The sequence below is a fragment of the Palaemon carinicauda genome, unplaced genomic scaffold (genome assembly GCF_036898095.1).
Source record: "Palaemon carinicauda isolate YSFRI2023 unplaced genomic scaffold, ASM3689809v2 scaffold393, whole genome shotgun sequence".
Lineage (NCBI taxonomy): Eukaryota > Metazoa > Arthropoda > Malacostraca > Decapoda > Palaemonidae > Palaemon > Palaemon carinicauda.
This window is the reverse complement of record NW_027171598.1, coordinates 27,406-99,494: the sequence shown is the minus strand read 5'-3', so window position 1 is coordinate 99,494 and position 72,089 is coordinate 27,406. Positions and strand designations below refer to the sequence as shown.

The 72,089-nt window shown below is 45.4% G+C and overlaps 1 protein-coding gene across 1 annotated transcript; it reads right to left on the bottom strand.

Moving 5' to 3' along the window:
- Positions 1-13,360: 13,360 nt before the first annotated feature.
- Positions 13,361-68,415, bottom strand: Sbat (LSMD1 domain-containing protein Sbat). Its single transcript, XM_068369165.1, has 4 exons — positions 68,282-68,415; positions 59,019-59,136; positions 58,293-58,446; positions 13,361-13,585 (listed from the first exon to the last, which is right to left on the bottom strand). Exons 2-4 carry the CDS (start codon positions 59,115-59,117, stop codon positions 13,461-13,463), a joined length of 378 nt encoding a protein of 125 aa, XP_068225266.1. The 5' UTR covers positions 59,118-59,136; positions 68,282-68,415; the 3' UTR covers positions 13,361-13,460.
- Positions 68,416-72,089: the final 3,674 nt, after the last annotated feature.

The following is a 72,089-nucleotide window of genomic DNA, read 5'->3' as shown; positions in this document are numbered from 1 at the left end:
TGACACCAGAACGTAGTCCGTCTGCATTCTATAATTCTGGGCAAATGGATTAAACATGAACACTTTCCAGTCAATCTAAACATTTCGCTACCTCATTGCAAGAGGGTTGTAACTCCAAATTTGCTAGTTTTGAGTTATATGGTGTACAAGATTGCCGAATTGATTCTGCATCTTTTGGTAAAAGATTCGTAAATCTAGGTGAATTAGCGGCCGAGAGATGGCACTAAGAAGATTGTGAAACATGATCAAATTCATAGGGCTTAGCAACTTTCAAATGCGTCTCCTGGAAAAACAGGAATTTGGAGTTACGACCCTCTTGCAATGAGGTAGCGATTTGATCTACAATGTATACCTTTAAGGATTACTGCTTTCCTGGTCCTATACAGTAGGGGAACCCTACTCTCTACAGGATCTTCACAGTCATTTAAATATACATTCCAGGCCATTCAGCATTTCACACCACACATTGTTCGTCTTTGTCAAATCCACATTATCGAAGCACTTAGAAATTAAGTTTTTAGTTTCCCTAATCATTTTGAAAGCCAAGTAAGACATTATTACGATTATGGGAGGTTGGGCTGTGGCACCCTAGCAGTACCAGCTGAACTCGGCTGAGTCCCTGGTTAGGCTGGAGGAACGTAGAGAGTAGAGGTCCCCTTTTTTGTTTTGTTTCTTGTTGATGTCGGCTACCCCCCAAAATTGGGGGAAGTGCCTTAGGTATATGTATGTATGTATGTATGTATAAGACCTCAAACTTTCCTGCTTTCAAACTAGGTAATTACCTCCGCCAACGAAGTTGGAAGGAGGCTATGTTTTATCCCCTATTTGTGTGTTTGTGAACAGCTTCCTGGCCACAATTTTAATCGTAGAGTAACGAAATTTGCAGGTATTAACTGGTATGCAAAAAGTTGCAAATGATTAAATTTTAAAAGGTCAAGGTCACGGTCAAGCACAATTTCCAATTCACGTAATCAGCCATAAGTTTGGACATCGTTGTCAGAGACTTCAAACTTATCATATTTGAGTAAGGAAATCCACGCCAATTAATACATGTTAAGATCAAAGGTCAAGGTCAAAGTTGAGGAAAAGGTTGAGAAATTAGCTGCTGTGCCGGAGGTCTGCGCTCTACTGAGTGCCCCTCTAGTTTAGATTACTTTTAGAGGTTTATTTCTCACCCTCCATCAAACACTAAAGGTCTGTTCAGGCGGGCCTTGGTGTGTGAAAAAAATAATTTCTTTCCAGTTAATATTTTGCTCTGTATCGTTATCAGTTATTTCGTTAGCATTTGTATTCAGGCTTAATAGTTTTCAGGTCACTATTATAACACTTTCTAAAAAGATAAGTCTTCAGGTCAAAGGTCAAGGTCAAAGTTGAGGAAAAGGTTGAGAAATTAGCTGCTGTGCCGGAGGTCTGCGCTCTGCTGAGTGCCCCTCTAGTTTAGATTGTGCATTCACTCACTGAAAGATCCTTTAAAGCCATCTATTGCCAAGTCAATGTCCTTATTCTTGACAATTATCGTAGACTCGAAACGATATTTCCTTGCATAAAAAATGTATCAATTCGTTTTATATTATAACCATCTACCACTAAATTAGAAAGTCCTATTGAATTTTAAATTTGATTTCGTTAGGACTTTATAATTTAAACATACTAGTTTTAATTAATCAAACCTTTTGACTCGATTTCCATAGTCCATAATACGTAGGTAGGCTATTACTTATAACAATCTTTGCTTCATTGAGAATTTTTGACGGTATTTTGAACTTGTAACTTAACTTTACCTAAAATTTGACATTTAACATAAGAATAGTCAACCATTACCCTTAAATCAAATGAATGCTGCAAATATGTTTAATGTTAAAAAGATTTCTTATTTTCAACAGAAAAATTTGGCTACTAACAAGTAGTCCGGTTTCCTAACATCGAGCGATTCTACAGAAACTAATTTTTTGCTTGGCTCCAGTGTTGCCAGATGGGTTAATCTAAAAATCCCCAAAACTCATGATAGAAAATCTCCAAAAACCCTAAAATCCACATTTCCACAAATATATTTTCTGATCATGTAGGCTTTGCTAATATAGGTTCCTTACTATAAATACTTCATATAAGTGCTAGTAAACTAATTGCAACAGTATAACGGTTCACTCATCTCATTCTTCATAGAAATTTACAGAATATTGCCATCAGACACGCAAAAATCCCCAAATCTAGGGATAAATTCCCATATAGGGCAACACTGCTTGGCTGGTCGAAAGGCAAAGGAATCGCTAACAATTCTGGTAACAGTTACGTCATAGATAACGAGGTGATTATCACTTGTCCAATGCTGGACTATGAAAATTTTAAAACTGAAATTCAACTAAAGAAAATTTTATAAAGTGGTGGACTTTTTCAAGACATTTAAAACCGAAAATGCCAAAAAAAGTTTTTCCCAATTGTATTTTGTCTTTCTGCAATATTTCAGTTAATTTCATATATAACCAAGTCATGGTTGGCTTACCGAGTCGGTAGGTCCACAATAGGCCTCTTGGTCAATTTAACTTTATAGAAGTAGGCCTATAAATGCATTTATATCAGGGAATTCAATACAGGTAGTTTCAAAGAATTGGACATTTCCTACCTTGATAGTTTCAAAAATGTGAAAAACACTTATTTGCCTCCCAGATATCAAAATATATGATAAAAAAACACCACTTTGATAATGAATAAAACAGTGACCAGACTCTACGAAGACACCTTTCTAATTCACTTCGTTGACACCAAAATACATAAAAATGGGTAATAACTTTTGATTGGCTTACAGTATAAGATTTAGACTTGGGGTCCCTGGGCGACATCTCAATTTCTTTCTATAATAAGATATTCTATTATAGGTGATTAACACTCCTATTTAGAACGGAAACCACACGTCAACACCTTCCTATTAATAATTAATACATAAAGCCACTTTTGAAAAATCTCAAATAACTTACCACGTGGGCAAGTACGATTTTCGCAAGGTCATAAAAATCCAAATTTAAAATATTCGCTGAAAATTCACTGGGTAATCGAATCTCCAGTTCAAAGTAAAAAAACAATCTATAGAACGTAATAAAAACACCTTGAAATTGTCTGCTTACCTATTGCCTTCATTGTTTACAGAAGCACTTTAATAGACAAGACTTTAATCCTCTGTGTCTCTAAGAGAAATGAACCACCCAGTTCCCACTGTTCTACAGCTGTCAGGGAATATCCCTAGATCGTCCCTAAATATTTCCCTAAATCAGAAGTCATTTTTGTTGTAGGCTATGTAACTGCTGTATCTTATGCAGTATATTTGTATTATAGTCTCATGTGTATTTACTTATAATTACTGTATTTGTGTAACATAAAACAATAATCCAATCTTATAATAAACGACCTTCCACTCGATATCAAGAATAGCAATAATGTGGCAGCTTTCAAGAAAAACCTGAAGACTTATCTTTTTAGAAAGTGTTATAATAGTGACCTGAAAACTATTAAGCCTGAATACAAATGCTAGCGAAATAACTGATAACGATACAGAGCAAAATATTAACTGGAAAGAAATTATTTTTTTTTCACACACCAAGGCCCGCCTGAACAGACCTTTAGTGTTTGATGGAGGGCGAGAAATAAACCCGTAAAAGTAAAAGTAAAGTAAAAGTAAGTATAGACTACTTATTTTCTATTTATTTCATTGTATGCTGTGAAAGATATATTCGTAAAACCATAATTAGGCTAAATTGAACATCATAGCAAAAACTTAATAAAATGCAAATCAATCACAGTAAGCTACTTAAATCTTATAGAAAACTGAATTATCCATATGTATTTAGATTAGTTTTTTACTATATACAAATAAATGAGAATTTCCAAACTTGTCCCCCCAGACGTCTAGGGACAAATTCCCTAAAAGTGGGACCCCCTGTCAAAGAATAGTTTCAGCCAATCAGAGACCTCCACCATATACTTTATCATTGGCTAGGATATATTCAAACAATTATTCGATACACTTATTAATTTAAGAAATATATTCATAAGATATCTGTATGGATATATTTTTTTCTATTTAATAGATATATACGAGCAAAGTTATATACAAGTATTATAGTTGTTTCATGAACAAAGTCACTAATTCAAAATGATTTAGAAAAAGAAAACGATACCTATGTTATGTTAGTGAAAATCTTATTTGACGGTAACTATAGTAATTAATGACAATAGGCTAATTATCTTCCATAATTTATATAGTTTTAAGATGTTAATTTAATATAATTTACTAGATAATAATATATATCAACATAATCTGACATTAAATAGTTTCTTAAAATCTAGGAGTAAACTATATAATGAACCATTTCAATATTTTCTTAAATTCCAAAAGGTCTAATTTGACAATAGATTCCATATGTAGCCTATTAAATAAGTGTTAGTATTATAAATTGTAGAAGAATTGAAAATATCAACATTTGGGTATAGGCTTAGTTTACTAGCATTCTTTCTACTCCGTTATCCTTTGAACCACAGTAGTCTTTATATGTGTACAGTAAAAGTGGCTGCTTAATACCATTATCAACGTAGTTTCATTGTATGAAACTTGTAAACAAACTTATTCCTGTGGAATTTTTTTATGTTGATCTAATTTATACTTTTGCAAATAGATTGCATTCTTACTTCTGCATCATGAATAATAATGTCTTACTATTAAATGATTTGTAAACACTTTCCTAATTGACTGGTTGTACTAAAGGGGTATTCAGAAGATATTCGTATAAAAATGAATCATTATTTAATGGATAAATACGAATAAAGTGTTAAATGGAACAGTTTTAGTTTGTCCTACGTTACATTATAGATAGAACATCGGGTGTAATATTTACATTAGTCTATGCCATTAACTTAAAGAAAACGATAACTAATTTCATTAAAAGAAAACGTTATTTATGCCATACTTAGTTATATTTATTAGACAAGAAAACGAATAAAGTTTTCTCTACATTTTAAGGATGAAGGGAGGTTTTTATGAATTAATGAATAGAAATGTATAATATCATATTTATAAAGCTATATAGGATAGGATTTAAACAATATTAAAAGGAAAAGAAGTATATATCATAATTTTCCGATCAAGACTATAACTTATTTTGAAATATCTTAATATGTTAATAAAAGTTACATCCTGCCATAGAGAGATTTTGAAAAGCATGTTTTGCCTATTTGTATCTATTTTACAGTTAAAACATCCATGTTTGTAATAAATCAAGCCATTATTTAGTTGTATAGAATACAATAGTTATGACAAATATAGCTATTTATTTACGCTACTCAATATTTTCGCTTTTGAAATATATATTTTAGCTGAATCATGCTCTAAATTTTCATTCATATTATACAGAATTAAGAATCAATTTATTCTAAATGAAATATAACTCTTAGATCTGAATAATAATATCAAAACCTATAAAAATAAGATCTTTTCAAACCAATAAAACAATTTTAAAGAAAACCTCATTGGTTATTCAAACGTTTAGTATCTACAAAAATTTAGGTTATGATATTTTCATTCTTTATAGATTATCTAAGAACTATTTTAATGCAGCGTTCTTGTGTCGATGTATTTATTAAATCTTTTGTAGTTATATCCAAAAATGTTTCGACCAATCAGGGTAACATACGGATAGTGCAGCTGGTTGTATTTACATTAGTTTAGGCTATTCAATAAATAGAAAACGTACTTTAATTTATATCAAAGAAAACGTTTTTAAGGATAACTAATTTAATTTATCATAGAGATAAGCTTCACTTTAAAATTCTACTTCAAGGAAATATTCACCGATTTTATGAATTACCGATTATAAATATATATATATATATATATATATATATATATATATATATATATATATATATATATATATATATATATATATATATATATATATATATATATATATATATATATATATATATATATATATATATATATATATATCTTTTTTTTACTTTTTGCTTGTGTGATATTCCTCTTATATTTTTCTACTTTAGTGAATCGTTGTAATAAAACACAAATCTACACTTAATGTGCCTTAATGGTAACCATAATTCTTAGCATTTCCCTTTCCATATTATATTTTATCACATTTTTTCTTCCATATTGATTTTTATTGCTAACACAATTGCTGTTCAATGGGAATAATAAAAGTTGACTTATATTTATGCAATTCTAGATTGATATGGCTAAAATAAGATCCAAAATCATTATCATTACTAGTGCTACTACTAGTTAGGCTACAACCCCTAGTTGGAAAAGCAGGATGTTACAAGCCTAAGGGCTCTATCGGGGAGAACAGCTCAGTGAGGAATGGAAATAAGGAAACACAGAATAATGTGCCTAAGTGTAAGCTCAAGCAAGCGAACCCAAGGCAGTGGAAAACCATGGTGCAGAGGCTATGGCACTAACCGAGGTTAGAGAACAGTTTAGTAGAAGAATAACTTCTTAATGTGTTTTTCAAAGATACTTGTATAACAACCCTTATTATCTAATAGACTTTTTAACATACGGATAGTGCAGCTAGTTGTATTTACATTAGTTTAGGCTATTCAATAAATAGAAAACGTACTTTAATTTTAATCAAAAGAAAACGTTTTTAGGGATAACTAATTTAATCTATCTGGTTTGTACAACCCGAGGAATATTGACTTGAAGGTATTGTTCCAAGAACTGTCATTTCTTGATCCTGCCTAGTTTAAGATCTAACAGCCTCTATGTGTAAGTTGTATTCTATCCAAATTCATCTTAATCAGATTGTTAAAATTACTTATAATCTTTTTCAAAAACTTAATCATGAACACTTATCACTTCCATCTTCTTTCATCTGTATATATTAGAGTGCTTACAGAGGAATTTTTCAACTAGTACCTTCGCACTCCCCAAGAGAGATTACGTCACCAGACTTTCAACTGGACTCCTCAAGGCACTAGAAGAGTTGGAAGACCCAACCCTATACGGCTGAGGACTATGAAGTGTGAAATAGTTGATGAGTGGAGAAGTATTGAATTAAAAGCTCAAGATAGAGAATGGGGAAATCTAACCGAGGCCCTTTGCATCAATAGGCGTAGGAGATGACGATGATCTAAAATTAGAATTTTAAGTTTGATCAGTAATACATATTAGGATCATGCTCTCCAAACACTACAAGGTAATATTTCAGACCTTTGAGTCTAATTGCTATAATTTAAGATCAACTTGATTGTGCTTTGTTGCTACTGTGCAGTCATCACTTCAAATGTTTTGTTTAAACTAACCCTACAGAGTTATGGGGTCCTTTGACTGGCCTTCTCTCTGGTCACGGTGCACTTTACCTTTGCCTACACATACGCCGAATAGTTTGGCCTTCTTTACATATTTTCCTATGTCCTCAACACTGAAATTACAAAACAATTCTTCTTCACCCAAGGGGTTAACTACTGCACTGTAATTGTGCAGTGGCTACTTTCCTCTTGATAAGGGTAAAAGAGACTCTTTAGCGATGGTAAGCAGCTCTTCTAGGAGAAGGATACTCCAAAATCAAACCATTGTTCTCTACTCTTGGGTAGTGCCATAGCCTCTGTACCATCGTGTTCCACTGTCTTGGGGTAGAATCCTCTTGCTTGCAGGTACACTTGGGCACATTATTCTTTTATATTTTTCTTCCTCTTGTTTTGTTAAAGTTTTTATAGTTCATGTAGGAAAGATTTATTTGAATTTTGTTACCGTTCCTAAAATATTTTATTCTTCCTTGTTTCCTTTCCTCACTTGGCTATTTTCCCTGTTGGGACCCCTGGGCTTATAGCATCCTGCTTTTCTAACTAGGGTTGTAGCTTAGCAAGTAATAATAATAATAACCATAAAATATTATTTTCTTAAAAAACCTTTCTATAAAATTTTCTATTATCTAATGATTTTGTAACATCTTTTTCACCTGCCAGTAAAAAGCTAATCCACTCTTATCTATTCATTGTATTCATTTAATACTTTCCTATCGAAACGTGTGTTCATTGGATTAGATCTTTTTTCTCTTATTTTTATTCAATAATGAATTTAATTTTGGCAATTGCTGCTTATTTGTACCCTAAGATCTTTAAATTATCAATTTAGAAAGTTTTGGCAATCACAAAGCTGGTGAAAAGGTGAACTGTGCTTGTCGAAGGTGATCAATAAGCTGCTTGTCAGACTAAAATAATGTAGAATCATGAATTATTAAAGATAATGCCCTACCTCGCTCTTCTTGTAAAATAAAAAAGGCCTGTAATAAAAGAAAAATTCTGCTTGTTCTAAGATTACGAGCCATTCATTTTTCTAGCACTTTCAGCTATAACTTGATTGGCCATTGAAGTTAGTTCACAAGGTACTAAAGCGGCAACAGGTAGATGAGGGTTTAGTAAAATCACTGACTATCCTACCTACAGACCCTAAAATTGATAGATGTTCTCTCAACTGTTGATGTAGAAGCTCTGCAATTATGGATTTTGAGACTCGGGCAGTTTTGCTGAAAGTAATTACCCTTTCTTACTGTAAAACTTTTCCTGAAACAATTCTTGTTGATTTCTTTTAAGAATTACTCTCCTTAAGCTGCACACTCCATAATGAAAGGAACAAGAACAGGAGTTGACAGATCTGCTCATTCAATATGTCGGGAAAGATGAATTAACCCTGCAAAAGGACACTATCTATTCACCCTCTTCTGTATTATTATTATCATTATTATTACTATCCAAGCTACAACCCTAGTTGGAAAAGCAAGATGCTATAAGCCCAGGGGCTCCAACAGGGAAAAATAGCCCAGTGAGGAAAGGAAATAAGGAAATAAATAAATGAAGAGAACAAATTAACAATAAATCATTCTAAAATAAATAACAACGTCAAAACAGACATGTCATATATAAACTATTAACAACAACAAAAACAAATATGTCATAAATAAACTATAAAAAGACTCATGTCCGCCTGGTCAACAAAAAAGCATTTGCTCCAACTTTGAACTTTTGAAGTTCTACTGATTCAACCACCCGATTAGGAAGATCATTCCACAACTTGGTCACAGCTGGAATAAAACTTCTAGAGTACTGCGTAGTATTGAGCCTCGTGATGGAGAAGGCCTGGCAATTAGAATTAACTGCCTGCCTAGTATTACGAACAGGATAGAATTGTCCTGGGAGATCTGAATGTAAAGGATGGTCAGAATTATGAAAAATCTTATGCAACATGCATAATGAACTAATTGAACGACGGTGCCAGAGATTAATATCTAGATCAGGAATAAGAAATTTAATAGACCGTAAGTTTCTGTCCAACAAATTAAGATGAGAATCAGCAGCTGAACACCAGACAGGAGAACAATACTCAAAACAAGGTAGAATGAAAGAATTAAAACACTTCTTCAGAATAGATTGATCACCGAAAATCTTGAAAGACTTTCTCAATAAGCCTATTTTTTGTGCAACTGAAGAAGACACAGACCTTATATGTTTCTCAAAAGTAAATTTACTGTCGAGAATCACACCTAAAATTTTGAAAGAGTCATACATATTTAAAGAAACATTATCAATACTGAGATCCGGATGTTGAGGAGCCACCGTCCTTGACCTACTTACAATCATACTTTGAGTTTTGTTAGGATTCAACTTCATACCCCATAATTTGCACCATGCACTAATTCTAGCTAAATCTCTATTAAGGGATTCACCAACCCTAGATCTACATTCAGGGGATGGAATTGATGCAAAGAGAGTAGCATCATCTGCATATGCAACAAGCTTGTTTTCTAGGCCAAACCACATGTCAAGTGTATATAGTATGAAAAGTAATGGGCCAAGAACACTACCCTGTGGAACACCGGATATCACATTCCTATAATCACTATGGTGCCCATCAACAACAACTCTTTGAGATCTATTACTTAAAAAATCAATAATAATGCTAAGAAACGACCCACCCACTCCCAACTGTTTTAGTTTGAAAACAAGGGCCTCATGATTAACACGGTCAAAGGCAGCACTAAAATCAAGGCCAATCATACAAACTTCCCGACCACAATCAAGGGATTTCTGTACAGCATTGGAGATTGTAAGAAGGGCATCACATGCTCCAAGGCCTTTACGAAAACCAAATTGCAAAATAGGGAGTAGATGATTACCTTCAGCAAACCTATTAAGACGTTCAAAAACTTTAGATAATATGGGAGTTATGGAAATTGGGCGGTAATCAGTGGGACTTGAGCTACCACGAACAAATTTACATAGAGGAGTAACATTACCAATTCTCCAACTAGTGCTAAAAGCTCCTCTTCTTGCTAACTTGCGCAAAATAACAGATAACTTTGGAGCTAAGAAATCTGCTGTCTTTATAAAAAACAAAGGAAAAATACCATTTGGGTCTACACCTCCATAAGCATCAAGGTCTACCAACAGAGCTTTAATCTCACGAGATCGAAAAGCTAAACTAGTTAGTTTAGCATCAGGAAAACAGGAATGAGGAAGTTCAAGTTTTTCATTACTCTGTTTACTGTCAAAAATATCAGCCAAAAGGGTTGCCTTTTCCTTTGGACAGTGAGTGACTGAGCCATCTGGTTTAAGTAAAGGAGGAACTGTTGCATCGACACCAAAGAGCGCAGATTTAAGGGTAGACCACCATTTATGTTCCTGAGTTGTACCAGAAAGTGTTTCTTTTATGATTAAATTGTACTCCTTTTCAGTTGAGGCATAAACTCTCTGAGCAAAAGCTCGAAGCTGAGTATAGTTGTTCCAGGTCAAATCTGATCTGTTACCCTTCCAAAGTTGATAGGCCTCCTGCTTCTCCAAAAAAGCACGTCTACAATCATCATTGAACCACGGTTTGTCCTTCACTCGGTACCTTAGCACACGAGAAGGGATACGCCTATCAATTATGTTGACTAGATTCTCATTCAAAGGGACAACAGGATCTACACTATTATATAATTGTGACCAATTCAAGCACAAAAGATCATGTAAAATCCCATTCCAGTCTGCTTGGGATTTCATATAAATTTTACAAGAATATGATATATCAGGGACAGGCTGCTCAGTCTTCACTAATAATGAAATCAAGGCATGATCAGATGTCCCGACTGGCGAACAAACCTTACTAGTTATTACTAGTTATAAGTTTGTTCAACTCCTGGGAGTTAATAAAAGTCCTTAATGTATTCCTAGAAAAGGAACTTCACTTTCCCTTCCAAGAACATTTGGCTGCTTTCAAAGCTCCTTATGTAGTTCCTGATCATGGGGTCCCAGATTCAACAAGGATCCCTTGTTGCTGTTGAAATATAGTGGAAGAGTTGGGTGAATGTCATAATAGGAGGTGGGGTGGGGGGAGTAGAGGTTAGGGAAGCATTGACATACTTCCCCAACAACCTCCTTTTATTGTTGACCTACAAGCCTCAGAAGTAACCCAGAGTTTCTTCCAAACTTTGGGAAACCTACCTAGAATCTCTACAGACGTCACTCCTCTTTTAAGATGATTTAAGATGGTTACTGTTTCTATTCATGGGAAAAGGTTGCCTTAAGAAGATAAGATACCTTTTCCAAAAACTTGCTCAAAACAGTTCCAGTATAATTCTAAATATAGCCACATAGAATTGAATGTGAGTTTGAGATAGTCTCTCATTATTATTATTACTAGCTAAGTTACAACCCTTGTTGGAAAAGTAGGATGCTATAATTACAACCTCAGGGCTCCAACAGGGAAAAATAGTCCAGTGAATAAAGTAAATTGGAAATAAATAAACTACAGGAGAAATGTGTAGGGGATGGCGAAACCGAGGCCCCGTCGGACCGCTCACTGGGTGACGGTATCGGTGAGGAAACACTAATTTTCCTGGGGGAACGTTTCGCTGATTTCCTCTTTTTGGTACCGTAGCGTACCCACTGTATATCGCTCCAGTCTACATACTCGGGGCACGTGTCTGCTGACGAGCAAACTTTTCCCCTACAGGAGGAACAAAGGGAGTGAGGATCCACTTCGGGCTTGGAGAGGAACGCTCCACACGATTTCCCGGCTCTAGGCCCAGGACAACGGCGAATTTGCTCCATAATGCACACAACGCACGACACAAGCACTAAGGGAATCGATGAAAACACTGGGTAAGCACACGGTTGAAAGGTGAACGCACAGGAACACTTGGGAAAAGCACACTGGAAAACGCAAGTTGCCACGCTGGGAACACGTGGGACACTAGAACGCACACAAAGGATCGACAGAGATACGAGAGCGAGGGTGTGAACGCCTCGCGACCAGAGAACTTAATGAGGAAGGTGACCCAGCCAAGCAAGCGACCTACCTTGATCCTACCCTCGGGGCACATTCCTTGATGCCGGGGGTAAGGCTACTTAGAGCGCGGAGTGGGGGGGTAACATACGCAAAACTCTGGTCGATGGAGATGAGATCACCAGTGACTCCTATAGAAAGTAGTTCGAGGTAAGTATTCGTGTTGGAACAAACAATATTTTAAGAACAGTAACAACATTAAAATAAATCTTTCATATATAAACTATAAAACCTTAGAAAAAAAGGAAGATAAATAAGATGGAACAGCATGCCCGAGTGTACCCTAAAGCAAGAGAACTCTAACCCAAGACAGTGGAAGACCATGGTATAGAGGCTATAGCACTACCCAAGGCTAGAGAAGAATTGTGTGATTTTGGAGTGTCGTTCTCCTAGACCCAGCTGTTCTAAATAATTCATTGAAGGCTCTTTTGATCAATCTTTGCATTTACAGGTGTCTGTATCCACAAAAGGGATTTTGACGAAGGAAAAATCTATTTCTGGGGAGAGACCTGTGACGCCCGGTGAAAAGGGTCCTTCTTTACACTTTTCTAAAATAAATCTTCCAAATATACTAGAGAAAGATAAAAGCATGGAATGCAGAGGTTACAACCCTCGCGCGAACACCTTGTTGGTGTCGTGTATTAAACAAGGGCGTGTGAAAACCGCTATTCACAGGCTGTCTTCCATTTAGATAATCCCTTCATTATATGCATAGAAAATTAACTGTAAAAAGGGATTTTGACGAAGGAAAAATCTATTTCTGGGCAAGGAACCTGTGTCGCCCAGTGAAATGCTCTTCTAACACCATTTCTAAGGCATAGTTATTGCTGAATATACCAGAGAAAAAGAGATGCATGGAATGCCAGGAATAAACCTAGCTCGCTCACTCATCGAGTGTCGGTATAGAAAACTGGGGCGTAATTGGACCACGACCATATATCCCTCACTAATTAGACCTCTCCTGAAAATTAACTGTAAAATACAGTTTGTATTATCCATCAGTTTAATAAATTTAACAATGAAAGGAACAAAAAATGGTTACTGTTTTAATGACATTCTACAATGTACGGATGAATAAATAAAATCGTAAAAATACCACCGCGTTTAGTCATCAGAGTTTAAAGCACAGGAACTAAGTGTAGAGACTTGAAGGAGGCTGGGGCGCCTGCGAGGCTTCATCAATACAGATCGACACTATGTGACGGCCGGGAATCATCGCTAAGCCAAGAACTCTGGGTTCTTCTTCTCTTCCATCCTCTGTGGAAAAAAAAATTTCCATTCTAAAAATTCTGTTATGAGTAGATAAAATTTCTTTCAATTATCCTTAAGTATTGTGGGCAATAAAGAAGACAGAAGAGAAGAAACTGGATGTGGCAGAGATGACAATGTTGAGATGGATGAGTGGGGTGACAAGAAGAGATAAGATACAGAATGAGGTAATTAGGGGTACCACACGAGTTAGAGAACTATCAGATAAGATCCAAGAAAGTAGCCTGAGGTGGTATGGTCATGTCATGAGAAGAGATGAACAGTATATTGGGAAGAGAGCGATGGTAATGGAGGTACAGGGAACGAGAAGGAGAGGGAGACCAAAGCGAAGGTGGATGGACTGTATCAAGGATGACCTTCAATCAAAGGGATTAACCTGTGATGAAGTGTGGGACAGAGGTAGATGGAGAAAGCTGGCCAGAAACATCGACCCCACATAGAAGTGGGAAAAGATGCAGACAAAGAAGAAGAAGATTGTTCAAAACAATACTGAAGAAGAAACAAATGCAATAATGAATCAAAATCATGGGACATTCTTATCAAATTGAATAATGCTCTCTAAAGACGACTGGGGCAGATGGGTTTTGATGGTAGGTAAACAGCAATTTCATTATCTACAAGAAATATGAATAAGTGTACAACTGATGAGTTGTTAAAATCATTTACAATCCATTAGAATTATTCTACACAAAATTCATGAATGCAGTTTGTTTCATATTTACCAAACATTACATTCAATTAAGACAATTCTACTGCTAGATGAAATAGAAAAAAAATTGTAAACCATTTAGTCAGGTGATATAGTCAGCTGTACAGTAGCTAGCTGAGATACGCGAGGATCCGTTAAATATTCGAATATCGTTCTCAGGCTCCTCCCAAAACAAAGGGAAAATAGAAATATTATTTTCCAACATATAGTGCGTGGCCGTTGCAAAGCCACGACCACCCAAAACAATATACCCAGCTACTGGCATTCTGTCTTTTCCTCCACCCTTCTTCTGATAAGAGGCTGATGGCTAACGACAGAACCCAATACTCGAACACGAGTGGGCGCCGACGACGATGAGAAGTATCCTCTTTTTTCAATCAGGTCGCTGTTCAGTGAAGGGGATTAGACAATGTGTTGACCATATATTTGTTGATTACCTTTAGGTCATAACCTTTTTGCAGATAATCAAAAAGCCCGCTTTTATTTTGATCATATGGACTGCTTGCAATAAGCGACGTGCCAAAGGGATCACTTGCAATTGAATAATGGAAATCAACTGAATTCTAGCAAAAATCATACTGTATATTTGGTGGTGGAACATAGTTAACAGTAAAAAAAAAAAATGGTTAATGCTATTCTTATTTGGATTGGCCAAAAACTTATTTAAGTGATCTTGCTTAAGCCTGGCTCACAACATAATTTCTTGCTGTACAACAATTTTTAAAATTAAGAAATAGTGCTACAACTGTACAATAATTTTTATAGGTAGTAGGTTAGCCAAGACACCAGCCACCCATTGAAATATAACAGCTAGAGTGTTATTAGGTCCTTTGACTGGCCAGATAGTACTACATTGGATCACTCTCTCTGGTTACGGCTCATTTCATCTTTGCCGACACATACACAGAATAGTTGGCCTATTTCCTACACATTCTCTTCTTTCCTCGCACACTTGACAAGATTGAAATTACCAAACAATTCTTCTTCTCTCAAAAGATTAACTACTGTACTTTCCTCTCGGTAAGGGTAGATGAGACTCTTTAGCTATGGTAAGCAGCTCTTCTAGGAGGACAACCCCGAATCAAACCATTGTTCTCTAGTCTTGGGTAGTGTCATAGCCTCTGTACCATGGTCTTCCACTGGGTTAGGGATCTCTTGCTTGAGGTTGCACTCAGGCACACTATTCTATCTTGTTTCTCTTCCTCGTGTTATTTTGAAGTTTTCATCCTCTTGTTATTTTCAAGTTTTTATAGTTTATATATGAAAGATTTATTTTAATGTTATTATTGTTCTTAAACTTCTCTTGTAGTTTTACCTTATTTCCTTTCCTTACTGGGCTATTTTCCTTATTGGAGCCCTTGAGCTAAAAGCATCCTGCTTTTCGAACCATGGTTGTAGCTTACCAAGTAATAATAATAATAATAATAATCAGATGCAAACTTGAACATATGTAATTGTAATTCATAATGTCTTAGAGTTTTCTGAGGAAAGGCAAGTGTTCATCACTGCCTAAAATGACTGTTGCTTTCAGCTAAGTGTAAAGGGTGCTCAAGCGAGATGACAAGCAATATACACATGACCCCTCTCAAGTTTTGAGCCTAACATTACAGCCCATATGGAATGTGACAGGAAGGGAAGTACTGTATACTGCAGAAGAAGAGTAAACACCGAGCGCAGCTAGGGGCCAAAATACACTGCAAAGGCCTATAAGTAATGCCTAAAGCATTACGCACCTACATGATGTAGTTCTCTTTAAATGTCCATCGTAGGAATTTCAACCGTAGTCCTTAACCCTTTTACCCCCAAAGGACGTACTGGTACGTTTCACAAAAGCCATCCCTTTACCCCCATGGACGTACCGGTACGTCCTAGCAAAAAAATGCTATAAAAAATTTTTTTTTCATATTTTTGATAATTTTTTGAAAAAATTCAGGCATTTTCCAAGAGAATGAGACCAACCTGACCTCTCTATGACAAAAATTAAGGTTGTTAGAGCAATTTAAAAAAAGTATACTGCAAAATGTGATGGGATAAAAATAACCCCTTGGGGGTTAAGGGTTGGAAAGTTCCAAATAGCCCGGGGGTAAAAGGGTTAAAACATGTTGTTTCGTCTCACTGATGACTGAACATATCTCAATCCTAGGGCAGCTTTCACACCGTAGAATCCATCTGCTAGTATACTCACTCCGGTGGTACTTAGGCCACATTTTGACCCATGACCACTCGTGATAAGATTCTCCACTCTTCTCTATCCTGTGCCACATGGAGCCATTCACTTGGGTTTCCCCCAGAGATTCTTACATCCTCCTCCAAGCATCTTCTCCAGTCTTTTTGGCTGTCCTACAGGTCTTCTTCCAGCAACTTCAGCCAAGAATATCCTCTTTGGAGCTCTATCCTCATCCATACGAGCCATGTGTCCTGCCCACTGGAGTCTTCTTGATCTAATTACATCACATATATTTGGTTGGTTTGTACTATTTCTTATTTCTCTATTATGTCGTCTTCTCCATCCATTTATTTCTTGGCCATCTCCTAGTATAGGATAAGAAACTGCAAATAGTGCGGAGATAATATTTTACAAAATTGACGAGGAGCCCAATTTGCTTGCTGTGGATCAGGGTAAATTGCATCTTGGATCTGATGACGCATTTGGATCCAGATATGCTCTCTATTAACAGATATAACGGACAAGGGGCTTTAAATTCGATGTTATCACTCCATTGAACATACTACCTTGTATGCCTTATGAGATACAATTTTTGAAGACTAATAAAGGGATTTTGACGAAGGAAAAATCTATTTCTGGGAAGAGGCCTGTGACGGCCGGTGAAAGGTCCTTCTTTGTACCTTTCCTAATATAAATCTTCCAAATATACTAGAGAAAGATAAAAGCATGGAATGCAGAGGTTACAACCCTCGCGCGAACACCTTGTAGGTGTCGTGTATTTAACAAAGGCGTGCGAAAACCACTATTCACAGGCTGTCTTCCATTTAGATAATCCCTTCATCAATGGGGAGGGCCGTGACAGGCCCTAGAGAACATAGTTGAACTACCCCACCGACACCTACCACGCACGCCCTCTAGGACATCCTTCTGATTTTGGACTTGCCCGCAAGTTGAGATTGTTTTTGCACAATGTTTTTCGAAGTGTTTCTCGTTAATTCAACATGACTGACGTTGCTACTTCACCCTTACCAATGTTAAGTACCATAGTTTGTTTTGACAGCAGTATCTACAGTTACGATATGAATTTTGTCTCTGCATTTTTCTTTTCTTCACATCCTTTGGTCTCTTCCATTTAGCCATCAAGCTTATATATCTTAAACCTTAGATCATCACCGATCATTTAAGGGTGAAACCGAGTTTATACATTGATCTCATTAAAGTACTTTAGCAAAAATTTACTGTCATCCTCACATGGTTTCCCTAAATTCAAGTCTACTGAAAGGAAAACTCAGTTAGATTAAAACTAAGGACTTGTCCTCTTATTACCACGGCCGGGAAGATGCTACAATTTGGCATTACGGTACTGTGTTCAGCAATTAGTCAAACTGCCTAGAAGGGGGGAGGGATTATTATTATTAATTACTAAGCTACAACCATGGTTGGTAAAGCAGGATGCTATAAGCCCAGGGGCTCCAACAGGGAAAATAGCCCAGTGAAGAAAGGAAAAAACAAAAAAATATATTTTAAGAAGAGTAACAACATTAAAATAAATATATACTATATAAAATATAAAACAAGAGTTAGAGAAATAAGACAATAGTGTGCCCGAGTGTACCCTCAAGCAAGAGAACTCTAATCCAAGACAATGGAAGACCATGGTACAGAGGCTATGGCACTACCCAAGACTAGAGAACAATGGTGTGATTGCAGAAAAGAAGACATATTACCTCATCCTTTAATGAATCTGATAAAATCTGGATGCCAACTCTCTGCCCCATATTATTCTTGCTAAAAACCAGGAAAACGCTTGTCCTTTTAACCCTTTTACCCCCAAAGGACGTACTGGTACGTTTCACAAAAGCCATCCCTTTACCCCCATGGACATACAGGTACGTCCTTGCAAAAAAAATGCTATAAAATGATATTTTGATTATAAAATAAATTTTTGAATATACTTACCCGGTGAATATATAATAGCTGACGTCTCCGGCGGCTCGACAGAAAAACACAAAAACTCGCGAGCGATCGCTATGAAGGTTGCGGGTGTGCCCACCAGCGCCAACTATCGGCCAGATACCGCATATACATGTAAACAGCTCCAGTTCTTCTCATCCCGCTGGGTCTCTATCGGGGAGGAAGGGGGGGGGCCTTCAATTTATATATTCACCGGGTAAGTATATTCATAAATTTATTTTATAATTAAAATATCATTTTTAAATATTTAACTTAGCCGGTGAATATATAATAGCTGATTCACACCCATGGTGGTGGGTAGAGACCAGAATTAATAAAGTTTACAGCGTATATGCTTAGAGTTTTTGACAGTTATATCATAACAAAACCCAAATATATATAGGTACCTGGTAAGGAAGTTGACTTAGACGATTACTCTGCCTTGTTAGTCTGTCTTCCTCACGAAGCCCAGCCATCCTCTTAGGATGCTGAAAGACTCCCAGGAGCTGAAGTATCAAGGGCTGCAACCCATACAACAGGACCTCATCAAACCCCTAATCTGGGCGCTCTCAAGAAATGACATTTGACCACCCGCCAAATCAACCAGGATGCGAAAGGCTTCTTAGCCTTCCGTACAACCCAAAAACAAGATTAAAAACATTTCAAGAGACAGATTAAAAGGATATTGGAATTAAGGGAATGTAGTGGTAGAACCCTCACCCACTACTGCACTCGCTGCAACGAATGGACCCAGTGTGTAGCAGTCCTCGTAAAGAGCCTGGACATCTTTTAAGTAAAATGACGCGAATACCGACTTGCTTCTCCAAAAGGTCGCGTCCATAATACTTTGCAGAGATCTATTTTGCTTAAAGGCCACGGAAGTTGCTATAGCTCTTACTTCGTGCGTCTTAACCTTAAGCAAGCATCGGTCTTTTTCATTCAAGTGAGAATGAGCCTCTCGGATTAAAAATCTGATAAAATATGACAAAGCATTCTTTGACATAGGCAATGATGGTTTCTTAACTGAGCACCATAATGCCTCAGATCCACCTCGTAAGGACTTAGTACGAGCTAAGTAGAACTTAAGAGCTCTAACTGGACACAGCACTCTTTCAAGTTCGTTGCCTAAGATCTCTGACAGGCAAGGTATATCAAAAGACTTAGGCCAAGGACGAGAAGGCAGTTCATTTTTGGCCAGGAAACCAAGTTGAAGTGAACATGTGGCTTTTTCTGTAGAAAAGCCGATGTTCTTACTGAAGGCATGAATTTCACTGACCCTTTTAGCCGAAGCCAAGCACACTAGGAAAAGCGTCTTGAGGGTGAGATCCTTCAGGGAGGCTGAATGTAATGGCTCAAACCTGTCTGACATGAGGAACCTTAGGACCACGTCTAAGTTCCATCCAGGAGTTGCCAAACGACGTTCCTTAGAGGTCTCGAAAGACTTAAGGAGATCTTGGAGATCTTTATTGTTGGAAAGATCTAAGCCTCTATGTCGAAAGACCGAAGCCAACATGCTCCTGTAGCCCTTAATAGTGGGAGCTGAGAGGGAGCTAACATTTCTCAGATGTAAAAGAAAATCTGCGATTTGGGCTACAGAGGTACTGGAAGATGACACAGATGCTGACTTGCACCAGTCTCGAAAGACTTCCCACTTTGACTGGTATACTCTGATGGTAGAAGCTCTCCTAGCTCTCGCAATCGCACTGGCTGCCTCCTTCGAAAAGCCTCGAGCTCTTGAGAGTCTTTCGATAGTCTGAAGGCAGTCAGACGAAGCGCGGGGAGGCTTTGATGAACATTCTTTACGTGGGGCTGACGTAAGAGATCTACCCTTAGAGGAAGGAAAGAGCCGAAAGGAAAGAGCAAAGGGTTTCTCGCTTCTTTAAGACTCCCGACGTAAAGGTGGAGGCGAGCTCATTGGAGCCATCGCGGATGGCTTTATCCATACAGGACATGATAAGTAAGGAAACATCTTGGTCGGCAGACGAGATCTTCCTACTTAAAGCTCCTAATGACCAGTCAAGAAAGTTAAACACTTCAAAGGCCCTGTATACGCCTTTAAGCAGATGGTCAAGGTCCGAGGAGGACCAACAAATCTTCGAGCGTCTCATGGCCAGGAGACGGGGAGAGTCTACGAGGCTTGAGAAGTCACCCTGGGCAGAGGCAGGGACTCCCAAGCCGAGAACTTATCCCGTGTCATACCAGACGCTCGATCTAGAAGCAAGCTTAGAAGGAGGGAAGGCAAAGGCCGTCTTCCCCAAACTCCTCCTGGTATCCAACCAGTCGCCTAGAAGACGTAAAGCCCTCTTGGAAGAGCGAGAAAGCACTAGCTTAGTAAAGGCTGGCTTGGTAGCAGGTAAGCCTAGAGAAAACTCAGACGGAGGCGAACGAGGAGCAACAGCAACAAAGTGATCTGGAAAAAGATCCTTGAAAATCATCATGATCTTCTTAAAATCCATCGAAGGAGGAACAGTCTTAGGTTCATCTACATCTGAAGGATTATCATCAGGATGAGGATCAGCAATGTCCTCATCTGAAGGAGCTTCGTCCGATAACTGCTGAGTCTCAAGCAAGGGAGAGACCTGCCTTGGTGGCAATGCTTGACAAGCAGAGTCCACACGCACCAGAGCATCAGTAGCAGTCCAGGACGCTACGTCATGTAACTGCTTAACAGACTGACTAGCAACAACAACAGGAGCGGGAGGACGCTCGACGTCAACTCGAGACTGCCTTGACTGCCTAGACTGAGCAGTCAAAACAACTCTTGACTGCGGTGCTTGACGCTCAACGTCAAAACAAGTCAACTTCGCTGGTTGGCGAACGTCCTGAACGTCAACAAGAGCATGCGGCAGCGGCTGAACGTCCACATGCGGCTGAAAGTCAACACGGGACTGCATCGAGTGAGGCTCTACAAAACGTGACTGACGTGACTTTGTAACGCCAACGTCAACAGGACGAGCAAAGGCTCGTTTGGGCGGCTGACGGCCAGGATCAGCTAAGCGGCGAGGATCATCGTGAACCTGCTCAGCAGAATAGTCCTCCATAAGAGAGGCAAGCTTATTCTGCATGTCTTGCAGTACAACCCATTTAGGATCAACGGGAATGGGTGAGGTAAGAGACGAGGGTAACGTCTGTGACTGCAAAACATTGCCTACACTAAGACTCTCGGAGCCTGTGTTACGCTTCTGTTTAGGCGGCGAGCAGTCTTCCGATGACTGCACAGGGTCAGAGCTGTCCCAATGGCTACAACCAGGACGCTGGACCTGTCCTGAAGGGACTGACTTTCGCTTTAAGGGTCTCGAAACCTTGCTCCACGGTTTCTTACGCAATAAGCCTTCGGATGACGAGGAGAAAACCGTCTCGCTCGTCTTATGGTAAGGGCGGTCTTGACGAGACACGCCTGAAACCATAGAGGGAACGTCTGTTCATTGGTTAAAGCCTCTCGAACCCATAAGTCCTACGACATTACTTCTCCCTGGGGCATGGGAGCTTGCAAGAGGTCTCGGACTAGGCGAACGACAGGCACGAACAGACGAACCCTCTGTCGCAACACTGATAACACTTTGCGCACTAATCACTTTCTCCCCACGATTTTCTAATGTGGCACTCTGACACTTTAACTCTTTTACGTCCGCCATGAGTAGATTACGGTCCGTAGCTAACGACTCAACTCTCTCGCCCAAAGCTTGAATGGCACGTAACATATCCCGCATTGATGGTTCCTGAGTGCTAGTAGAGGGTTCAGGCACAACTACTACTGGGGAAGGATTAGGTTCAGGGGCATGGGAGGAGGAAAATTCTAATGATCTAGAGGAACTTCTCCTCGCCCTATCTCTCTCTAGCTTACGAGAATACTTGTCAAACTCAAGCCAATCGAATTCCGAAAGGCCCACGCACTCATCACACCGATCTCCTAATTGACAGGTTTTACCCCGACAATTAGAACACACAGTATGTGGGTCGAGAGAGGCCTTTGGAAGACGCTTATTACAATCCCTAGCATTACATTTACGAAATCTAGGAATTGGAGAAGGGTCAGCCATTTTGAAAAGTCAAAGAAAGTCAAAAAAACAATCCAAAGTCATTAACAATTAAATCTATCCAAAAAAGAGTTCAAGAGTTTAAGTTGAAGATAAAACACCTGCACTGCGAAAGCTCAAACCAAAAAGAAGTACTTCACCAAGACTGTTGAAAAACTCCAGGTTAACAGCGAGTAATGGAATCAACTTGTCGATCAGACCGACAGAGAAGAACTGGAGCTGTTTACATGTATATGCGGTATCTGGCCGATAGTTGGCGCTGGTGGGCACACCCGCAACCTTCATAGCGATCGCTCGCGAGTTTTTGTGTTTTTCTGTCGAGCCGCCGGAGACGTCAGCTATTATATATTCACCGGCTAAGTTAAATATTTAAAAATTTTTTGGAAATTTCCAACCCTTAACCCCCAAGGGGTTACTTTTTTCCCAGCACATTTTGGTGTATATTTCTTTTAAATTGCTCTAACAGCCTTAATTTTTGTCATAGAGAGGTCAGGTTGGTCTCATTCTCTTGGAAAATGTCTGAATTTTCTCAAAAAATTATCAAAAATATGAAAAAAATAATTTTTATAGCATTTTTTTGCAAGGACGTACCGGTACGTCCATGGGGGTAAAGGGATGGCTTTTGTGAAACGTACCAGTACGTCCTTTGGGGGTAAAAGGGTTAATACTGTCGTTTCCTTTTAAATAGATGCCCCAAAATTGAAGTGTGAAGCAATTCTTCTGAGTGTTACAGCATGTACAGTAGGTTACAAAAGTGATCAAATCAATACTTGTACACAGTTTAATAAGTGTACTGAACCTAATTTGCAACCTAGTTATACTGAGTGACACATCTGACCAGATAACCCTTTTACCCCCAAAGGACGTACTGGTACGTTTCACAAAAGCCATCCCTTTACCCCCATGGACGTACCGGTACGTCCTTGCGAAAAAATGCTATAAAAATTAGTTTTTCATATTTTTTGATAATTTATTGAGAAAATTCAGGCATTTTCCAAGAGAATGAGACCAACCTGACCTCTCTATGACAAAAATTAAGGCTGTTAGAGCAATTTAAAGAAAATATACTGCAAAATGTGCTGGGAAAAAAATAACCCCCTGGGGGTTAAGGGTTGGAAATTTCCAAATACCCCGGGGGTAAATGGGATAATAAAGATTCCTACATTGAGTAACAAACAATATTGGTGTATTTTCTTTTTTTTTTTGAGATTGATTTATGCCATATTTACCAGTGTTATAAGAATTCTTACATTGAGTGAAAAACTATAGGGATATACTGTATTTTGGTTTATAATTCAATTGTATTGAAGATCGTGAGTATTAAGTTGTGTTTTTTAAATAGCGTTTTCCTTGTATGATAGATAAACGTTTGATGGTGTAGTACAGCCAATCATTGTATAAAAACCAGTCAAGATAGGTTTGATAACTATTATTCAAGATAAAACTGAAAAAACATACATGAATATATGCGATTTTATCTACTGAATGTGTGTAGATAGTTGGATGAAGTAAAATATACGTAGATGTGCATTTGATTCTAGTCAATAGTCTTCCAAGAACCATGACAATGTAAGACATGTTGCTCTTAAAAGCCAGTTTTGCCTAGAAATTAACTAAATTAACCAATCTAGTCATATGATACACAATGAATCAAATGGCCGTGTACGTAAGTACGTTAGCAACGAAACGTACGCAAAAGCCCACCACCTGAATATTACAGCAGCACCTCTATACTGATGGCCTGACACCAAAATTCTACAACTGAAACAAAGAAAGAAGCAATAAAGAATATTATTGTGCTAAAGTACCTGCCAATTCAATTCATAAATATGACAAATTCGTAGATAATTTGTATTTTTCCTAACTATATAAACCTTAGCTATTTACATGGGGTAATTACTACGGCGTAGCTGAATGACGAGCCATAAGAATTTTAACGAGGGTTTACTACCCCGCCGCTGGTTAGTGGGGGGTAGGGAGGGGTAGCTAGCGACCCCCCCCCCTCACACACACCGGTGAATGCTTCACTTTGCTTAGAGGTAGGACTTATCCCGGGGGACAGGGCTGGCGCGCAAATATGTGTAAATAGCTAAGGTTTGTATAGTTAGGAAAAATAAAAATTATCTACGAATTTGTCATTTGTTCCGTAACTGAAATACAAACCACGCTATTTACATGGGGTGACTCAACCCTTAGGTAGGGAGGTAAGTCCCTGCCATACTGGCTTTGGCTTGCCCGGGGTCTCCAAATTCGAGTGTGTAAGTACTCAAGAAATAAGGAGTCCCTGCACCTCGCTCGCACCTTGCTATGCAAGGGCTGTGGCCTACATAAGCTGTGTGTGAAGGTAAGAAGTGACTCGTCCTAGGAAGTTGACCTGGAGTTCTTCAGATGGAAATCTAAGCTAGGACTTACCCAATACCACCTCGTCAGGGTATGGGGACATGACAGTATTACACTTAATACTAGGAACACAAGGGAGCATGGCTTACCTGCAGTGGTTCCAGGTCAGCTGTGCAGAGAACCCAAGATGCTGCTTTCTCCAAGGGAGGAGAGGATGAAGAAAAGAATAAGGGCCAGACAGATCTTTTCATTCACGCAGACTAAAACCGGGTAACAATTCCCTCAACCTTCTGCTACTTGTCCATTAAGGAGCCTGAGGTTAGACCAGCTGTTGTGTAGCCACCACAGGGCCGATAGAAAACGTATCGAGCCTCCTGTGTGTCACGTCTTGCAGGTAGTGGGCCATGAAGGTGGTCTGACGCTTCCACACCCCAGCTTGAAGGACCTGCATCACTGAATAATTTTTCTTGAAGGCCAGGGACGTAGCTATGCCCCTGACATCATGAGCTCTAGGGCGACGTGACGGAGGAGGGTCAGGATTCAAGGCCAGATGTATTACCTTGCGAATCCAGGCCGAGATAGTATTCCTGGTGACCCTCCTCTTCGTCTTCCCGGTGCTCACAAACAAGGGAGACTCAAAACCTGGAAAGAGTCGAACCTAGGGTCCGGCACTCCCGGATTCTGAGTCTTGGCAACAAACTCAGGGACGAAGCTGAACGTAACCTCCCCCCATCCCCTTGAATGGGCGATGTCGTACGAGAGACCATGTAGCTCACTGACTCGCTTGGTTGAGGCCAATGCTAGCAGGAAAACCGTCTTCCAGGTAAGAAGGCGATCTGAAGCCTGGCGTAATGGTTCGTAGGGAGGTCTCTTCAGAGACCTGAGAACTCGAACCACGTTCCATGGAGGAGGTCTCACTTCCGACTGAGGGCAGGTAAGTTCATAACTCCGTATGAGAAGGGAAAGTTCCAGCGAGGAAGAAATGTCCATTCCTTTAAGCCTGAAGGCAAGACTTAAGGCTGAGCGATAGCCTTTCACTGCCGAGACTGAAAGGAGCATTTCCTCCCGCAAATACACGAGGAACTCCGCTATTGCTGGAATAGTGGCATCGAGGGGAGAGATACCCCTTCCACGACACCAACCACAGAAGACTCGCCACTTCGCTTGGTAGACTCCTGCGGATGACTTGCGCAGGTGACCAGATATCCTGTTTGCAACTTGTTGCGAAAATCCTCTCTCTTTGAGGAGATGCTGGATATTCTCCAGGCGTGAACTCGAAGCGAAGCTACGGCTTTGTGGAAGATGTTGGCGTGTGGTTGTTTGAGTAGCTCGTGACGTGGAGGGAGTTCTCTCGGAACCTCCGTGAGGAGTTGCAGAAGGTCCGGGAACCATTCTGCGTGATGCCATAGCGGAGCTATCAGGGTCATTGAAAGATTGACTGATATTCTGGTCTTGTTGAGCACCCTCCTCATCAGACAGAACGTCGGAAAGGCGTACACATCGACGTTGTCCCACCATTGTTGGAAGGCATCCTGCCAGAGGGCCTTGGGGTCCAAGACCGGGAAGCAGTACAGCGGGAGCTTGAAGTTCAGCACTGTAGCGAACAGATCCACCGTCGGGGAACCCCACAAAGTCAGGACTTTGTTGGCTACTTGAGGATCCAAAGACCACTCGGTACTCACTATCTGCGTCGCTCTGCTCAGACTGTCGGCGAGCACATTCCTTTTGCCTGGAATGAAGCGAGCCGCTAGTGTGATCGAGTGGACTTCGGACCATCTCAGAATCTCTACTGCAAGATGGGATAGCTGTTCTGAAAAGGTACCTCCCTGCTTGTTGATATAAGCCACCACCGTGGTGTTGTCGCTCATCACCACCACAGAGTGGCCCGCCAGGACTTGGTGGAACTTCTGAAGTGCCAGGAACACGGCCTTCATTTCTAGCAGGTTTATGTGAAGGTACTTTTCTGATTCTGACCACAGGCTTGAGGTCCTGTGGTTCAGAACGTGGGCCCCCCACCCTTTCTTTGATGCGTTCGAGTACAACATCAAATCTGGGGGAAGGACGAGAAGATCCACTCCTCTTCGTAGGTTCTCGTCCGCCACCCACCACTGGAGGTCCGTCCGTTCCGCAGGACCCACAGGGACCAAAGTGTCCAGGGAATCGTGACCTTGATTCCACCGGGACTTGAGTCGCCAATGGAGAGATCTCATTCTGAGGCGACCGTTGGGAACGAGACGAGCCAGGGAGGAGAAGTGGCCGAGGAGACGCAGCCACGTCTGGGTTGGGAGTTCTTCTAGATTGAGGAAAGGCCTCGCGACCTTCCTCAGCCTTGCTATCCTGTCGTCTGATGGGAAGGCTTTGTGGAGATTGGTGTCTATGACCATGCCTAGGTATACCAGTTACTGGGAGGGCTGCAGAGAGGACTTCTCGAGATTTACCATGATCCCCAGATCCTGGCAAACCTCGAGGAGCTTGTCTCGGTGGCGAAGAAGGGTTGCCTCCGAATCCGCTATGATCAGCCAGTTGTCCAGATAACGAAGGAGACGGATGCCGATCCTGTGAGCCCACAAAGATATCAGGGTGAACACTCTGGTGAACACCTGAGTGGCTGTGGAGAGACCGAAACACAGCACCTTGAACTGGTAGATCTTGTAGTCTAGGCAAAATCTTAAGTACTTCCTTGAAGACGGATGGATTGGGATCTGGAAGTACGCGTCCTTCAGGTCCAGTGTACACGTGAAGTCTTGCAGTCTCACTACAAGTCTGACCGTGTCTGCCGTCTCCATACTGAACGGAGTCTGTTTGACAAACCCATTCTGGGTTGAGAGGTCGATGACTGGTCTCCAGCCTTCAGACGCCTTTCTTTCAAGAAAGAGTCGACTGCAGAAGCCTGGGGACCCGTCTACAACCTCCTGGAGAGCGTCCTTTTTCAACATGGTCTGGACTTCTGCCCAAAGGGCTTGCCCTCTTGCTGATCCCATGGCAAGAGAGCTCAACGACACTGGATTCGCTGTCAGGGGAGGTAGAGAAGCTGAGAACGGGACGCGATAACCCAGAGCGATCACGGAAATCGTCCAGGTATCTGCCCCGAGTTGCTGCCACCTTACCGCGCAACTTTGTAGGCATCCCCCCACTGGTGGACATGCAGGGGGATTGCCAAACCTAGCGTTTACGGCCTCGGCCATTTCCTCTAGGGTTCTTGCCTCCCCTGGAGGACTTCTTGCTCCTTCTGCTCTTGCCAGGAAAGGGCTTAGACACCTTCGGCTTTGCTGCAGTCGTCTTCTTTGTGTCCTTAGCCGGACGGGGCTGTTGGGCCGCTGGAGGTTTGTAGGGCCTCGATGTCAGGGTCCTATGGATGAGGGAATCCTGGTTGGACTTCCTCCACCTCTTACCGGTAAGCTCCACGTCCTTAGGCTCAAACAAACTCTTACCGAGCACGGAAGAGTGTCTGAGCCTGCTAACATCCGAACTGGGAACCTTCTGGTGGAATCTGCGAGGAGACAGAACAGTCCTTGGAGGTGTTTCCACAGGAGGGACTCCTCTCTTCCTCTTCAGGGGGGAGGAAGCCGCCACTGATTTGTGACCCACGTCAGAGAGAACGGGCTTCATCGCCTGCACAAGAGCTCTGACCAGGGTCCCGAACCAGGGCTGCTGGCTGACAGTCGCGCTGTCAGACACTCCCTCTGGAGGGAAGGGGATCGTTCGATCCCTTGGAGGAGTCGACAAATGCGGGTTCGCCTGAGAAGCTGAAACAAAAGAGTCCTTAGACCTGTCTGGGAACCGCCCCTCCTCCGGCGAGCTCGCTGTTCTGCGCATGCGGGGAGGGGAACGAGACGATGACCTATCCGCCTGGTGACGCTCGCGCTGGAGGTCGCGCGATGGGCCCTGACCAGGATTGCGCGCGAAAGGATCGCGTGTCAGAGGAATCTCGCGTTCGAGCGCGCGCATGGGCGCGGGCGTTAGAGGTTGGTGGAGCGGGCGCGAGGGCGCGGTGGCGAGTCCACAGGCGCGTGGGCGCATTGGCGCGCAGGAGATGGAGCGGGCCCGTGTAAGAGATGGCGAGGGTGTGTGGCGCGCAGAAGCTGGAACGTGAGGAGGCCGGATACGAGGGCGCACAGGATCCTGATGCGGCACTGACAGGCGGGAGAGGGCAGTGGCACGTGGGCGCGTATCCGGAAGAACCGGGCGAGGGCGCGAGAGCACAGGTTCGGGATAGCGCGAGAGTGAGTTTGCGCGTTGGAGCATAGGTGGGCGCTGATCCAAGAGAACAGGCATATTAACCTGTGGGCGCGCTGGGTGCGCAGGGGATCGTGGGCGCGCATAGCGCGCATCAGTATGTGGGCGAGCTGGTGTGCGTTGCTGCGAGCAGGGCGCGCGGTTGGATTAAGGCGCACGGGTGTGCGCTGGAGGGTTACATGAGGCGCCTTGAGAGAGACTGGAACCTGGCGCGCAACCGGAGCGTCGCGCGCGGCTGGAACGCGTGCAGGATCGCGCGGTCTGGAAGGAGAGTCCAGGGGTGCCTGTGAGCGCCCGTGCGCTAGCTTAGGCACCTCCTGGACTGCGCACTGTGATGTAGAAGCGCGCTGGCGCGTTGGTGAGCGCGTGTGCGCTGTAACTGGAACTGCACACGATGGGCGCGCTTCGCGCCTAACTCCAGAAGGGCGCTGCGAGTCCAGAGGTACCTGTGAGCGCCTGTGCGCTAACCTAGGAGCCTCTTGGACAGCGCGCGACGTGGCAGGAACCGGAGAACGCTGGGGCGCAGGTGGGCGCGTGTGCGCAGGTGAGCGCTGGCGCGCTAGATCAGGAACTGCTGGCGGGCGCCGGGGCGCAGAAGGATGTGGGCGCGCAGGGGAACCCTGGCGCGTAACTGGAACAGGGAGCGCTGTGGCGCTAAGACTGGAACAGCAGCAGCATGAGGGCGCGCAGGTTGAACCTGGCGCTTGAGGGCAAAAGGCGCAGATTTGCGCTCAAGGCCCTTAAGCCCCGAAGGGCCCGGTGCCTGCGCAGTGGCAGGATCAGGTGGCACGTAACACACATCAGCATCCTCGAAAGGCGACGGCAGGTCAGCAGGGCGGAGGGAGACTGGTCACAGGGTCCCGAAGGACGACCATCATCCGAAGGGGATCGCGAACGATCCCCGGAGAGGTCTAAGGTGGTAGCTGGCAGGATAGGCGAACAGCGAGTCGGCTCCTCCACAGAGAACTGTGGTGACGACAAGCCGAAGAGGCGCCTCCTAACTCCCTTATGAGGGGAAGGAAAGCCTCTACGGCGAAGGGGAGGACGAGCCTTCCGCCTTATACGCCCACGAGGGGCCGTGGGGTCAGCAGGCTGACCATCATAGGGCCTCCGAAGAGGAGTCTCTGTGAGTGAACTCCCCCGTGGGGGAGAATAACCGGCAGGAGAGACCGTAGGACTTAGGTCCTCCCTCGAAAGGTGTTCGGAGGGGGAATCTAAGCCTTCAGCTACCTCAGCAACAGGAACGGGGGTTTGACTAGACCCACGAGATGCCTGCATCACAACAACGTCAACAACAGACAGAGGATCTATCCCTGCTGTAGTTAGCGATTGCTTGACAGCTGCACCAAGTTTGATCATGTCAAACATGGCTTCCCTGGAGGGCGAACCCTGCAGCCCAAAGAAAGCCCAAAGCTGCAACAAATCATGGTTATAAACACAGGTAAATCAATATTCATATCCTCCTCTGGGGGAGGAGGGGCAGCCGCCTCGCTATGGGAGGCAACTACCTCTCCCGCACCCCGGGATCGGTCAACAGCAGTATAGTCTACCCTACCACTCGCCGGCCTCTCGGAAGAGACCTCTCGAGGGGGAGCTTCGGAGGAGGAAAGGGCTACGGAAGAAGAAGTCTTGGAATTTTCTCTCTTCAAAGAAGCCTCTGAAGGAGAAAGAGGACAAATTCGGAGATAATTTGTATTTTTCCTAACCATACAAACCTTAGCTACTTACATAGGGTTTACTTTCGGCGTAGCTGAAATGATGAGCCATTAGATTTTAACGAAGGTTAAACTACCCCCGCGCTAGTTAGCACGGGGTTAGGGGAGGGGTAGCTAGCTCCCCCCCCACCCCCACACACACACTGGTGAGCTGCTTCACTTCCCTTAGAGGAAGGACTTGTCTTGGGGGATAGGGCTGGAGGGCAAATATGTGTAAATAGCTAAGGTTTGTATGGTTAGGAAGAATACAAATTAGCTCCGAATTTGTCATTTGTTCCGTAACCGAAATACAAACCACGCTATTTACATAGGGCGACTTACCCTTAGGCAGGGTGGAAAGTCCCCAGCCTAACTGGCTTTGGCTTACCCGGGGACTCAGAATCCGAGTGAGCAGCACTCGAGAAAAAGTCACTGCACCTCGCAAGTTTCTTGCTACGCAAGAAACGTGTGGCCTACATAAGTTGTGTGTGGAGAAAAGAAGTGTGACTCGTCCTAGGAAATTGACCTGAAGTCCTTTAGATGGAATTCTAGGCTAGGACGTCCCAATACGACCTCGTCATGGCATGGGGGACGCGACAGTATTATTCTTAATACTAGGAACACAAGGAAGCATGGTTTACCTGCAGAGGTTTGAGGTCAGCTATGCAGAGACCCAGGATGCTGCTTTCCCCAAGAGAGGGGAGGATGAAGAAAGAAGTAAGGGCCAGACATACTCTTTCATTCACGCAGACTAAAACCGGGTAACAGTGCCCTCAACCTTCTGCTACTGTCCATTAAGGAGCCTGAGGTTAGACCAGCTGTTGTGCAGCCACCACAGGGCCGATAGAAAAAGTATCGAGGCTCCTGTGGGTCACGTCCTGCAGGTAGTGGGCTGTGAAGGTCGTTTGACGCTTCCAGACCCCAGCTTGTAACACCTGCATCACAGAGAAGTTTCTCTTGAAGGCCAGGGACGTAGCGATGCCCCTGACATCATGTGCCCTAGGGCGACGTGACGGAGGAGGGTCTGGATTCAAGGCATGATGAATGGTCCGTCGAATCCAGGCTGAGATGGTATTCTTGGTGACCCTCCTCTTCGTCCTTCCCGTGCTCACAAACAGAGCTTGCACGCGGGGATGGACTGCAGCTGTTCTCTTCAGATAATGTCTCAGACTTCATACTGGGCAAAGTAGCAGATGATCTGGGTCATCTGTTACGGAACGGAGACTCGTAACCCTGAAGGAGTCGAACCGTGGGTCCGGCACTCCAGGGTTCTGAGTCTTGGCAACAAACTCAGGGATGAACCTGAACGTTACCTCCCCCCATCCCCTTGAATGGGCGATGTCGTATGAGAGACCATGAAGTTCACTGACCCGCTTGGCCGAAGCCAGAGCGAGCAGGAATACCATCTTCCAAGTAAGGTGTTGGTCAGAGGCCTGGCGTAATGGTTCGAACGGGTCTCTTCAGAGCCCTGAGGACCCGAACCACGTTCCAAGGAGGAGGACTCACTTCCTACTGAGGGCAGGTAAGCTCGTAGCTTCGTATGAGCAAGGAAAGTTCCAGCGAGGAGGAAATGTCTATTCCTTTCAGCCTGAAGGCCAGGCTTAAGGCTGAGCGATAGCCTTTCACCGCCGAGACCGAAAGGCGCATTTCCTGCCGCAAATACACGAGAAACTCCGCTATTGCTGGAATAGTGGCATCGAGGGGAGATACCCCTCCCATGACACCAACCACAGAAGACTCTCCACTTCGCCTGGTAGACCCCTGCGGATGACTTTCGCAGGTGTCGAGACATCCTTTCCGCAACTTGTTGCGAAAAGCCTTTCTCGGTGAGGAGACGCTGGATAGTCTCCAGGCGTGAAGCCGAAGCGATGCTACGGCTTTGTGGAAGATGTTGCAATGTGATTGTCTGAGTAGCTCGTGTCGTGGGGGAAGCTTTCTCGGGAGTTCTGTCAGGAGCTGCAGAAGGTTCGGGAACCACTCTGTATGATGCCATAGCGGAGCTATTAAGGTCATTGACAGGTTGACCGATAGTCTGGTCTTGTTGAGCACCCTTCTCATCAGAAAGAACGGTGGGAAGGCGTAGATGTCGATGTTGTCCCACCGTTGTTGGAAGGCATCTTGCCAGAGTGCCTTAGGGTCCGGGACTGGGGAGCAGTACAGCGGCAGCTTGAAATTCAAGGCTGTCGCAAACCGGTCCACTGTCGGGGAACCCCACAAAGTCAGGACTCTGTTGGCTACTTGAGGATCCAAAGACCACTTGGTACTCACTACCTGCAAAGCTCTGCTCAGACTGTCGGCGAGCACATTCCTTTAGCCAGGAATGAAGCGAGCTGATAGACGTATCGAGTGGACTTCGGTCCATCTTAGTATCTCTACTGCAAGATGAGATAGCTTTCGTGAAAAGGTACCTCCCTGCTTGTTGATATAAGCCACTACTGTGGTGTTGTCGCTCATCACCACCACGGAGTGGCCGGCCAGGGTCTGTTGGAACTGTTGAAGGGCCAGAAAAACGGCCTTCATCTCAAGCAGGTTGATGTGGAGCTACTTTTCTGATTCTGACCATAGGCCTGAGGCCCTCTGGTTCAGAATGTGGGCGCCCCACCCTTCTTTTGATGCGTCCGAAAACAGCAACAAATCCGGGGGAAGGACGAGAAGATCCACTCCTTTTCGAAGGTTGTCGTCGGTCAACCACCACCGCAGGTCCGTCCGTTCCGCAGGTCCTATCGAGACCAGAGAGTCCGGGGAATCGATGCCTTGATTCCACCAGAACTTGAGCCGCCACTGCAGAGATCTCATCCTGAGGCGGCCGTTGGGAACTAGTCGGGCCAAGGAGACTAGGTGACCTAAGAGACGTAACCAAAATTGGGCTGGAAGGTCTTCTTGACTGATTAAAGGCTCTGCAACCCTCCTCAGCCTTGCTATCCTGTCGTCTGATGGAAAGGCTTTGTGGAGATTGGTGTCTAATATCATGCCTAGATATACCAGTCGTTGTGTTGGGAGCAGAGAGGACTTCTCGAGATTTACCATGATCCCTAGATCTTGACAAATTCCCAGAAGCCTGTCTCGGTGTCGAAGAAGGGTCGACTCCGAGTCTGCCAGGATCAGCCAGTCATCCAGATAACGGAGGAGACGGATGCCGTTCCTGTGCGCCCACGAAGATATCAGTGTGAATACTCTGATGAACACCTGAGGTGCTGTGGAGAGCCCTAAACACAGCACCTTGAACTGGTAGATCTTGTTGTCTAGGCTGAATCTTAGGTACTTCCTGGAAGACGGATGGATTGGGATCTGGAAGTACGCGTCCTTCAGATCCAGTGTGCACATGAGGTCTTGCGGTCTCACTACAAGTCTGACCATGTCTGCTGTCTCCATGCTGATTGATTGATTTAAAGTTTTCAGGCATCCTGACATCTAAGGTCATTGAGGCCGGTAACATTTAATTTATGTATACAAAAATAAAAAATAAAATAAAATAAAAAATAAGAGAGTATTCAATTAAAATCATAAAAGTTGAATGAAATAAAAGTTTAATAGTTTTCAGAAGACCTGCTTCTGAAAGAAATCTAAAAATGCCACTTGCATAGTAGGACTCATCATTTCCAAGAATCTTGGCAAGGATGAACCTGCCACCCTCACCTCGAGCCTCAAACATATATCTATTCCTTAAGTTGTTATAATTGGGGCATTCGGTCAACAAATGCCTCACTGTTAGAGGTACTAAACAGTCGTCACAATACGGTTGGTGTTGGCCCTTCAGCAGAAACTCGTGTGTCAATCGAGTGTGACCAATACGGAGACGACAAAGAGACGTCTCCCATTTTCGGGGCATCATATTATACCTCCAAGGAGATATGACATTTGTTACCTCTCGCATTTTATTCCAATCTAGGCTATCCCATTGCTGTTGCCATTTATTCCAAACCAATTTCTTGATGTCAGGTAAGAAATCATTACAGGGAATGGGATACCTTCTTGGCAGCAACTCGGATGCAGCCTTCTTAGCCAGTGAATCAGCCTTCTCATTCCCAGACACACCTACATGTGCTGGAACCCAACAAAATTGAACTGTTATACCTCTCCGTCCAATAATAAAAAGTCATTCTAAAATCTTTAAAACTAGAGGGTTATTAGAATTAAAAACTTCTATAGCTTGAAGGACACTCCTTGCATCACTAAAAATTGTAAAATTACCCTCCTTCTCCAACGCTATTTTCTCAATAGCGGTTAATATGCCATACAGTTCGGCAGTAAATATGGAAGCGGTCAGAGGAAGTGCACCTCTACAATTAAAACCATTACTATGTACTCCAAATCCAACGCCAGCATCAGATTTGGAGCCATCAGTATCGATAAAAGTTGATCCTCTATGTTCTTTAACATGTTCATTAAAAAGAGACCTGGCTTCTAGGTCTGACATATTCTTCTTATCTCCAATAAAATATTTACAAAAAGATATTTCTGGTAACTTCCATGGAGGCATTGATGATACCTTGAATGGAAGTACCTTATTTCTAATTATATCCAGACTATTTAATAATCGTTTCACCCGAAAGCCATAAGGGTGAGGAGATTTTGGGTGCAACTCAAAGTATGATGCGTGTCTTACAAGGCTTGCAGTCTGAAAGGCTAGAGAGTTAGGGAGTCTTTGCAATCTAAACCAATACCGAATAATGGAAGACATTCGGTAAAGGTCTAGAGGTAACTCTCCAGCATCAACAAGGAGTCTTGGGATAGGCGAGGTTTTAAAAGCTCCAGTAGACAATCTAATACCTGCAGGATGTATCGAGTCTAATATTTTTAACCGGCTTGGGGTGGCTGAAGAATATATTTCACATCCATAACTAATTTTGGAAAAAATCAAGGCCTTGTATAATTTTAAAATAGTATTGCGGTCTGCCCCCCATGATGTATGGGACAATACTCTCAAGATATTCAGAGCTTCAACACATTTAGCTTTTAATGCTTTTAAGTGAGAAACCCATGTAAGCCTACAATCAAATATCAAACCTAAAAATTTAGCTTCACTTGCACATGGTATCCGTTGACCTTTAATGTACAGTGAACCCTCGCTACTTCGCGGTTCGACCATCGCGGATTCACCACTTCGCGGGTTTTTTCCATAACCCATATATATATACATATCGCGGATTTTCCGGAAATTTCGAAAATACCGCGATATCTGAAGACCCCAAATACGATATTTCGTTACCTGTAATTCCATTAATACTGTAATTAGTAATATCTGCTCTTACTGATTGTTCATTGCATTACATATGATATATAATTCAGCACAGAAAGAAATAAAACACGAAAAGAGAACGTGATCATACGATAATTCAGTACTGTATACAGTATGTAGTAAAATTAAATCGAACATGAAACGCAAATCAGATGCAGTCATACCATATTAGAATGGTGTAAGGCTGCTGATGGCTACTACTGTACTACAAATGTAATGGATGTGCTTCTTTTCCATGAATCTTTTGTATGTATACGTACGTAGTACTGCATCCAATAATATTCTTTGTTGTAAAAATCACATTTCGAATAAACGTACGAGAGAGAGAGAGAGAGAGAGAGATAGAGAGAGAGAGAGAGAGAGAGAGAGAGACCCACATCCTACAACAAAAGCGTAAAATAGCATACGTAAAGCTATTATTATTATTGTTATTATTATTATTATTGTTGTTGTTGTTAATAAAATTATTACTGTTATTATTATTATCATTATTATTATTATTATTATTATTATCATTATTTATTATTATTATTATTATCATTACTGTACGTACAGTATACGCGGGGTATCTTGTACTTTGAATTGGTAACCTATGCATCATAAAAGACGGGTTGTGATTGGTTCAAGCGCTGATAGATGACGAATCAGAACTCAAGTTTTGTTATCTAGCCTGTGATTGGTGTTCTGCCCGCATCTCCAACTTCCAGCCTCTGTTCGCGGCCACTTTCTCTTACGCCGTATCGCTGAGTAGACGTTGTTAAGTTTGTGAACTTTAATCTGTGCTGTGCGCGACTGTTTTAAGTTGAACTTTTTGTTGAACTTTCTGTTAAATCCTACTGTACAATGGCTCCCAAGCGTTCTGCTTCTACTAAGGCTGGTAGTGAGCCTAAACGCCACCGAAGGATGATGACGATTGCTGAGAAGGTGACGCTTCTCAATATGTTGAAAGACGGTAGAAGTTTTGCGTCCGCAGCCCGCCATTTTGGAATCAATGAATCCACCGTTCGCTATATCAAGAAGGACGAGGCGAACATTAGAAAGACGGCTGCAATCACCTTTAGCAGATCAGCGAAGCGAGTCGTTACCACGCGTAATAAAACGATCGTACGCATGGAAGGTGCTTTAGCTGTGTGGATTGCCGACTGCCGGAAGAAGAACATAGCCTTGGATACGAACACCATCCGAACAAAGGCTTTGAGCTTGTATGAGAATTGTGCGGCAAAGGAACCTCAAGACGACAATGGCAACCATGCTGAAGAAGATGATGATGCAGATGAACCTCAACCAGGGACATCCACTGATTCCCAGCCTCAGAAACAACGTTTTTCCGCCAGCAAAGGATGGTTCGCGAAGTTTCAGAAACGCTTCGCCCTGCATGGCGAGGCTGCTTCGGCTGACACTGCCGCTGCTGAAACTTACGTGAACCAGACGTTCAAGAATATTATCGTCGAAGGTGGATACAAGCCGGAACAAGTCTTTAATATGGATGAGACCGGCTTGTTTTGGAAGAGAATGCCGTCGCGAACTTTCCTGTTCAAAGAGGAAGCCAAAGCCTCTGGCTTTAAGGCATTCAAGGATCGCGTTACCCTCGTGATGTGTGGCAATGCTGCTGGATTTTTGCTAAAGCCGGGGCTTATTTATAAGTCGAAAAATCCTCGCGCTTTGAAAAATAAAAACAAGAATCTCCTTCCCGTGTACTGGATGCATAATCCAAAAGCATGGATTACGAAGATGCTGACCTCTAACTGGTTCCACCAGTGTTTCATCCCGCAAGTCAGTGAATATCTCGTAGAGAAGGGCTTGCCATTCAAGATCCTTCTCCTTATGGATAACGCTGGTGGAGACGCAACTGACCTGTCGCGTGAGGGCGTTCAGGTTGAGTTCCTGCCACCCAACACCACGTCATTAATTCAACCGATGGACCAGGGGGTTATCAGGGCGTTCAAGGCCCTCTACACGAAGAATACCTTGGCGGACCTCGTTGCGTGTGTGGATGCTGCCCAAGATGATGAGGATGAAGATTTAAACTTGAAGGCGTACTGGCGGCAGTACACCATAGCCACGTACCTGAAGAATATTCAGAAGGCACTGCAAGAGATGAAACCTGCAACCGTGAATGCGAGCTGGAAGAAGTTGTGGCCCCAGATTGTTTACGACGACGAGGGATTTACTCCGTCGGAAATCCAACACTCTGCAATACGCAAATCTGTGCAGTTGGCTGCCATAATTGGAGGTGACGGGTTTGGCGACATGACGACTGAAGACGTCGACGAGTTGTTGGACTGCCATTCCCAGCCGCTAACTGACGCAGACCTAGAAGACCTGACGAAATCGGCAAGCGAAGAAGAGAGTGAAACCCAGGAAGAGACCCAAGAAAATGTCGAAGAAACGGGCTTAACATTAGAACGGCTTGCCAAGTTCTGCAACCATATCAAGGAGGCGAAAGAAATGTTGCAAGAGTGGGACGAGGATATGGTTCGGTCTATGAAATTCTCCAACAAGGTCGATGACATCATGACTCCCTACAGGATGCTCTTAGAGCGAAAAAAGAAGCAGCGGCAGCAACTTCCGATCACAATGTTCTTCCAGCCTCGCAAAAAGGAGTCAGTTCCTCCTGCTAGTACGCCTTCGGAAGAAATTGAAGAAGTTGAAGAGGTGTCCCAGGAAAAGACACCTCCGTCTGAAGAGACGTAAAATACTATCATTGGCTGCACAGTAGAAGACATCATCAGCTTCATCATCATCATTTCTACTGTGCAGCAAATTCATTGCCATCATCATTCAAGTTTTTCTTGAACTTCTTTCGTGGTGAGTACAGTAACAATCTTTATTTTTTACTTTAATATTCTAACATTTTAATATTTGTGCCTGTTTTATAGTTTAGTACTGTATGCATTAAGTTAAAGGGAAGGTTTTAAAAGTCTGAAGAGTACAGTATACATGTTGTAACCTATCATATTTTTTTTGTTTAAAATTTACATTTACATACGTAAAACAATCTCTCTCTCTCTCTCTCTCTCTCTCTCTCTCTCTCTCTCTCTCTCTCTCTCTCTCTCTCGTAAATTGTTTTCCAGCTTTGCTACGTACAGTATGTACTGTATGATTTTATATAGATACGGTAAATAATATTTGTAATAACATATTTTGTAAATGCTTTTACTGTAAATATCATTATTTATCACTTTCATCATGCGCGTTAAATGCCTTCTTTGTTCTGAGCGTGGTTGTTTACTGAGCGTACAGTACTTTATGACGCCGTCGTTTCAGGCGGCGTCATAAAGAAAAACATTTCATTTGGAAGTCCTAAGAAAAATTAAGTAAAACATTGGTAATAACAAAATCAACATACTGTATAATCAATATAATCGATGCAAAAACTAACCTATACATATATGTGTACACTAAATGAGTTTGTTTCTTCATTATGATCAGAGATAAACGTAAATAAAACATTGGTCGTGCTTTTTAGCGTGTTTAGGAAACGCATGATATAAAATCGCCTTTAATACTGTATTTGTGCCTGTTTTAGTTTAGGGTACTGTAGTACATGCATTAAGTGTTCTGTACATTAAAGGGTAGTTTGTTAACAGTACTACGTACAAGGGAAGGTTTTAAAAGTCCGAATATACATGTTAAATAAATAGGTAAATATGGTGTCACTACTTCGCACATTTTCACCTATCCCGGCCGGGTCTGGAACCTATCTACCGCGATAAACGAGGGTTCACTGTATATATCCGGGTCTGGATGTACTCCCCTGATACGACAAATATGGACAATAGTAGTTTTACTTGTCGAGAACTTAAATCCATTCATGTCAGCCCACTGGATAATTTTATCAATAGAAAGTTGGATTTTTCTCTCAACCATTGCCATTCTAGTGCCAGCAAATGATATTGAGAGATCATCCACAAATAATGTTGAGAGAACATCCTGGGGAATGACTGAGGATATCCCATTAATTGCTAGTGCAAACAGGGTTACGCTCAGCACACTCCCCTGAGGAACTCCTCTTTCCTGACACTTACTCTCTGATAGAGTTTCCCCAACTCTCACTTGAAAAGCTCTATGTGAAAGAAATGACTGAATAAATAGTGGTAGGTCTCCTTTTAATCCTAGTTCATGAATTGTTTTAAGTATACCATATCTCCATGTGGTATCATATGCCTTTTCAAGGTCGAAAAAAACTGTCACATGGTGCTGTTTTGAAGCAAAGGCTTCACAAATAGAGGACTCAAGTCTTATTAACACATCAGTTGTTGAGTGCATTTTTCTGAATCCACATTGAATCGGTGATAAAATACCCTTCTTTTCAAGGTACCACATCAACCTTACATTGATCATCTTCTCCATGATTTTACATAAACACGAAGTCAATGCAATAGGTCGATAGCTTGCTGCTAAAAACTTGTCCTTACCGGGTTTTAAAAAGGCTAAAATAATGGCTAGTTCCCAAACACTTGGGTAACTATGATCATGCCATATTCTATTAATAATAGTTAAAATAAATAACTTTGTATTAAAATGTACACGTTTAACCATTGCATATGGAATTCCATCGGGTCCAGGAGCTGTATCGTTGCAAGTAGCGAGTGCGGAATCAAGTTCTCTTTCAGTAAAAGGAGAATTATACGATTCTTCCCTTCCTGTTGCAAAATTTAAAATTTTCTTTTCTTCAATGCTCCTGTACTGGTGACCAGGAGCTGCTACACTCATGCACGATACATTTGAAAATTGGTCAGCCAGGGCATTGCTAACTTCATTTCCTTCAGTCACAAACTGACCATTCACTTTCAACACTGGTGGTGGGTTCAGGGTAAATTTGCCTGCAATTTTTTTTATTTTCCTCCATACAGCAGATGGTGGAGTTCTACTATTAATGGAGGAAATAAAAGCCACCCAAGATTGGCGTTTAGCTTCTTTCATGGCACGACGGAACTGTGCTCTACACTTTTTGTATGATATCAAATTTTCATCAGTACGGCGTCTACGCAATCTAGTCAGGGATTTTCTGGTGGCTCTGTGCAAGGCTGTTAATTCTGAGGACCACCAAGGGACTGGTCGTCTTTTGAATAGTCCTGTGGTTTTGGGAATCGAATTGATTCCTGCTGTATTAAGAGTTCCATTCAGTAGGTCTATGGCATCATCAATACTTTCAAACTGTTCTGCTCTCCCTTCGATTTCACTTAGCTCAGAGAATTTAACCCAGTCTGCCTTGTTTAGATTCCAACGTGGCGATCTTTGCAAAGGCGGACCCTTGTTGGTGTTTATAATGATTGGTGCATGATCACTAGTATGCCAATCATCTAATGTCCTCCAATCAAAATCAAGAAGGCAGTTAGAGCTTGCAATTGAAAGGTCAATGCATGACAAGTACCTGTCTGAACATGGAAGTGTGTGGGCTCTCCTGTATTAAGGAGTCCCACATCCTCCTTCTCCACAATTGATGAGATAATATTGCCCCTTGTGTTGGCCAAAACATCACCCCATAAAGGATGTCTACCATTCATATCTCCCAGTAAGAGAAAAGGTTGAGGAAGTTGTTGAATGACCTCTGCTAAATCATCATATAAAATATTATCATTTGGAGGTAAGTACAGAGAGCATATTGTATATTTTCTCCCTATATCAATTTGTACAACAACTGCCTGCAGGGTTGTACGTATAGATATAGGTATTTGGGGAACATCTCGACGAATGTACATGAGACTTCCGCCATGGCTCCCTACTCCGTGATCATAAGGTGTCCTATAACTAATATATTCGCGAGGACAAGGGGTATTAGCATCAAGCTTGCTCTCCTGGAGACATACAATTATGGGGGAATGCTCGTGAATTAAGAGCTTAAGTTCTTCATATTTGGCCCTCAAACCCTGACAATTCCATTGCAAAATGGATGAAAAAACTATGTATTATTTTCTGGAAGACATCTTTGATGAGGTCTTCCCATTGACAGTTTTTGATTTGACAATATTTTCTGTAGGCTTTTTAAGTTTGGGTCATGATAAATTAGGTTTTATATTAGCCTTTTCAGTGTTGTTGTTACCTAATTCTTGTGGGGGATGGTGGACCTCCACTTGAATTTTTGATTGATTCAAGAAGTTTTCCTGTTGATCTGAAATATCAACAGGCAAAACATCATATCTATTTGATGTCATAACTTTGGTGTTTTTAATGGATGGGGGTGAGAGAGATGGAGGTCTCTCTCTTTTCCTATTGACAGGTGGTGATTTATTAGGTTTTGATGTTTTCCCCACTACAGGCGCACCTGATAATTCTGTTTATGTGGAACCTCCATCAAATCCGGCAAAGATATAGCCTGAGAGAGGTTAGTATTATCCTTTGTAGTGGGGGACAAAGGTTTACTAGAGGTGAGAAAAGTCTTACGTGATATTCTTGCCTTATCCTCTAGAATTCTATCAGAAGATGGCAAATTTCTTTTCTGGGGAATAGAGGTAGTATTAGGTGGGTTGGATGTCTCCTGCCTCATTTTTTCTCCCAATTTCAATACTTTTGCATAACTTGCTGATTTACTCAATAGTCTCTTGGCATGCCCCACACTTATGTGTTCAATACTGGATTTATTGAGAGCAGCCTCTTCCAATTCATATTGCTGGCAGTTCCTATCCGTAGATTTGTGATTCAAATTGCAGTTAATACAATCTACATTCTCCATGGTAAACATTAGAGCATGTACTACACATTTTATCATTCTTACATACTTAAGATGGATGCCCATATCTAAAGCAATTAAAACATTGCAGCGGCTTCTGCTTAAAAGTTCGCACTTTAATTCGTTCATTCTCTATGTAAATGTGGAAAGGCACATCAGCATCCTGGAAAGTCAGGATAATCATTGACGTTCCAGGGACTTTATGCACTTTCCACACAGTTAAAGGACACATGGCCAATATCTCCTCTTCTGTGAATTCATATAAGTCTCTATTAAAAACTACTCCCCTTCCATAACTAAAGTTTAGATGGGGTTTCACATCCAGCTTTATGTCATCGTTCTCTGTATTTAAATTGGAAAGTATAACCGATTGAGTTTCAGATTTGGCACTTATTAGGAAACTGTTCTTTCCAAACCGAGATATATCTCCTGGTGCGATAGTACCTACTTTCTTTTGAAGAAATTTACATATTTTGAAATAATTTTCAGTACTCCCTTTTGATTGAGCAACAAGCCACTTTGGTGGTTTTGGCTTTCTCTGGGAAGGTACAACTACCTCTATACCTTTATCAATCCAATCTGCAGGCCTATATACATCCAGATTCTTAGGTACCTGATCGCAAAGAGCACCCTTGAAATTCAAATTACTGATTTCAATATTTATGATATCATTGATAGCTTTGAATGCTTCATCATGGTTATCAAATGATATCCATGAATCCCATTTGTCACCTTCAAGCCTCATTCTAATTTCCCTGATATGACCATAACATTGAAATAATTTATTTAGAACATCGTAATTGGTTTCAATGGGGATCTGAGTGACGTGAAGGATTCGCAAATTCTCCATGTCACCCAAATTACTTTGTTTTTGAACATAAGTAGCATGGTCCTTTAGAGCTTCCGGGTCGTCAACAGAGGGGTTAGTTTTTGGAGTAGAAGCAAGCAGGGTTATCCACCTCTTATCGGAGGATTTCAGTCCTCCTATCCCATGTGGCCCAACACGAGAAGAGGCTTCAGCGGGGACCAGTCCTCTATTAGAGAGGGGCTGCCTCTCTTAAGGTGGGCGTACACTGGTCAGTGGGGGTAGTTAGCCCCTCCCACCAACGGTTCCAATGCCTAGCGTCACCCATTACCCGCAAATATGGGCGACTTAAAACTGGATCATTGGAGCCCGACTCTTAACAGACTTAGTCTGCACCCAATGGGGTCTGTCAGAGGGTGATGGCGTCTAAATTTGTACAGGTTGAGATGGTATGACATCCATCCCACCCTGCGCCAAATCCAAAACAGCAGTCAAAACCTAAGTCGTACAAACTAGTCGTCAACAAGTTCATGCCCAAGAGGAAGAGATGGGAGAAGATAAGAAGTAATCAAAAGAACGGAGAGAAAGTGCTGACTAATTTAGTTGGATCAACAGTTGGGCACCGAGGTCCAGTGGGGAAGTAGTTCCCATTGTTCATTAGAGCCCAACTGCTAGTCCCTAAGCCCCCCATCCTCATCAAGGCTTCAGCATCTGGGGGGTCTCCATGCTGAACGAAGTTTGTTTGACAAACTTGTTCAGGGCTGAGAGGTCGATGACGGGTCTCCAGCCTCCAGACGCCTTCTTTACAAGAAAGAGTCGACTGAAGAAGCCTGGGGAGCCGTCCACGACCTCCTGGAGAGCATCCTTCTTGAGCATGGTTTCGACTTCTGCCCGAAGGGCTAGTCCCTTTGCCGATTCCATGGCATAGGAGCTCAACGACACTGGATTCGCTGTCAGGGGAGGTTGAGATGATATGAACGGGACGAGATATCCTTGTCCGATCACAGAGACCGTCCAGAAATCGGCCCCGTGTTGCTGCCACCTGTGCATGCAACTTTGCAGGCATCCCCCGACAGGTGGACACGCAGGGGGATTGCCAATCCTAGCGTTTGCGGCCTCGGCTGCTCCTTCTAGGATTCCTGCCTCCCCTGGAGGACTTTCCGCCCTTCTTGTCTTGCGAGGCTGCTGTTGCTGTTGAGGAGCCTTCTGGAGGAGCGAATCGTGACTCGTCTTCCTCCACCTCTCAGCTGTCCGTTCTATATCCTTGGGCTCAAACAGCTTTCTTCCAAGGATGGAGGAATGTCTGAGCTTGCTGACATCCACAGCGGGGACCTTCGGGTGGAACCTCTCAGTCACCGCATCACGTCGCTTTAGAATCGAGTTAGCCCACAGGTTAGTGACCTGGTGAGCCAAGAACTTGATGGAGCGCGTGCCCGAGAGGAGGAAGGTCTCCAGGGCCTTCCTATTGCTCTCCTTGGACAAGTCCTCAGAGCGCAATAGGATGCCCAGAGACTCCAGCCAGACATCCAGCCATGAAGTGGCCTGCATGGCACACTTAGCGACTTTCTCTTGGCTTAGAATCTCCGATGCTGAGAATGTCACCTGCCGGGCATTGAGTTTCTCTAGAGAGAGACCCTTAGTGAGCTCTTCCACAGAGTGGTGGAGGGGAAGAGCTAAACAAGACTCCTCCATGATCTCAAAGTACCTCCTCTGCTGAACGCGAGGAGGTGGGAGGAGCTTGTTCCCGGCAGAAGAACGGCTGGAGGAGGCGAGCTCGGAAAGCTGGCCCTCGACCTTGTCCCTGGCACTCTTCACCCCCTGGGACCATGGCAGGGCTGCACTGGCCTTTGGGGGCTTCTGAATACCATAAATTTGGTCCAGGACCGTATCCTTGCCTTCGCGGGGGCGGTCTCGGGGTCCTTAAAACTATTGAGTTGCCTCATTAGATTAAGGACCTGCCAGAAGGCATGCTCTGACTCACGCTGCTCTCCTCCTTGTGGACTGGCAGCTAAATCTCCTGTCCCCATTGGCTCTTCTTGGAGGGACACGCGGACGTCCTCCCGGGGAATGGTTGGCTCTGAACGAAACCTTGAAGATGACTTGGGTATCGTCTTTGAGTCCTTGGGCTCCCTCCTGGGAGGGATACAGGACTCTAGCAAAGAGGTCTGGAAGGTCCCTCCTACGCGAGACTTTTCTCTTCCTTGAGGTGGGGTTCCTCCCATTGGTGCCGTGGGAGAGTGCCTCACCTCACTGGATTCTCCCGAGGACGGGAAAGCTTCGTCCGCAGGAGAAGGAGAAAGCGCCTGCAAAGGGGAAGGGGCCTTCCCGACGGACTTCTTGGGAGCCAGCTTAACCCTGGAAGAAGTTACCGCAAAATCCACTCCTCTCCTCTTCAGCGGGGGCGAGGGAGCCGTTGGTTTTAGTCCCAGATCAGCGAGGGCTGGCTTCATAGCCTGCACAACCGCTTTCATCAGGGAATTAAACCAAGGCTGGCGGCTGACTGACGCAGTGTCAGCGATTCCCGCTGGAGGGAAGGGGATCGGCTGACCCTTAGGAGTGGATACTACTGGGCCTGCCTGAAACGAAGAAAGGGAAGAAGAATGTTGCCTGGACCTCTCCGATGAATCTTCCTGCTCCTGGACGCGTGCTCGGCACTTACGAGATGGTGATCGCGAGGATGATCTGGAAGCAAGCGGCCCCGGCAACTCGCAAGGTTGGCCGTGCTGCGAAACCCGGCGGGAATCGCGTTGGGGGTCGCACTGGCAAAACCACTGGGCGCAGGCGGAGATGAGGCCGCGGACGCGCGGAGATGAGGGCGCGGGCGAGTGGGCGTGCGGGCGCGTGGGCGAGTGGGCGTGCGGGCGCATGGACGCGCTGGCGAGGGGGCGTGTGGGGGCACAGGCGAAGGTGTGCGTGGATGCACAGGTGAGGGTGCGCGCGAGTGCCCGGGCGATCGCTGGCGATCAGGAGAGCGATGGCGCGTAGGCGATCGTAAGCGTGTTGGTGAGCGATGGCGCATTGGCGAGCGATGGCGCTTTGGCGAGCGATGGCGCGTTGGCGAACGATGACGCGTGGGGCGAGTAGGCGACCGACTGCGCACAGGCGAGTCGGTGACCTGTGGCGATCAGACGCGTGGGCGCGTTGGCGCGCATTTGCGCACAGGCGAAGGATTGCGCGGGCGCGTAGGTGAACACTGGCGTGTAGGAGATCGCTGATGCGTAGGATGGCGCGCACTAGCGCGAAGAGAAGTTGCCAACTGGGGCGCCGGGCCAGGGGGTGCTGATGTGCTCAAGGGCGAACGCTCGTGGGCGGGCTCAGGAGTCGACTCGTGGGCGAGCGGGCGCGCATGCACTTTAGAAGTGCGCACAAGAGAAAACGCACGGTGGTGCGCAGGCGGTGATCGACGCGCAGGGGAACGCTGGCGGGGCAAAGGATCATTGTCCTTGCCTGCGCCCAGATCCGAAGGTTGTGGGCGCGTGGGCGAACGTTGGTGCGCATCAGGAACTGGGCGCGCAGTAAAGCGCTGATGAGCAGGAGATTGACGGCGCTCAGGAGACTGTTGATGCGCAGTGCGCACAGCAGGGACAGAAGAGCGCTTGCGCGCAGGCGAGCGCTGGCGAGCAGGTGAACGCTGGCGAGCAGGAGAGCGCTGCAGATCAGGAGAGTGCTGACAAGCAGGAGAGCGCTGGCGATCAGGAGAGTGCTGGCGATCAGGAGAGCGCTGGCGATCAGGAGAGCGCTGGCGAGAAGAGTCTGTTGACTCATCTGCAGGAGCGCGCTTGCGCGCAGGAGAGCACTGGCGAGCAGGTGAACGCTGGCGATCAGGAGAGCGCTGGCGAGCAGGAGAGCGCTGGTGAACAGGAGAGCGCTGGCGAGAAGAGTCAGGTGACTCGTCAGCAGGAGAGCGCTTGCGCGCAGGAGAGCGCTGATGAGCAGAAGAGCGCTGGCGAGCAGGAGGGTGCTGGCGATCAGGAGAGCGCTGGCGCTTGCGCGCTACTGTAGGGCGCACAGGTGAAACCTGACGCGGAAGGGACTTACCCACATTGTGGGATAAGCCCTTCTGCCCCGAAGGGACCGGTGCTTGAATGATCAAGGAAGATCTGATAGGCGCAGGAGATCGCGAACGATCTGCGGAGAGGTCCAGTGATGTCACTGCCACGGTCTTCTCCCGACGAGAAGAATCCTTTGCAGGGGACGACGAAGATGAAGACCCGAAGAGAAGGCGCCTCTTAACTCCCTTGTAAGGAGAAGGAAGGCCTCGACGGCGAAGAGGAGGGCGAGCCTTACGGCGAAGACGACCTTGAGGCAGGGTATCACCATCGTCGGTCCTCCGAAGAGGAGTCTCTGTCAGTGCACTCCCCCGAGGGGGAGGAACACCCGCAGGAGAGACCGTTGGACCCAGCTTTCCCCTCAAAGGATGTTCGGAGGGGGAACCTGAGCCTTCAGCAACATCCGCAACAGCAGCAGCTGAGGTTTAACCCGACCCGTCGGACGCCTCTGCCACAACAACGTCGACAATAGCCAGAGGGTCTACCTCTGGTATTACCGGCGACTGTTGGACAGCTGCCCCCAACTGGATCAGATCAAACAGGGCTTCCTTGGAGGGCGAGCCCTTAAGCCCCAAGGAAGCCCAAAGCTGGAAAAGATCATTGTTAGACACAGTTTGGTCATCAACAAAATCAACAATGTCCTCCCCCGGAGGACGAGGGGGAGCTGCCTCGCTATGGGAGGCAACACCCTCTCCCGAACCCCGAGATTGGGAAACAAAAGAATGACCTACGCTACCACTCGGCAGCCTCTCGCGAGAGACCGAACGAGTGGGAGCTTCGGAGGAGGTTCGGGCAACGGAAGAGTCCTTGGAGCCTTCCTTCCTCAAGGCAGCCCCTGAGGTAGAATGGTCTAGCTTAGAACTCTTCTTACGCCGCCAGGCAAACCTCTCCCACTGGGAGGTAGGCCACTCCCTACATTCCATACAAACATTATCACTTTCACACCGTTGACCTCGACACTGCGGGCAAAGGGTGTGAGGGTCTGTATCGACTGCCGACATGAAAGTTCCACAGGGGCGGTCGGGGAGTCCAGGGCACTTCCGCATAATGGGAAGAAAAGGTAGAGGCCAACTTCAAACACACAACTGTAAGAGAAAGAAAAACAGATTAAGGCTGTCAACAATGCGAGGACGAGACAGACACGTCTGAACATCATCCGAGCCAAAAGTGAAGAGAAGCAGCTCACCAGTGTGTGGGGGGGAGGGGTAGCTAGCTACCCCTCCCCTATCCCCGTGCTAACTAGCACGGAGGTAGTTTAACCCTCGTTAAAATCTATGTAAATAGCGTGGTTAGTATTTCGGTTACGGAACAAATCCCTTTTAGACTTTTTCTTCCGGCACCGGGCAAACCTCTCCCACTGGGAGGTAGACCACTCCCTACATTCGATACATACATTACCGCTATCACACCGTTGACCCCTACAGTGAGGACATAAGGTGTGGGGATCGGTGTCGACCGCCGACATAAAGGTCCCACAAGGGCGGCCAGGAAGTCCAGGTCATGTACGCATAGTCAGTAGAGGCCAACTTCAAACACACTGGAAAAGAAAAAGCAAAAACAGATTAAACATGGCAGTCAAAGCGAGGGAGAGAGCAGACAGGTCTGTTCTCCGCCCGAGCCAAAAGTAAAGTGAAGCATTCACCGGTGTGTGTGAGGAGGGGGGGGGGGGGGGTGTTAGCTAGCTACCCCTCCCTACTCCCCCTAACTAGCGGAGGGGTAGTAAACCCTCGTTAAAATTCTTATGGCTTGAAATTCAGCTACGCCGAAGTAATTACCCCATGTAAATAGAGTGGTTTGTATTTCAGTTACGGAACAAACCTAAAATAACCCTGATTACTCCCTTCTCTGATGTAACTTATCTCTAAGGCCAAGCTTTGGTATTATCTTCCTTCTGTAAATCTCATAAGTCTTTTAAGGTTGTATCATATTTTCTTTCTCTCAAGATCTCTTTTCCACTATTATCCCTACACCAAGAGATTGGCTGACTGACATGCCTTCTGATAACATCAGGCATGGTTTATAATTTGGCAGAGAGTTTTCACGATCGCATTCCCTTGCGGTCATTGACCACAGATATTGGCTGTGGGCTTAATCTTTGACTAAATAGTCCAACTGCAAGGCAGCAGGTGTATATTTAGTTGCTTTTTGCTGCACACAGGAGATATGGTAGTAGTATTCTTACACCCCTACCAGAGCAGCTGCTTTTCTTCAAGACCTATTAAGATGACAAATTCGTAGATAATATGACAAATTCGGAGATAATTTGTATTTTTCCTAACGATACAAACCTTAGCTATTTACATGGGGTAATTACTTTGGCGGCAGCCGATGACGAGCCATACAGTTTTAACGAGGGTTTCCTACCCCGCCGCTAGTTAGCAGGGGGTAGGGAGGGGTAGCTAGCTACCCCTCCCCCCTCACACACACCGGTGATTGATTCACTTTACTTAGAGGTAGGACTTATCTTGGGGGACAGGGCTGGCGGGCACATAACTGTAAATAGCTAAGGTTTGTATCGTTAGGAAAAATACAAATTATCTACGAATTTGTCATTTGTTCCGTAACTGTATACAAACCACGCTATTTACATGGGGTGACTTAACCCTTAGGAAGGGAGGTAAGTCCCCTGCCATACTGGCTTTGACTTGCCCGGGGGCCCCGAACCCGAGTTCATAAAGCAACTCAAGGGTTGGGGCCCCTGCGCCTCGCAGACAGCTGAGGGGCTGCTGCAGCCTACGTAAGTCGTGTGTGAAGGTGAGCAGTGACATGTCCTAGGAAGTTGACCTGGAGTTCTTTAGAAGGAAATCTAGGCTAGGACTTACCCAATACCACCTCGTCAGGATATGGGGACATGACAGTATTACAACTTAATACTAGGAACACAAGGAAGCATGGCTTACCTGCAGAGGTTCGAGGTCAGCTGTGCAAAGGACCCAGGATGCTGTTTTTCTCCAAGGGAGGAGAGGATGAAGAAAAGAAAAGGGCCAGACAGATCTTTTCATTCACACAGACTAAAACCGGGTAACAATGCCCTCAACCCTCTGCTACTTGTCCACTTAGGAGCCTGAGGTTAGAACAGCTGTTGTGCAGCCACCACAGGGCCGATAGAAAACGTATCGAGCCTTCTGTGTGTCACGTCTTGCAGGTAGTGGGCCGTGAAGGTGGTCTGACGCTTTCACACCCCAGCTTGCAGGACCTGCGTCACCAAAAAGTTCTTCTTGAAGGCCAGGGACGTAGCTACACCCCTGACATCATGCACCCTAGGGCGCCGTGACGGAGGAGGGTCAGAACTCAAGGCCAAGTGGATCACCAGGCCGAGATGGTATTCCTGGTGACCCTCTTCGATTCCCCGGTGCTATCAAACAAGGCTCGCACCTGGGGGTGGACTGCAGCTGTTCTTTTAAGATACAACCTCAGACTCCTCACTGGGCACAGTAGGAGATGGTCTGGGTCATCTGTTACAGAACGAAGACTCGAGACCTGGAAAGAGTCGAACCTAGGGTCCGGCACTCCCGGGTTCTGAGTCTTAGCGACAAACTCGGAGACGAAGCCGAACGTTACCTCCCCCCATCCCCTTGAATGGGCGACGTCGTAGGAGAGACCATGCAGTTCGCTGACTCGCTTGGCCGAGGCCAAAGCTAGCAGGAACACCATCTTCCAGGTAAGGTGGCGATCAGAAGCCTGGCATAATGGTTCGTAGGGAGGCCTCTTAAGAGACCTGAGGACCCGAACCATGTTCCAAGGAGGAGGTCTCACTTCCGACTGAGGGCAGGTAAGTTTGTAACTCCGTATGAGAAGAGACAGTTCCAGCGAGGAGGAAATGTTCATTCCTTTCAGCCTGAAGGCAAGACTTAAGGCTGAGCGATAGCCTTTCACTGCCGAGACTGAAAGGCGCATTTCTTCCCGCAGATACACAAGGAACTCCGCTATTGCTGGTAAAGTGGCATCGAGGGGAGAGATACCCCTTCCACGGCACCAACCACAGAAAACTCGCCACTTCGCCTGGTAGACTCCTGCGGATGACCTGCGCAGGTGGCCAGACATCCTTCCCGCAACTTGTTGCGAAAATCCTCTCTCTTTGAGGAGATGCTGGATAGTCTCCAGGCGTGAAGTTGAAGCGAAGCTACGGCTTTGTGGAAGATGTTGGAGTGTGGTTGTTTGAGTAGCTCGTGACGTGGAGGGAGCTCCCTCGGGATCTCCGTGAGGAGCTGCAGAAGGTCCGGAAACCACTCTGCATGATGCCATAGCGGAGCTATCAAGGTCATCGAGAGATTGACCGATGTTCTGGTCTTGTTGAGGACCCTCCTCATCAGACAGAACGGGGGAAAGGCGTACACGTCGACGTTGTCCCACCGTTGTTGGAAGGCATCTTGCCAGAGGGCCTTGGGGAACAGGTCCACAGTCAGGGAACCCCACAAAGTCAGGACTTTGTTGGCTACTTGAGGATCCAAAGACCACTCGGTACTCACTATCTGCGTCGCTCTGCTCAGACTGTCGGCGAGCACATTCCTCTTGCCTGAAATGAAGCGAGCCGCAAGTGATATCGAGTGGACTTCGGACCATCTCAGGATCTCTACTGCAAGATGGGACAGCTGTTCCGAAAAGGTACCTCCCTGCTTGTTGATGTAAGCCACCACCGTGGTGTTGTCGCTCATCACCACCACGGAGTTGCCGGCCAGGACTTGGTGGAACTTTTGAAGGGCCAGAAAACGGCCTTCATCTCCAGCAGGTTTATGTGAAGGTACTTTTCTGATTCTGACCACAGGCCTGAGGCCCTGTGGTTCAGAACGTGGGCACCCCACCCCTTGTTTGATGCGTCCGAAAACAGCATCAAATCCGGGGTAGAGACGAGAAGATCCACTCTCTTCCGCAGGTTCTCGTCTGCCACTCACCACCTGAGGTCCGCTCGTTCCGCAGATCCCATGGGGATCAGGATGTCCGGGGAGTCGAGTCCTTGACTCCACCGAGACTTCAGTCGCCACTGAAGGGATCTCATCCTGAGGCGACTGTTGGGGACGAGACGGGTCAGAGAGGAGAGGTGGCCGAGGAGACGAAGCCACGATTGGGCTGGGAGTTCTCGATTGAGGAAAGGTTTTGCAACCTTCCTCAGCCTTGCTATCCTTTCGTCTGATGGGAAGGCTTTGTGGAGATTGGTGTCTATGATCATGCCTAGATATACGTACCAGTTTCTGAGAGGGCTGCAGAGAGGACTTCTCGAAGTTTACCACGATCCCCAGATCCTGGCAAACTTCGAGGAGCTTGTCTCAGTGGCGAAGAAGGGTCGCCTCCGAGTCTGCCAGGATCAGCCAGTCGTCCAGGTAACAAAGGAGACGGATGCCGATCCTGTGAGCCCACGAAGAGATGATGGTGAAGACTCTGGTGAACACCTGAGGCGCTGTGGAGAGACCAAAACACAGCACCTTGAACTGGTAGATCTTGTTGTCTAGGCAAAATCTCAGGTACTTCCTTGAAGACGGATGGATTGGGATCTGGAAGTACGCGTCCTTCAGATCCAGTGTGCACATGAAGTCTCGTGGTCTCACTGCAAGTCTGACCGTGTCTGCCGTCTCCACACTGAACGGAGGCTGCTTGACAAACCCGTTCAGGGTCGAGAGGTCGATGACTGGTCTCCAGCCTCTAGACGCCTTTCTCACAAGAAAGAGTCGACTGTAGAAGTCTGGGGACCCGTCCACGACCTCCTGGAGAGCGTCCTTCTCCAACATGGTCTGGACTTCGGCCCGAAGGGCCTGCCCTTTTGCCGATCCCATGGCAAAAGAGCTCAACGACACTGGATTCGCTGTCAGGGGAGGGAGAGATGCTGTGAACGGGACACGATACCCTAGGGATATCACGGAGACCGTCCAGGCATCCGCCCCGAGTTGCTGCCACCTTGCTGCGCAACTCTGCAGGCATCCCCCCACTGGTGGACACGCAGGGGGATTGCCAACCCTAGCGCTTCCGGCCTCGGCCGGAGCCTCTAGGGTTCTTGCCTCCCCTGGAGGACTTCTTTCCCCTCCTGCTCTTGGCAGGAAAGGGCTTAGACACCTTGGGCTTCGCTGCTACGGTAGTCTTCTTCGTATCCTTGACGGGACGGGGCTGCTGAACCGCCGGAGGCTTATAGGGCCTCGATGTCAGGGCCCTATGGATGAGGGAATCCTGGTTGGATTTCATCCACCTCTCGGCAGAGAGCTCCACGTCCTTAGGCTCAAACAAGCTCTTACCGAGGACGGAAGATTGTCTGAGCCTGTTCGACTCGGCGCTGGGAACCTTATGGTGGAACCTCTCGGCAACAGCGTCCCTGCGTTTGAGGATCGTGTTGGCCCACAAGCTCGAGACTTGGTGGGACAGGAACTCGATGGTCCGAGTGCCCGAGAGGAGAAAGGTTTCCAGCGCTTTCCTGGTGCTTTCCTTGGAGAGATCCTCGGACCGCACCAGGATGCCCAGAGACCCCAGCCAGATGTCGAGCCATTAAGTGGCCTGCATGGCGCACTTGATGACCTTCTCCTGGCTCTGGATCTCAGTGGCTGAGAAGGACACATGCCGGTTGAAGAGTCTCTCAAGAGGGACTCCCCCTGTGAGTCCTTCCACGGAGTGATGCAAGGGAAGACTCAGCGAAGACTCCTCGAGGATCTCAAAGTACCTCCTCTGATGAACTCGAGGAGGAGGGAGGAGCTTATTCCCGGCACTCGATCTGCTGGAGGAGGCAAGCTCCGCAAGCTGGCCCTCGATCTTGTCTCTGGCGCTCTTCCTCCCCTGAGACCAGGGCAATGCTGCGCTGGCTCTAGAGGGCTTCTGAGTGCCGTAGACGCGATCCAGGACCGTGTCCTTACCTTCACGAGGTGGGACCTCAGGGTCTGGAATCCCATTAAGGTTCCTCATGAGAGTCAGGACTTACTAGAACGCGTGTTCTGACTCCTGGTGCTCGCCTCCTGTCGGACTTGCAGCGAAGTCTCCGGACCCCAGAGGCTCTTCCTGGGGGGAAACGTGGGCATCCTTGATGGCTCTGGGCTGTTCCTGTCTGATCCTAGTAGACGATTTGGGAATCGTCTTAGAGTCCTTAGGTTCCCTCCTGGGAGGGATGCAGGACTCTAGAAGCGAAGGGGGCAAGTCCTTCTCCACCTCGCAACGAGGAGACCTCTCGGGAAGAGGAGGAACATCGACCATTGGTGCGATGGGGGAGTATTCCTGCTCAACCGACTCCCCTGAGGAGGGGTAATCCTCATCCTCAGGGGAGGGCGTGAAGGTCTGATGGGGAGTAGGATCCTTGCGCAAGGATCTACGCAGGGACAGCACAGGCCTCGGAGGAGGATCCACGGGAGAGACTCCTCTCTTGCTCTTCAGGGGGGAGGAAGCTGCCGCTGGCTCGCGACCCGAATCAGAGAGGGCTGGCTTAATCGCCCGCACAAGAGCTCTGAGTAGGGTGTCGAACCAGGGCTGTTGACTGACAGCAGCGCTGTCAGACACTCCCTCTAGAGGGAAGGGGATCAAGGGATCCCTAGGAGGAGTTGACAAACGAGGGTTCGCCTGCAGGACTGTAAGAGAAGAATCCCTAGACCTGTCCGAGGAGCGTTCCCCTCTGGCGAGCGCGCTGGTCTGCGTTTGCGGGGAGGGGAACGCGACAAGGAAGAAACCGCCTGTCGGCGATCGTGTTGGGGCTCGTGTGACAAGCCCAGATCAGGGTTGTAAGCGAGAGGAGGGCGCGAAGTTGGAAAATCGCGCGCGCATACCCGCGATGGCGCACAGGAGGATGGTCAGGAACGATGGCGCGATGGCGACAGAGCAGGAGTGTGGCCGCGGGGGCGCGCGGCAGCCTGAGCGGGAACATGCCCGCGAGCGAGCGTGGGCGATGGTGTGGGCGTGCGGCAATCAGGAGCTGAAACAGGAGGAGGCCGAACGCGCGGGCACTCAGCAACCTGGTGCGGCCCCGAAGGGCTAGCGATAATAGGAGCGCCCGAGCGGGTGTCCGGTAGGACTGGCCGAGGGCGCAATAGCGCGGGAGCAGGGTCGCGAGCGACCTGGGAACGAAAGGTTTGGTGACGGTCTGGTTGGACCGGTTTGCTCGCCTGTGTAAGCGCTGGTTGCGCTGGCGATCGTGGGCGCACATAGCGCGCATCAGGAACAGGTCGCACCGGGGTTCGCTGCTTCAGAGTGCGCGTGGTGCGAGCCGCGTGAGAGCGCTCTGGAGTTAGCTGCACCACCACCGCTGTCTTAAAGACAGGCACGGGGCGTGAAGCAGGAACAGGGCGCGATTTGGGAGCGCCAGGTGCGATCGTGTCTGCAGTAGATTCGCGCGGTTCCAGAGGCGGTCATGAGCGCCCGTGCGCTGGCTTGGCAACCTCTGGGGCGATGAGCTGAGTCGTCGCGACGCGTGGTCGCGTTGGTGCTGGAACAGGAACTGTGCGCGGGCGCGCATCGCGAACCTCTCTCGTATCGCGAGCCTCCCTTGTATCGCGAACCTCCTTAGATGGGCGCGATGGGTCCAAAGCGACACGTGGGCGCATTGGGGTGCGCTTAAGCGCTGGAGCTGAAATCGCGCGGGGACGCGTATCGCGTCTCTCCCCCGCAGGCCGCGACGCGTCTGTAGGAATCTGTGGGCGCCTGTGCGCCAACTCAGGAACCTCCTGGATCGCGCGCAATGAAACAGGAACAGGGGGCCGGCGCGTGAGAGCTGGAGGCTGCTGGGGCACCGGTGGACGCGTAGGCGCCGTATCAGGAACTGGCCGCAAGTGCACAGGAGAGCGCGGAGGCACTTTAACAGGAACAGGGCGCGTTTGCGCGGTTGGGCGATTGCGCGCTACTTCAGGAACTGCTGGAGGGCGACGGGGCGCCGATGGGCGTGGGCGCGCAGGGGAACCCTGGCGAGCAACAGGAACAGTGGCGCAAACGCCTAAGGGTGAGCGCCGAGGCGCTTGGTCAGGAACGTCAGAAACAGCAGCAGCAGGGTGCGAAGGCGGAGCCTTACACTTAGGGGCGAGCGGCGCAGTTTCACGCTCAAGTCCTTGAGACCCCGAAGGATCTTGACACCCCGAAGGGTCAGGAGGTTGCTCAGTGGCAGTCTCCGGCGCGTAAAGCGCGTCAGCAGCTTTAGATGTCGATGGTTGGGGCGACAGCTCACATTGTCTCGAAGGACGACCATCCTCCGACGGGGATCGCGAACGATCCCTGGAGAGGTCCATGTTGATAGCAGGCAGGTCAGGAGAGCGGCGAGTCGTCTCCTCCGCAGAGGACTGTGGAGACGACGAGCCGAAGAGGCGCCTCTTAACCCCTTTGAAGGGGGAAGGAAGGCCTCTACGGCGAAGGGGAGGGCGAGCCTTCCACTTTATACACCCACGAGGGGCCGTGCGATCAGCAGGCTGACCGTCAATGGGCCTCCGAAGAGGCGTCTCTACCAGAGAACTCCCCCGAGAGGGAGTCTCAACGGAAGGAGAAACTGTGGGACTAAGCTCCTCCCTCGAAGTATGTTCAGAGGGGTAGTCAGAGCCTTCTGCTACCGCAGCCACAGGAACGGGAGTTTGGCCAGACCCACGGGATGTTTCCGACACAACAACGTCAACCACAGACAGAGGATCTATGTCCGCTGAGGTTGACGATTGTTTGGCAGCCGCACCCCGTTTGATCATGCCAAACAAGGCTTCCTTGGAGGGCGAACCCTGTAGCCCCAAGGAAGCCCAAAGCTGAAAAAGGTCATTGTTAGAAACAAATACCTCCTCCGAGGGGGGAGGGGCAGCCGCCTCGCTATGGTAGGCAACGACCTCTCCCTCACCACGGGATTGGTTAATGACATCCATAACATAAGGGTCTACGCTACCACTCGCCGGCCTCTCGGAAGAGGCCGCCCGAGCGGGAGCTTCGGACGAGGAATGGGCGGCGGAAGAAGAAGACTTAGGATTTTCTCTCCTCCGAGAAACCTCGGAAGGAGAAAGATCCCTTTTAGCCTTCTTACGTCGCCAGGCAAACCTCTCCCACTGGGAGGTAGACCATTCCCTACACTCAATGCACAAATTAGAACTATCACACCGTTGGCCCCTACACTGAGGGCATAAGGAGTGAGGATCTGTTTCTACGGCGGACATAAAGGTCCCGCAAGGGCGGCCGGGAAGTCCAGGCAAGTGCGCATAAGGAGTAGAGGCCAACTTCACACACAAACACTGAAAGAAAAAGCAAACAAAAAATTATGGCAGTCAAAAGAGAGGAGAGCGCTGACAGGTCTGTCATCTCTCTGAGCCAAAAGTAAAGTGAATCAATCACCGGTGTGTGTGAGGGGGGAGGGGTAGCTAGCTACCCCTCCCTACCCCCCCCCCCCGCTAACTAGCGGCAGGGTAGGAAACCCTCGTTAAAACTTTATGGCTCGTCATCGGCTGCCGCCAAAGTAATTACCCCATGTAAATAGAGTGGTTTGTATTCAGTTACGGAACAAATATAAATATAATACCCAAAAAGTAAACAGGCATACTGTACTGTATTGGTACAGTATTTGATATAAATATCACCCAAAAATAGCTTGTACTTCATATGAATAAGTCTACCTATATTATCCCTTTCACCCCCAAAGGACGTACCGGTACGTTCTTGCAAAACACTGTTAATTACATATTTTTACATATTTTTGATAATTTTACGAGAAACTTCAGGCATTTTCCAAAAGAATAAGACCAACCTGACCTCTCTAGGACAAAAATTAAGCTTTTTAGAGCAATTTAAAGAAATTATATAGCAAAATGTGCTCGAAATTTAACCTTATGGTGGGGGTAAAAGGGTTATGGAAAAGAAACAAAATATAAACTATAACAAACCATCAGGTCTCAAGTGTTCCGTACAAGACCCTAGGATAATGTTGTTATCTCTGTCGGTGCACACAAAAGAACCGACGAGAGTCCGACCATCCGTCATTTCAATCTTCATGGAAGAATGTAGCCACTTTTCCAGCTTCAGACGGCCCGGGGTGTTCTGAAAAGTGACAGTCTTCAATTAATCGTAATGAGAGTCTTTTTTTCATGGCGGTAAACTATACGGAAACATATACAGTATTCATTATTTGACAGTACAGTACCGCACTTGGAAACCTTCCAGTTCCTTTTAACCTTTTACCCCCAAAGGACGTACTGGTACGTTTCACAAAAGCCATCCCTTTACCCCCATGGACGTACCGGTACGTCCTTGCAAAAAAATGGTATAAAATTTTTTTTTCATATTTTTTATTATTTTTTTTTTTTAGAAAATTCAGGCATTTTCCAAGAGAATGAGACCAATCTGACCTCTCTATGACAAAAATTAAGGCTGTTAGAGCAATTTAAAAAAAAAATATACTGCAAAATGTGCTGGAAAAAAAATAACCCCTTGGGGGTTAAGGGCTGGAAATTTCCAAATAGCCTGGGGGTAAAAAGGTTAAAAGCAGCAAAACGTAGGATGGATTCTACAAAAAGGTACGAAGGTAAAAGTGTGTCCTTCCCGGAAATCTTATGAAGGCTACAAATACGAGTAAACTGATGAGAAAAAAATGCTTAAAATTACAAAACTACCTTTCTCTGAGGATGCTTATCAGCACCTGATTCTCCCGGCCTGTTGCCTCCATCTGTCAGATCTACCAAGTGATCTCTGAAGTCTCCGGTAGTCTTCATGTCGATGATGATCAAAGAACTGGAAAAATAAAGTAACTTGAATACTACTGATAGTATCTTATTTCTCTTCCTCTTTTTTCTTTTATAGGTTTTTATAGTTAACATATGAATGATCTAATTTAATATTATTTCTCTTCTCAAAATATTTTAATTGTTAATAACTTCTCTTGTAGTCTATTTATTTCCTCGTTTCCTTTCCTCACTGGGCTATTTTTCCCTCTTGGATCCCATGGGCTCTATAGTACCCTGCTTTTCCTATTAGGGTTGTAGCCTAGCTAGTAGTAGTAGTAGTAGTAGTAGTAGTAGTAGTAGTAGTAGTAGTAGTAGTAATAATAATAGCTTATCATGAAAATATGTTATTTTTATTAGTAAAATAAATTTTTGAATATACTTACCCGATAATCATGTAGCTGTCAACTCCGTTGCCCGACAGAATTCTATGGAGGGATACGCCAGCTATCACAATGCTAGAAGGGGGTGTACTTACCAGCGCCACCTGTGGCTAGGTACTATAGTACTTCCTGTTGACACCTCCTCAATTTTTCCTCGGTCCACTGGTTCTCTATGGGGAGGAAGGGAGGGTCGATTAAATCATGATTATCGGGTAAGTATATTCAAAAATTTATTTTACTAATAAAAATAACATTTTTCAATATTAAACTTACCCGATAATCATGTAGCTGATTCACACCCAGGGGGGTGGGTGAAAACCAGTGTACAAGATTAAAGGATAGCTAAGTATCCCATATTTCATATAACAGTTATCTCAAATAACAATGAAATAATAAGTACCTGGTAAGGAAGTCGAATTGAACCGTTACTCTGCCTCTTTTTTAAGTTCGTCTTCCTTACTGAGCGCAGCGTTCCTCTTGGAGGCTGAATCAACCCAAAGGTGCTAAAGTATATAGGGTTGCAACCCCTACTAAAGGACCTCTACAAAACCTCTAACCCAGGCGCTTCTCAAGAATGAATAGACCACCCGCCAAATCAAAAGGATGCGGAAGGCTTCTTAGCCTACCGTAACAACCATAAAAACAACAATAAAAGCATTCAAGAGAAAGGTTAAAAAAGGTTATGGGATTAAGGGAATGTAGTGGCTGAGCCCTCACCTACTACTGCACTCACTGCTACGAATGGTCCCAGGGTGTAGCAGTTCTCGTAAAGAGACTGGACATCTTTAAGATAAAATGATGCAAACACTGACTTGCTCCTCCAATAGGTTGCATCCATTATGCTCTGCAGAGAACGGTTTTTATTAAAGGCCATCGAAGTAGCTACGGCTCTTACTTCGTGGGTCCTTACCTTCAGCAATGCAAGGTCTTCCTCCTTTAAGTGAGAATGGGCTTCTCTAATCAGAAGCCTTATATAATACGAAACCCCGTTCTTGGACATGGGCCTCGAAGGTTTCTTGATGGCACACCATAAGGCTTCTGACTGTCCTCGAATAGGTTTAGACCTCTTAAGATAATACTTGAGAGCTCTGACAGGGCAAAGAACTCTCTCTAGTTCGTTACCTACCATGTTGGAGAGGCTAGGTATTTCAAACGATCTAGGCCAAGGACGTGAAGGAAGTTCGTTCTTTGCTAGGAATCCGAGCTGAAAAGAACATGTTGCAGATTCGGTCGTGAAACCAATGTTCTTGCTGAAGGCATGAACCTCACTGACTCTCTTAGCTGTTGCAAGGCAGACGAGAAAAAGAGTCTTGAGGGTAAGGTCCTTGAAGGAAGCTGACTGGAGAGGTTCGAACCTAGGTGACATAAGGAACCTTAAGACTACGTCTAGGTTCCAGCCTGGAGTGGATAGACGACGCTCTTTAGACGTCTCAAAAGACTTAAGGATGTCTTGAAGGTCCTTGTTGGAAGAAAGGTCCAAACCTCTGTGGCGGAGAACTGAAGCCAACATACTCCTATACCCTTTAATCGTAGGGGCTGAAAGGGATCTCTCATTCCTAAGATGTAGAAGGAAGTCAGCTATTTGGGTCACAGAGGTATTGGTAGAGGATATTGAATTGGCTCTACACCAGCTCCGGAAGACTTCCCACTTAGATTGGTAGACTCTACGAGTGGAAACCCTTCTTGCTCTGGCAATCGCACTGGCTGCCTCCTTCGAAAAGCCTCTAGCTCTAGCGAATCTTTCGACAGTCTGAAGGCAGTCAGCCGAAGAGCGTGGAGGTTTGGGTGCAACCTGTCTACGTGAGGTTGACGTAGAAGGTCCACTCTTAGAGGTAGAGTCCTGGGGATGTCGACTAGCCATTGAAGTACCTCTGTGAACCATTCTCTTGCAGGCCAAAGGGGAGCAACCAGCGTCAGCCGTGTCCCTTCGTGCGAGATGAATTTCTGCAGAACTTTGTTTATTATCTTGAACGGTGGGAATGCGTAAAGGTCGAGATGGGACCAGTTCAGTAGAAAAGCATCCACATGAACTGCTGCAGGGTCTGGAACAGGGGAACAGTACAGCGGAAGTCTCTTGGTTATGGAGGTGGCAAACAGATCTATGGTAGGTTGACCCCACAAGGTCCAAAGTCTGTTGCACACACTCTTGTGGAGGGTCCATTCCGTGGGAATGACCTGATTCCTTCTGCTTAGGCGATCTGCTGAGACGTTCATATTGCCCTGAATGAACCTCGTGACCAGAGTGAGGTTTAGACCTCTTGACCAAATGAGGAGGTCCCTTGCGATCTCGTATAGGCTCCTCGAATGGGTCCCTCCTTGCTTGGAGATGTAAGCCAAGGCTGTGGTGTTGTCTGAGTTCACCTCCACCACTTTGCCTAGCAGGAGGGACTTGAAGTTCAGCAGGGCTAAATGAACTGCTAGTAGCTCCTTGCAGTTGATGTGGAGCATTCCCTGTTCCTCGTTCCACGTTCCCGAGCATTCCCGTCCGTTCAAGGTCGCGCCCCAGCCCGAGTCCGATGCATCTGAGAAGAGATGAAGATTGGGGGTCTGAATAGCCAACGATAGGCCCTCCCTGAGAAGGAGATTGTTCTTCCACCACAGGAGAGTGGTCTTCATCTCTTGGGTGATTGGGATAGAGACTGCTTCGAGAGTCGAACCCTTGTCCCAATGAGCTGCAAGATGGAATTGAAGAGGGCGGAGGTGGAGTCTCCCTAGATCGACGAACAGGGCCAGTGATGAAAGGGTCCCTGTGAGACTCATCCACTGCCTCACCGAGCAACTGCTCCTCTTCAGCATGCTCATGATGCACTCTAGGGCTTGGCTTATCCTGGGGGCCGATGGAAAAGCCCGAAAATCCTGACTCCGAATCTCCATTCCCAGGTACACAATGGATTGGGAGGGAATGAGCTGAGACTTTTCTATGTTGACTAACAGACCCAGTTCTCTGATTAAGTCCAAAGTCCAGTTGAGACTCTCCAGACAGCGACGACTCGTGGAGGCTCTCAACAGCCAGTCGTCTAAGTAGAGGGAGGCTCTGATGTCCGATAAGTGTAGGAATTTTGCTATATTCCTCATCAGATGAGTGAACACCATAGGAGCTGTGCTTAGGCCAAAACACAGGGCTTGGAATTGGTAGACAACCTTTCCAAAAACGAATCTCAGGAAAGGTTGGGAGTCTGGATGAATAGGAACGTGAAAGTAGGCATCTTTCAAGTCCAACGAGACCATCCAGTCCTCCTGCCTGACCGCTGCTAGGACCGACTTCGTCGTCTCCATCGTGAACGTCTGCTTGGTGACATACGCGTTGAGCGCGCTGACGTCCAGCACCGGTCTCCAACCTCCTGTCTTCTTGGCCACAAGAAAGAGACGGTTGTAGAAGCCCGGGGATTGATGGTCCCGGACTATAACCACTGCCTTCTTCTGCACAAGTAGCCTTGAGTCTGGCTCCTACTGCTGTCTGGAGATGCGGAGAGTCAGTTTTTTCCTTTAGATGTCCTGGAGCCTTTCCTAGACTTGCTCCTGGAAGAGTCTGGACGGGAGCTTCCTCGGCTGGGGGCTCTACCACGAAAGGGCGGTATGAACCTCGTAGCAGGGGTATCAGCCACTGGGGAGCGATAAGTCCTGGGGACTGAGGTAGCAACCTTAGACTTACGAGCCGATGAGGCTACAAGATCGTGTGTGTCCTTTTGTATCAGGGCAGCAGACAAGTCCTTAACCAGCTCTTCGGGGAAGAGGAACTTCGAGAGCGGAGCAAAAAGGAGTTGTGACCTTTGACAAGGTGTAATGCTGGAGGAAAGGAAGGTACACAGCTGTTCCCTTTTCTTCAGAACCCCTGATACAAACATCGACGCAAGCTCACCAGATCCATCCCTAATGGCCTTATCCATGCAGGACATTAATAGCATGGCAGAATCCTTGTCCGCAGGGGAGGTCTTCTTGCTGAGGGCCCCCAGGCACCAGTCTAGAAAGTTGAACATCTCAAATGCTCTAAATACTCCCTTCAGGAAGTGATCAAGGTCTGAGAAGGTCCAGCAAACCTTAGAGCGCCTCATTGCAGTTCTCCGAGGCGAGTCTACCAGACTTGAGAAGTCAGCCTGGGCAGAGGCAGGTACTCCCAAGCCTGGTGCTTCTCCTGTGGCATACCAAACGCTCGCTTTCGAAGTGAGCTTAGTCGGAGGAAACATGAAAGAAGTTTTGCCAAGGTGTTGCTTAGTCTGCAGCCACTCCCCTAAGATCCTTAACGCTCTCTTAGAGGACCTTGCTAGGACTAGCTTAGTATAGGTGGACTTAGCTTGCTGTATGCCCAGCGAAAACTCAGATGGCGGAGAGCGGGGAATAGCAGAGACAAAGTGGTCTGGGTAAACCTCCCTAAGCAGAGCCAAGACCTTACGAAAGTCAATAGACTGTGGAGAAGGCTTGGATTCATCCACGTCTGACGAGGGATCCAGGTGTGCCGCCTCATCATCAGAAGCCTCATCACCAGAGTGTAGCGAAGAGATCGGACAAGAATGCTGAACAGCAGAGTCAGAACGAGTAGGAACAATATTAGTGGTTTCCTCTTCAAGTAACTGTTGAGGGAAAACCTGAGGCTCAGACTGCAAAGGCTGAACAAAAGACGAAGCAGAAGGAAGGCGCATGGGTGGAGGAGGCTGACTCCTAGCATGAGTGGTTGAACCCAAGGGTTGCGCTTGCTGAGCGGTTGGCTGAAGCGGAGTAGCGAGTTCCTGTTCCTGTGGTGTGAGCGGAGCGCGATGAGGTAGAGGCTGCGCAGAACAAGGTAAATGTCTCGCAAGCTGAGGCTCCTGAGGCGCAAGGCTAAGGTGTTGTGGTGCTTGCCTTGTGGAGGGTTGAGCTCGCTGCAGCGAGAGCTGAGGAGACTGACTCATGGACGGGAGAGGTTGTTGTACCTCAACCGAGTGTTGCATCACTGGTGGAACAGCAAGTGGAGGCGGAGGAAGAGAGGTATAATCCTCCTGATCCCATTGTAAAGGTTGCCTTAAGGAAGGCGGAGGCTGAACACCACTGGGAACAGCAAACTCAGAACGTGGCTCAACATCGTACGCCTGGCAGGTGGTACTGCGATCAGGCGGAGCGAGCGCAGGCGGAGCGAGCGCAGGCGGAGGGAGTGCAGGCGGAGGCGGAGGCGCAACACTCTCAGCCCGACACTCACGCATCAAGTCCGAAAGCTGTGCTTGCATGGACTGTAGTAGAGTCCACTTGGGGTCGGCAGAAACTACAGTAGGCTGAGGTAAAGCCTTAACAGTCGAGCTCTGTTGTGGCAGAACCTTACTCCTCTTGGGCGGAGTGCAGTCGACTGATGACTGCGGCGAGTCAGAGCTGAGCCAATGACTGCAGCCTGGCTGAGCACTCGCGGACTGGACTCTGCGTTTAAGTGGTCTCGAGACCTGAGTCCAACGTTTCTTCCCTGACAGTTGATCAGCGGACGAGAAAAAGACGGGCTCAATCGTCTGCAGGTGGGAGTGACGGTCTTTGGAAGACACGCCCGCAACCACCGAGGATACTTCTGTGCGCCGAACAAGGCCTGCCGAACCCTTATGCCCTTCGACATTGCTTCTCCCCTGGGCTTGGGAGCTTGCAAGAGGTCCCGGACTGGGAGGACGACTGGCTCGCACAGAAGTATCCTCACGCACCACACTGACACTGACACTAGCACTTGGCACTGCACTGACACTAGCACTCGTCACAGCACTGGCACTAATTCCACCCACTGCACTCTTGACCTTAAGTTCCTTGACTTCGGCCATAAGAGACTTATGATCACTTACCACTGACTCTACTTTATCGCCTAAGGCCTGAATAGCACGCAAAACAACAGACATATCAGGCGGAGGGCAAATAGTAGGTTCGGGGGTAGCCACTACAGGGGTAGGAAAAGGTAGGGGATCATGAGGTGAGGAAAAAAGTGAAGAGTGAGAAGAACTCCTCCTAACTCTACCTCTCTCTAACTTAGTTGAATATTTCAAAAGACGGACAAATTCAAGTTCCGAAAGTCCGGCGCATTCCTCACATCGATTTTCTAACTGACAGGGCCTGTCCCTACAGTCAGAACAAGCGGTGTGAGGATCTACCGAGGCCTTCGGAATACGCCTATTACAAGACCTACATCGTCTATGGGAGGGGGCTTGCGAAATGTCAGACATCTTGAATCCAAAGAGTTAGCCAAGGGGGGTTCCAAAATCAAGCAAAAGATCGTTAACCGTTAATCAGGACTATATAAAAGCTATCTAGCTAATATAAGAAGGTTTCCAGTAAAGCGACAGCCGAAATCTGAGAGAATACTTCACCAATTAGCCGTGAAAATACTCGAAGATCATAAGCGTATCCCAGAACGTCTTGCCGGAAGCACGACAGAGGAAAAATTGAGGAGGTGTCAACAGGAAGTACTATAGTACCTGGCCACAGGTGGCGCTGGTAAGTACACCCCCTTCTAGTATTGTGATAGCTGGCGTATCCCTCCATAGAATTCTGTCGGGCAACGGAGTTGACAGCTACATGATTATCGGGTAAGTTTAATATTGAAAAACACCAACTGCAATACATTGAGGCCAAAATGATGAAGTATCAGAAATCTTATAAAACACATAAAACTGCGTCTAGACACTGGTGTCAGGAACTGTGAATGATATTTAGGAAAGATACGTTGCAAAAATTAACCTCTTCAGCAAATATCAGGCAGCATGCGTACACTTTATCCACTTAATGCAGGCGCTGTCAATTTCTTTCACCTAAATATCTCCCAAAACATGTCTCCATTTGTGCACTTAACCCTTTTACCCCCAAAGGACGTACTGATACGTTTCACAAAAGCCATCCCTTTACCCCCTTGGACGTACCAGTACGTCCTTGCAAAAAAATGCTATGAAAATTTTTTTTTTTCATATTTTTGATAATGTTTTTGAGAAAATTCAGGCATTTTCCAAGAGAATGAGACCAACCTGACCTCTCTATGACAAAAATTAAGGCTTTTAGAGCAATTAAAAAAATATATACTGCAAAATGTGCTGGGAAAATAATAACCCCCTTGGGGTTAAGGGTTGGAAATTTCCAAATAGCCTGGGGGTAAAAGGATTAAATGAGAAATGAGCATTCTATGGCCTACAGAAATCTAGAGTAGTGTGTAGATAGTTAGGTCACCGAATTTCTATCCGACAAAATACTTGCCCATTCGGCTAACAAGCATATCGCAACATCTACAACTTGCCAAAACAGAGGAGCAATGAAATAATGTTTATTTGCAAGAGAATTGAGACACGACGGAGCTAAGACCAGGAAGCGAATAATTAGCGGTAGTTCGTTGATCAACATAGGTAGTAGATTGGCCAAGGTACCAGCCATCAGTTGAGATACTACCACTAGAGTGTTATTGGGTCCTTTGACTTTGCAGTTAGTATCACATTTAACTCCTCTCTGGTTACAGCTCATTTTTCCTTTGACTACGCATACACCGAATAGTCGGCCTACTCTTTACACATTCTTCTTTCCTCGTGCACCTGACATCACTAAGATAGGTTATGATGAATTGCTGTTAGGGGTGTATGTAGCTGGTTGGGACAGGTGTAAACTTTCTTATTACCTTCCAAATCGATTTCCTTTAGGCGGAAAATGTTGGTCATCTTTCTCTGAAAGAAGATATTATGAAGTTCATTTTACGAAATATGATTTAGTGTTACCTTCTCAAGAGGGGAGCCGGTGTGACGGTCTGAGCGATCCCCCGGTCTCAGAATTCTCCTTGATAATCTGCGCATGCGCGAACATTACCGTTTGCCAGTGCATACGAGGTTGATGTTTTATTTTCCTGTAATGTTAGCGTGCGCAGCTCAACATTACCGCTTACCAGTACATACGAGCTTGATGTTTTATTTTCATGCGAGCGAAGCAAGCTAATGGCAGAAAAGAACCATTATACAATGTCAAGAAGAATTCTGAGACTGGGGGATCGTTCAGACCGTCACACCGGTTGGGAAATAGGTACAGGTTAGATATTTAGCCTTCAGGTAAGCTAAGGATACTGTGGTCTGGGGGGGGGGTAGGATGTCACAAGGGGGGCTACTGATTTGGCTCCTAGGTTAGGTTAGGTGGGCCACTTTAGGTTAGGTAGCATTCTTGTTTGTTTCACTTTTAAAATGTGGGTTTTCAGTCATAACTTTTAAATTTTGGGATGTATGTATGATAGCGGCCACCTGTATGTATTGTTATGGCTAATATAAAATACGGCAGTGTAAAGGGGGGTCGCAAGGGGTCGTTAGCCCCCCGTTAGTTAAGGACATGGCATGTAAGTTAGGTTAGGGGGTGAAGTTTTAGTTGATGTCCATTTCTAATGAACGTGTGAGGAACTGGCCGCTGATATACAAAGGCTCCTAAATTTTATACCTGGTCATTATTATTATTATTATTATTATTTTCATTATTATTATTACTAGCTAAGCTACAACCCTAGTTGGAAAAACAGGATTTTTTAAGCCCAAGGGCTCCAACGGGTAAAAATAGCCCAGTGAGAAAAGGAAATAAAGAAATAAATTACAATATAAGTAAGGAACAATTAAAATAACATAAAATACGACCAGTAACAACATTAAAATAGATCTTTCATATAGAAACTATTAAAAAGACTTAAGTCAGACTTAAGTCAGCCTGTTTAACATTAAAACATTCGCTGTAATGTTTAGCGTATAATGTATAACATGGGGATTTACATAATAACTTTTCAATGCCTATATACACTTTAAGTTTGTCTTAAATTACACATCTTACCTTTTTAATTAAGTTTGTAATTGAATTTATCACAGAATCTTAAGTAGTTCAGGAATTCCTTATCGAAGACGACTCGTCCTCAAACAGCTGATTTTTGTTTACTAAAATCTTCTTCTTCTTCTTCTTGATATTTTGTTCAAAGATTCTTTTCAAGGAAAACATTTTTGTTGGATTATTATTATTATTATTATTATTATTATTATTAATTATTATTATTATCATCATTATTATTATTACAAGCTGATCTACAACCCTAGTTGGAAAAGCAAGATGCTATAAGCCCAATAGCTCCAGCAGGGAAAAAAGTGTTGGGTATTATTATTATTATTATTATTATTATCATTATTACAAGCTGATCTACAACCCTAGTTGGAAAAGCAAGATGCTATAAGCATAAGGGCTCCAGCAGGGAAAAAGGTGTTGGGTATTATTATTATTATTATTATTATTATTATTATTATTATTATTATTATTATTACAAGCTGATCTACAACCCTAGTTGGAAAAGCAAGATGCTATAAGCCCAAGGGCTCCAACAGGGAAAAATAGTGTGGGGTATTATTATTATTATTATTATTATTATTATTATTATTATTATTATTATTATTATTATTATTATTATTATTATTACAAGCTGATCTACAACCCTAGTTGGAAAACCAAGATGCTATAAGCCCAAGGGCTCCAGCAGGGAAAAAGGTGTTGGGTATTATTATTATTATTATTATTATTATTATTATTATTATTATTATTATCATTATTATTATTATTATTATTAGCTAAGCTACAACCCTAGTTGGAAAAGTAAGATGCTATAAGCCCAAGGGCTCCAACAGGGAAAAATACCTCAGTGAAGAAAAGAAATAAATAAATGATAAAATATATATAATGAACAATTAAAATAAAATATCTTAAAAACAATAACATCAAAACATATATTTCATATATGAACTAAAAAAGGAGAGTTGTGTCAGACTGTTCAACATAAAAACATTTGCTGCAAGTTGGAACTTTTGAAGTTCTACAGGATTTAACTACCCGATTAGGAAGATCATTCCACAACTTGGTCACAACTGGAATAAAACTTCTAGAATACTTTGTATTTATTTTAATGTTGTTGCTATTCTTAAAATATTTAATTTTGCCTTTTTTTCCTTTCCTCGTTAAGCTATTTTCCCTGTTGGGGCCCCTGGGCTTGTAGCATCCTGCTTTTCTAACTAGGGTTGCAGTTTAGCAAGTAATAATAATAATGATAATAACAATAATAATAATAATAATAATAATAATAATAATAATAATAATAATAATAATAATAATAATAGTTAAAAGTGGGCTGTCAATTTTCGATAATTATAAAAGTGGTAGCCATAATTTTTATATATTCCAATGTAGTTCCTCATTAATAAGCCATTTTCAATGGTACTTCAAGCTTATATGTAAATTAGAAATTTATGGCACATTCATATATTTTCAATAAGAATTTACCTGAATACATCTATTATACAGAAATTACATTTTTCAGTTAAAAAAACATTTAAATTTTCCAATAATACTTTGTAAGGACAGTGAGACAAGCGTCACCAAGATCAACTGATACCTTATTCAAATGTGCGTGGGAGTATATTACAAGGTGCGGACGGAAAGGTAGGATGGCGCTGGCGCCAAATCAGATTGAATTGCCCGCCAAAATATATGTGTTTTCTTACACTTACAAATATACGAATTATGAGTTAACAGAAACATGTAATGAAATAATACATATGTCAAAATGTAGCTCTGATAGAGCGGAATACATATACATGGGAAACCACGGTGTGGCGAAAGGAGAATTCAAATAAATAAACAGTTTGTTGATTTTCTGGACGACGAAGGGAGCGGTGTCCTTACAAATACTCCCCCCCCACCAAGACATCGGGCGGCGTAGAGGGCTGATGATCAATCTTCGTATCTTTTCGGGCGTCGGAGGGTTCCTCTTGTTTTTGAACGGAGGGGCGTGCCGGCGGTCGGCGTAAGGATCTCTTCCTCTTGTCGTCGTTTGATGATTTTTCTTTTGTTGGCCGCCTTGTTTTGAGGTGGCACTCTGGATCTGCCAGGTCCGGCGGAGGTGGTGTCGCTTCCTTCGAGAAACGCTGGTTTCACGCGGTCTATTGAGACCCAGTCCTCTTGGCCATGGACGTCGAGAAGGAAGGCTTTCGTTGTCTTCTTAATTACCCAGTAGGGGCCTCGATAAGGTCTAGTTAGTGGTTGTCAATGAACGTCAACACGGACGAAAACGTACCCGCAGTCATCCAGGTTTTTTGGCTTGAATTGCATGGTTCTATCCTGGTAAGTTTTGAGACATGGCCTGAACTTCCTGGCGATGTCCCTTAGGTGATCTAGCTGCGTGTCGTCGGTTGATGAGGGAAAGAATTCGCCAGGAACTGCGAGCGCCTCCCCGTAAACCTTCTCGGCGGGCGAAGGTTCGCTGTCTGCACGAGGGGCGGTGCGAAGGCCGAGGAGTACCCAAGGAAGTCGTGATTTCCAGTCCCCGTCGGTGCAGCTTGCCATCAGGGACGCCTTGAGGGCGCGGTGAGTTCTTTCGACCATGCCGTTTGCCGCGGGGTTGTATGCCGTGGTGCTGTGGAGCGTCGTCCCCATCAGGTTCGCCAAAGCGAGCCATATTTCTGAGAGGAAAGCGGGGCCTCTGTCTGTCGTGATGTCGTCAGGAACGCCAAACCTGCTCACCCAGCTTGACAGGAGGGCTTCGGCGCATGCTTGAGTCATAGCTTCGGTCATCGGCGATGCCTCCAACCACCTGTGGAGCGATCGATGATCGTAAGCAGGTAGCGAGCAGATCCAGAAGGGGGCAATGGTCCCACGACGTCGATGTGTATGTGACCGAAACGTCTTTTTGGCTGGGGAAAATCGCCTACCCACGATTCGGTGTGACGGCTGACTTTGCTTGACTGGCAGTTGATGCATGACTTCGCCTATTCCCAGACGAACTTTTCAGACAGAAGGCGAGTGGTGGTGCGTCCTGAGGGGTGTGAAAGTCCATGGATGATATCGAATATTTTTTTTTCTGCAGGAGGCTGGTATCCAGGGACGTGGGCGGCCGGTGCTGGTGTCGCAAAGAATAGTTACTCCTGCTGGTCCGAGGGGAATCGCACTTATCTTGAGAGCGGATGGCCCCGTCAGGTGATCCTGTGCTTCTCGGTCAGTGCGTTGTTCGGTTGCGAGATTGGAGTAGTTGATTCCCAGGTGGATTGCGTCAATTTCAATCCTTGAAAGGGCGTCCGTGACTGGGTTTTTCTTTCCTAGGACGTAACGTATGGTGCACCCGAATTCAGCGATTGTTGCGAGATGGACCATGCGTCTGTCGATTTCGTGAAAGCGTGTAGGAGGGGTTGATGGTCCGTCGCGATTGTGAAGGGAGTGCCCTCCAAGATGTGCCTGAAGTGGCGGACGGCGAGGTAGACGGCGAGGTAGACGGCGAGGAGTTCCCTATCGAAGGTGCTGTATCTTGTTTTGGCGGGTTTCAATTTCTTGCTGAAGAATGCCAGCTGTCGAGCAGAACCATCGACGAGTTGCTCCAGCACAGCCCCACAGGCGACGTTGCTGGCGTCGGTCGTTAGTCGCAGGGGTGCGTTGTCGTCAAAATGAGCCAGGGTGGTGGCATACGCGAGGGCATCCTTTGTCCGGGCGAATACCTGTTGCTGGGGCAAACCCCACTCGAGTTTTTTCGCTTTTCCTTTCAGGACGTTGTCGAGGGGTGACAGGGTTTGTGCGATGTTGGGGATGAAGCGCCTGTAGTAATTGACCATCCCCA

Bases quoted from the DNA above. Each gene is read 5' to 3' on its own strand.
- Sbat (XM_068369165.1), bottom strand. From the start codon at position 59,117: ATGAAGACTACCGGAGACTTCAGAGATCACTTGGTAGATCTGACAGAT. The intron at 58,447-59,018 runs GTAGTTTTGTAA...GTCACTTTTCAG, and splicing joins ATAAGCATCCTCAGAGAAAG to AACACCCCGGGCCGTCTGAA. The intron at 13,586-58,292 runs GTTTGTTATAGT...TTTTTTCCACAG, and splicing joins GGAACACTTGAGACCTGATG to AGGATGGAAGAGAAGAAGAA.